At 38.8% G+C, this 72,089-nt stretch overlaps 3 protein-coding genes and 1 pseudogene across 3 annotated transcripts in view; 2 read left to right on the top strand and 2 right to left on the bottom strand.

The window, feature by feature from the left end:
• The window catches only part of zdhhc8b (zinc finger DHHC-type palmitoyltransferase 8b), an 80,076-nt gene extending 69,688 nt beyond the window's left edge, over positions 1-10,388 (bottom strand). The window contains exon 1 of the mRNA XM_016291915.1: positions 9,985-10,388. Coding sequence (XP_016147401.1) covers positions 9,985-10,088 — 104 coding nt within the window. The 5' untranslated portion in view covers positions 10,089-10,388. The remainder of the gene's footprint in view (positions 1-9,984) is intronic.
• Positions 10,389-21,859: 11,471 nt separating this feature from the next.
• Positions 21,860-29,946, top strand: LOC107600125 (activating signal cointegrator 1 complex subunit 2-like). Its single transcript, XM_016291916.1, is given in 21 exon segments — positions 21,860-21,920; positions 22,454-22,567; positions 22,671-22,832; positions 23,041-23,208; positions 23,648-23,777; positions 23,923-23,990; positions 24,092-24,205; positions 24,342-24,454; positions 24,573-24,644; positions 24,738-24,818; positions 24,820-24,840; positions 24,937-25,005; positions 25,114-25,188; positions 25,673-25,898; positions 26,009-26,205; positions 26,298-26,417; positions 26,685-26,921; positions 27,260-27,344; positions 27,570-27,617; positions 27,620-27,666; positions 28,412-29,946. Coding segments are annotated over 20 exon segments (2,283 nt in total). The 5' UTR covers positions 21,860-21,920; positions 22,454-22,483; the 3' UTR covers positions 28,578-29,946.
• A 250-nt stretch (positions 29,947-30,196) lies between these two features.
• Positions 30,197-34,884, bottom strand: LOC107600132 (RING finger protein 215-like). Its single transcript, XM_016291933.1, has 9 exons — positions 34,557-34,884; positions 33,557-33,706; positions 33,405-33,476; positions 33,206-33,291; positions 33,053-33,116; positions 32,572-32,700; positions 31,754-31,903; positions 31,549-31,651; positions 30,197-31,392 (listed from the first exon to the last, which is right to left on the bottom strand). Exons 1-9 carry the CDS (start codon positions 34,758-34,760, stop codon positions 31,379-31,381), a joined length of 972 nt encoding a protein of 323 aa, XP_016147419.1. The 5' UTR covers positions 34,761-34,884; the 3' UTR covers positions 30,197-31,378.
• A 1,940-nt stretch (positions 34,885-36,824) lies between these two features.
• On the top strand, positions 36,825-47,741 carry LOC107600126 (protein HIRA-like; annotated as a pseudogene).
• The last annotated feature ends 24,348 nt before the right edge of the window (positions 47,742-72,089 follow it).

The following is a 72,089-nucleotide window of genomic DNA, read 5'->3' as shown; positions in this document are numbered from 1 at the left end:
ATGTGTTCCACATGTTCGTAAAAAAGTCAGAGGCTTTTCCAGCCAGTGGGCAGATGAATGGTTGGAAAGGGGGACGGAGAAAAAGGAGTAGCCCTACTCAATCAGCTCCCTCCCTGCCTGCCATCTCTTTCTCTCTCTTCCTCCTGCTCCACTTCCTCCCCTCTTGCTCCGTTGCTGCCCTTTTCACCTCAGAGGTAACATACATCCTCACACACACACACACACACACCAAGAGCTCCAGTTACCCCAGCCAGTCTGCACAGGCAGCCTCTGTGTTTTAGGGAAGATTTCCAGGCAGGCTATGATTACGAAAGCCAATAGAGGCACAGCAGAAAGACCGTATTTTTAGCTCTTGTGTGGGGTCAGGATCCTTTTGTGTATATAATAAGAGAGCAATCACCTGGATTCATTTGAGTGAAGTGTCTACATTCTGAATGCAAAACCATGCACCACCTAAAATTAATTTATGCTGATGAATGAATGGAAAGTACTGACCAAAAACAGACATATCTACTGGGGCATATGAAGCAAACCAAAGCCCAGCAGGACAATTAAGTTCATTATGAGTCTCAGAAGTGTGTACAGCAGGGATTCTCCATTTTTAATGAGAGGGAAAGCTATAACAAGGAAGCAAACAATCTGGGGAGATACTTGCCTTGGATATCCTAAAAATATGGTTTATTACCTTCAAACTATCCACACAATAACACAGAAAATTACACTCTTCATATGTAGTATGTATAGTATGTACAGTATTCACCATCATACCAGTATAATTACGTCTATTTCATAAGATCTGGGTCTGGATTCATGAAATTCTCCTTAAGTAAGAAGTAAGCTAAATATCTACAGTGGATCTAAAATATGAATAGTTAATTATAACTAGTTATGGTTAATTATTCATATTTCCCCATGAGCTGATTCGCTACATAATTCTAAGAAGTGCAATTCTTGAGAAGTTCTTCAGAAGAAGAAAATGACAGGCTTTGGTGTTATCTGACTGTAGTGGTTCATGTTGAAGACCCAAGTATTAGTAATATGTATTATGTGTAGCTATTCTAATGTTTATTTGATGCAACCCAACAAATTAATTGAACAGCTTACTTTTCGGGATTTAAGACAAGTTGGAGGTTATCCTAACTGTAAGGGGTTATTTATTTACAATGTTTTTTAAGAATATTCTTTTCAGGAATTAAATTTTTTTCTTAAGCTTTGTCTTTAGAACAATCTTAGGAAGAAAAAAAAAAAGATAAGAACATTCTCAAGATATGTTTTTTTGGGAATGCAAATATTCTTAAATGTATACTTAAGTTAAAAAAAAAATATTTATAAAATATAATTATAAATTATAAAATAATTTGTGGCAAAATAAATTATATTTTACCCGAGTTGTGAGTCTAAATTGAAACCAATAAGATAGAAAGAATGTTTTTAAGGCAAAAACAAAAACAGTGAACCAGTGAAGTCTGATTCACAAACAAATGACTCTTATGGGTCATTCACACAGACTCAAACAAATTAGTTCCTGGTTTGACAAATGCCTGAATGAACTCACTAAATCCATCAGACGAGTGTCCTGAATCATCATCGGACTCATTTACTGAACATCCACTTATCATTACTTTCAGTGTCTGTTTCAAAATGAAGCTTTGTGTATTTAATGTTCATGAAAAGTCAAAAATGATTAAAATTCACTACAAATAGGTACACATGATCATCAAAATTCACCTTAAATGACCTGTGCCGTCTCTGCTTGGGAGCCGTTTACAATCTTAACAACTGGTGTCATGATGTGATCTAACCCTAAAAAAAATCCTGCTGGTTTATGATACAATGGAATGCAGAAACAGTGAAAAGTTCAAGCCTCCTTTACAGTGTGCAAAACGCATGCATGTCGGCCAGCCATAGTGGTGGCTTTATCTGTTGTCACTTCTGCCATGGCATATTGCAGATGTCAACACCCTGCTGTGCTGGGAAACAGTGTCAGAAAATTCTCTTTCAAAAGCATCAGAACAAAATTCTTTCAGATGAGTACTATGTGCAATGATAGGATCCGCCGATTTGTCATACTGAATGGAGAACCATGTGGACACAAACCTCTTTTCAGCAGACCCTTGAGGGTCATCATAGCTTACAACTTACCACCAAACCAAGTTTTTCTGTGAGAAAAAGCTTTAGTTGTTCAGCTTGACTCTTTGAATTAGTTTTTAAAGGAACAGTTCACCCAAATATGAAAATTTTCTGGAACTTTTCCTCACTCTTAGGGCATCCAAGATATTGATGAGTTTGTGTCTTCAACTGAACAAATTTGGAGAAATGTAGTATATCACTTGCTCACCAATGGATCCTCTGCAGTGAATGGGTGCCGTCAGAAAGAGAGCCCAAACAGCAGATAAAAACATCACAATAATATATCAACTAACGCCTTGTGAAAAAAAAAAGAAGGAGGATGAAAGAATATGCACAGATCAAGCACCAACGGTTTGCAAAATAGCCTAAAATTTTGGATTTTGATGTGAGAGGACAACAGGGGATGGTCTTTTCAGTGGAGGAAGCGTTATTATGGATTATGGACTCATATTTTTGCCAGAAGCAATGGTTTAAAGTTTAAATGCCTTAATGATGGATTTGTTTCTTAAAACCACACAGTTTTTCACTTCACAAGATGTTAATTGATGGACTGGAGACGTGTGGATTACATGTAGATTATTGTGATGCTTTTATCAGCTGTTTGGACTTTCATTCTGACAGCACCCATTCACTGCAGAGGATCCACTGGTGAGCAAGTGATGTAATGTAAAATGTATCCAATTTTGTTCCAATGAAGAAACAAAATCATCTACATACATCTAGGATGGCCTGAGGGTGTGTATTTTAATTTCTGGATGAAGTAAATACATTTGTAACAAAATGGACGTGTCTTCATTCATTTGAAGCATTGCTTGCTCCATTAGATGCTAATGTTTTGTAAAATTATTACATGTCTCTATGGAATCCTTGAATCTGACATTCTGCGCTCCAATATTTTTGTATAATGAAAATCTCAAGTCTCCAATAGATCCACTCAGAATGCCTCACACTGACGGCACGGCATGCTGATCCGTCTGCATTATCTGAACCTGAGAGTGGCATACTGATGGGGAAGTCTGGCTGAAATGAGACTAAATGGCCTGGTCTTTATTTGTCTGACTCATTTTCAAAACATCAATATACAGACAGATGATGTTTAGGATAGATTGTCTGAAAGTTGCAGCATCAGCAATCAATGAAACCAGGTCCAACAGTTTAGCCATGCATACAGAATCAACAGAAAACAATAAGCATCAGTAAATCGGAAAACAGTTATTTTAAAGTGGAATAATATTTCACTATATTAATGGTTTTGCTATATTTTTATCAAATAAATGCAGCCTTGGTAAGCATAATAAACTTCTAACTGTTACTCCAACCTTCTGAATGGTAGTGTATAGGAAAGCAAAAAGGCCCATACACATATTCATCTATCATTCATTTCTCGACTGAGAGCCAACAGCTGCAGGTGTCAAAGTGTTACGTTAGAAATGTATGGTTATGCATTGGTGTAACTGATAATAGGGCATAATTGTATTTCTCAGAGGGTTCACAGACTAGTTTAAGCCACAAACAATCTTCCTATACCAAATTAACACCATCATTTGGATCAATCTTCATGAGCACCCCCTTTACTTAATGCCAGCTAACAGGGGGAAACAGATTTGATCTCATTACTGTCATGTAGCTTCTAGCTAAGAATACATGAGCTATGACGTCCAAAATTAGATTCTCACATCCATTCTACTGTGAGTCCCACATAGGGTGAGAGTGAGTCATAGCTGTTCTATTGTTTAAGCAAGCAGGGCTCTGAAAGAAACGGATATGATTAAATTTTTGTTTTGCAGTAGCTGAAAACTAAACAAATACCTAAGACACAGATATAAATGCAAAATAACTTCATAATCCTAATCAGAGTATTTTCAATAATCACAGAGAACTGAACAGCTATCCCTGTAATTCCAATTTCATTTTCACTAATTTACACCTGAAGAGTGGTAGATAATTGCTTATTTAATTATATGCTGTTTTCCCCATTCAGTACACAGATAATGATATGCTGCATTAAACAGAAACTGCACAGATAACAGCAATGAAGCCTTTTCAGAAGAGTTTAACTTTCATCTTGCATAGCTTCCTCTAGCGAATGCAAAAGAAATACAAATCATTTTAAATGAATGAGACTTAAAAGGCTGTAGCTAAATCCACAAACTGCTCATGGTTATAATTAAAGTTTATGGTCTGTATTCACGGAGCTTTATGAACAGTTACAGATCTGAGGTCAAGCTTTCTCCATCTTTCTGTGCATATGAAGGAAAACACAATAAAGATTCACTATTACTGGCACCTAATTCTTATAAGCAACCTTATGGTTATAGTAATATTGAAAAATTGGATTTATGGGAGCTGTACTTCTGAATTCTTAGTTCCAGACTCTTCCCTGATTTTAATAAGCTATCTATATTAGAGATTCATGGATATTCACCGACAATGACGGCAGCACAGCACTGTTCAACTGAAAACAAAAATGACCTAGATTGAAATCAAAATTGTTTATCCATATCCGCACTATGCGTATGAATAATGCAGCAAATATTGGAGAATTTGTGATGAGGATGTTTTAGGAGATTTAGGACTATTTATTGGTGATTATATTTGAACGCCATTCTTCTGTGGAACCAGAAACAAAAGAGGCAACAATGTTTAATGTATCTTTTCACCTGCACTTCTGGCTTGAAAATTCTGTTATCATTTATACTCGCCTGAACCATTCTTTTTGTTCAGCAGAACAAAAAAGAAAATATTTTAAAGAATGTCAGCTGGGTCCAAGGCATCACAGACTTTCACTGTATATGGACAAAAAATATAAATATAAAAATAAAAATAATAATATTAATAATAATGTTGTTCCAACACTGCATGATTTTTTTTCTGTTTTGGCACACAAAAGATATTTTGAAGAAAAATGACTTGTATTTTATGGAAGAAAAAAACCGAGATATCTTTTCAAAATATCTTCTTTTGTGTTCCAAAGAAGAAAGAAATTGTTGCCAAATCTTCTATGTGACTGTGGGCTACATCTCTATCCTCTACCCCTAAAACCACCTTCCTCATTCTCTTTCCGTTTTGCCCATCACTCCATCTCTCTGCACGCTGCAGTTTCTGAATGGCACACGCTAATAAATGCCGCTGTTCTGCTCGGTTTAAGTCTCCAGTCTGATGGATTCATTATCGACAGAATTATGTGCAATTCATCAGCCAAATATTATTCTCTTCCTGACAGTTTGCTAAACAAAAGCTGTCCATGTGTGTTATTAGACAGTTGAATTAATATATGGCCAAATATTAAAGATTAAGTGGACATTTGAATGAAATGGTGCTTGGTCAATATTAAACAAGGATTAGATCGCACAGTAATGTGTAAAAACAATCGTCAGGCCATTGGCGACCTCTGCAGGCCTTTGTTGTAGTGGATACTGTACATTAGCTCTATTGTTTATAATACATTATGTATTTCAACAGTTTTGTTCAATAAAACCATATGATTTCTTATTATACTAATTATTATTGCCTCATTGCTATTATATATGTATTTTAAATCATTTTAAAGGCTATTGTTTTATTGTTTTTTTTATTTCCAAATTCAGTTTTTTTCCATTTTCATTTTTCTACGTTTTAATGGTTAAATTAACTTGTATTAATCAAAAAGCCTGTCTAATTAAGTGAGTTTTACAGTTTTATCTTTACCAAATACTGTTTTCCATTATTTTCCGGATTCCATGTTAATGGTTCCATTAAATTTTAATAATTAAAAGCATCTCCAATTAATTGATTTTATTAAAAAAAAAAAAAAGTTTCTTTTTTCTTTTTTTGCAGAAATACTGCGCATTTACATTTTTCTCCTAAATAAATTCTGGTAAATAACATTTCTGGCAAATACTCCTTTAAAAAGTGTTTTTTGATAATTTTATTATTAGTAGACTATAATCCGTGGATATGTTGTCATTCTTACACTATAATACTGAACTTTGATTTCAGTGATTTGGACTATGAGATGGACACTTGCTTCTTGTGATGTTCTTGCACTCTATGTTGCACTTTCCTTTTGCTTTAAAAAAAGGATCTCATAGAAATTTGGATTGCATTTGGTTTAATAAAATATAGTTTAATAAAATATTCTTAAGTAAAATTGATGATTTTTGTGGGAAATTAATAGTTTAGATTAATCGATAAATTAGTCGATAGATTAATCTAAATAAAAATAGTCATTAGTGGCAGCCCTACTGAATTCACAAGAAGAGTTAGTATATTTTTTTGTATGCCAATACTTGTACAGGGTGCAAGTGCTTATCATGAAATCTAACAGAACAGCATAAACATATTACAGGCCCATTAACAAGAAAGCACAGCAGGGAATGAAGATAAACATAAATGGAGATGAGCACTTCATTAACGGCCTTAAAATTTAAACTACAGCCCATTATGTCACCATAATGTTTAGAAATACTACAGACCACAGGACATCTGCACACAGAACACTGTTAATCCAATCTGTCCCCCTTAAGGGAACAAGAGAAAGAGGTTAGACACAAATTAAAAGGGGGACACTATCTAAAAAAAGTGATGTGACATGTGGCGACCCATACTCGGAATTAGTGCTCTGCATTTAACCCATCCAAAGCCATTTATGCTGCGGCGCCCAGGGAGCAGTTGGGGGTTTGGTGCCTTGCTCAAGGGCACCTCAGTCATGGTATTGAAGGTGGGAGAGAGCGCTGTACATTCACTCCCCCCACCTACAATCCCTGCCGGTACGAGACTCGAACCCGCAACCTTTGGGTTACGAGTCTGACTCTCTTACCATTAGGCCACAACTCCACTTCAGTTCACACTGAAATGCTTTCAGATATGAAAATTGAAACTACTACACAAACCATTAAAAAAAGCTTTAAAGGTTAAATTTTTCTTCGTTAATTCAAATAAAGCTCAAATACCGAACATCATACTCACAATGGTAGAATCCTATTTCCAGCACTGAACAAAGACTATGCTACTTCATAATTCATCTTTTGACTTACTGCTAAAAGCAGTTTGGTCATAATTATAAAGCGATTGACTTCAAAGGTTCATTTTCTTTCCTCACATATGTGATGTTTCTTAAGAGCACTTGAGCAGTTCATTCTCTATGAAAATGAGGGACTAAACATGTTCCCTTTGCTTGTTTACCTAGCAAACTTTCAGATATTAAATCTCAGAAAAAAAAATTGATAATATGAATGTCGTAGAAAGCGGTAAAGACACTAAGAAATGTCTTAAACAAATGGATAAATGATTTATGGGAAGATCATAAAGACTGTGTCACAAGTCTCCTCACTCCACACCACTGTTCTCGACACAAATGCAGTGAGGTAGTGAGGCCATATGGGAAAACTAACTGAGAACAACCTTGTTAAGATCTGTGTAAATGCCTGACAACACCCAGATCCCCCATCACTTCTCACATTCAGGAGAAAGTCATCACATGGCCTTGTTGGCTTGAAGGTCTATCGACTGTTCTCTAGGGAGCAGTCAGTGAACAAGTGTGGCCTTAGGTACCGACATTAGCTTTGACGCTGCACATGAGTGCTGTTTTAAATACAGATGGCACTGTACAGGTTTTGGAGGTCTGATGCTGGACACAGATCTAACTTCTCAATGGCTACCAGAGGAAACTAAAAAAAACGTCTGTTTCCTATTATTTGCATAAGAAATTTAGCATGTAAAGGTCAACATTAACAACCCCTGTTTCCAAAACAGTATATTAATCCAGAGTATCAAACAGTAATGGGTCGAGCTCTTAATCCATTGATCATCCATCTGCTCCTAGCTCATGCTCACAGTGGGCAGTCGTGGCCTAATGAAAGAATTGTCGTTGGAGGGAGCACTCTCCAGCGCTCTCTCCATCCTCAATATCATGACTGAGGTGAGAGCCTTGAACTGAACCCCCAACTGCTCCCTGGGCACCACAGCAATATGGCTGCCCACTGCTCCGGGTGTGTTTTCGCTACTGTGTATGTGCACTTGGATGGGTGAAATACAGAGCACAAATTCTGAGTATGGGTCACCATACTTGGCCACACATCACTTCACTTCAAACCAGCACACACATTTATTATAGTCTTTATAAGTCAGTTTAAAAGCCCAAGTTCACCAGTTTTCAACCGGCAATGTTACAATGTTGGTAGTATAAGTAAATGAACAATGCAAGTTATTTTTCTGTTACCTGTGCCAAGTCTCTATTTGTAAAACATGTCATCCAGTGGATTTTTTTCATCTCCAGGGCTCTCGGGAAAATGGATAGTCTGATCAAGCCCAGTGCATTTTTTCCCGTTAGTTGTGGAGCACAGATTTAAAAATCTAAAAGTAAGTAAGTGATGTAAAAGTAACTTATTTTAGACACCACAAATGGGTAGGGGAATTATTCCCTAAATTATACAAGTGCCAAGATATCTCCAAAAACATCACGTCAACATATTCTGCAATCAATGCTAGTTAATCTACCATTTTTAAACCGTATTTTGCTATATCCTTTATAATTGTTATGGATGAAGCTTTATGACCTCATATTAATTATGAGACTATAGAGTGCTGTAGCCGTGATGTCAAAACCCAGAAGACTAATTTGGAATCCCTTGAGATCTTGCAATGGGTTTAACTTTTTATAACGGAATTTTTCAATTAATGAGTGGAATAAGGTCTGTGGTAAACAAAACTTGAGGATACTTGGCCATTCGGATTTAAAAATAAACATAACTGCTTCAAAATTCACATTTTCAGTATGGGTGAATGTCATTTATTTTAGAGAGAAAAACGTTGAAATATCATCAACTTATATTTAGGCTACCACAGACCTTGTTTTACTCAAAGTGAAAAACACCATTAAAAAACCAATAGAGAAATCTCAAGGGAACCCATGGCTTTTCGGCTTTTGACATCACAGCTGCAGCACTTTATACTGAATATTTTGAAAAAAAATCATACAAAAAAAGCTTAGAAGAAATTGTGATCTACTGACCTAAACCACAATTTAAAAATAAATAAATCATCATGACAGCTCAATCTGCAAGATGCTCATTCTACAAAACACACTAAGAGCGGGTTTATGCTTGCAAGATGATCAAATAAAAACGGTGTACTCCTGACTGTAATCTGAAAAAGAATAATTAAAACACAAGTGATCCAAAACACTGAGCCTAATGTTGATTCTTCAAACAACTGCTTGAGTAAATCAAAGCCTGTCACTATCTTCTCTATCACACTCACTGCTTGATGAACGCCTCAACGTTAAAGCAACTTCCTGGCCATCAATACACTTAAAAAGATCACTTTATGCTGATCTTTGATAATGACTTTAGCCGTGCATAGTACGAGAAAGCTTTTGAAGCAAAGATCAATGCACTCTGCACATTGAAGCCATATGCATTTAAGCAATGTCTATGAAATTATCTGCATACAATATCGTTCAGTTATATAAAGTATGGGAGTGCCAAAACCTATCACCTTGAAAGCACATTACATTTAAAACTCAATGCAATGAATGAAAAGAACAAAACTGTCTACAAGCATCCAATAACAGGCAGTATATGCTGCAAATAGTCCATCAAAGAATATTCTGTAGCACAAGAATTTTAAGAAAACCAGACTTTTCTGCTGAACTCATTTCACATGTGAAATCTCATGTGAAATCCCTCCCCCCCCATCACTTCGTATGCACATCAACTGTCTAAATGAAGAAATCAGAGAAATAGCTCAAGGCGTTTAGTCAAATCACAGGCCTTGTGGTCATTTAAATGTCATAAAACTTAGTCCAGTTAACAGCCCACAATCACTCCCAGCGTTTCACGAAATAGCGCGTGAATGAAATCGCCGCAAACTTACGTGAAAACGAAGAATAAAGTAGTGGATCCCACCAGAAGAGTGGCGGTAGTGGACACCGGGATGTATTTGGTGGGTTTAAATCTTTTTCCAACGCTGTTGGGCATTCTGTAAATCCCACATTCCTCGTTTATTTGATCCCTGTCGTTAGCCGCACGCAAACACGAACACAAATCCTGCACCGTTCAGCGCGTAACGTTACCGGCTAAACGTTCATTCGCTCCGTCACATACACCGTTAAATCGTGATCCTTGAATACGAGGCACAAAATCCCACCCAGCTCTATTCAGCCCACTGCTGAGGTCACTGCAATGCTTGAAAGGTGGAGCCAGCCTCCACTACGCAAATAGAGGCGGCGACACACGCGCGCTCCATCAGCGGGGCCTTGACTTGACGCGTCTTGAGGTTTGCAAGCGTCGCAAAGAGACTTGGGCTTTTTACTATGGAGCAATCACACTCGGGGTGGTGTTGAGACACAGACACAGACACACACACACACCTCTTCTTACTAAAAGGGAAATCATGAATTAAACCTACGAAACCTACCTTGTTTAAAATCATATTAGTCGAATATTAAAACAGATGAGATTTGAAAGATTAAGTTTGGAGGACACTGCCCACTGAACAACCAAAGTTTCAGTGGGTTTGTGATGTGATGTGGGCATCATGTGACCTCTAGCGGCAGATTTGGAGAATTATCCAGTTTACCCCTGTTGAAAAAACCAGCATATGCTGGTTATGTTTTGATGCTGGTTTATGCTGGTCCTTTGCTGGTTTACGCTGGGCCTTTGCTGGTTTACGCTGGGCCTTTGCTGGTTTACGCTGGGCCTTTGCTGGTTTACGCTGGGCCTTTGCTGGTTTACGCTGGGCCTTTGCTGGTTTACGCTGGGCCTTTGCTGGTTTACGCTGGGCCTTTGCTGGTTTACGCTGGGCCTTTGCTGGTTTACGCTGGGCCTTTGCTGGTTTACGCTGGGCCTTTGCTGGTTTACGCTGGGCCTTTGCTGGTTTACGCTGGGCCTTTGCTGGTTTACGCTGGGCCTTTGCTGGTTTACGCTGGGCCTTTGCTGGTTTACGCTGGGCCTTTGCTGGTTTACGCTGGGCCTTTGCTGGTTTACGCTGGGCCTTTGCTGGTTTACGCTGGGCCTTTGCTGGTTTACGCTGGGCCTTTGCTGGTTTACGCTGGGCCTTTGCTGGTTTACGCTGGGCCTTTGCTGGTTTACGCTGGGCCTTTGCTGGTTTACGCTGGGCCTTTGCTGGTTTACGCTGGGCCTTTGCTGGTTTACGCTGGGCCTTTGCTGGTTTACGCTGGGCCTTTGCTGGTTTACGCTGGGCCTTTGCTGGTTTACGCTGGGCCTTTGCTGGTTTACGCTGGGCCTTTGCTGGTTTACGCTGGGCCTTTGCTGGTTTACGCTGGGCCTTTGCTGGTTTACGCTGGGCCTTTGCTGGTTTACGCTGGGCCTTTGCTGGTTTACGCTGGGCCTTTGCTGGTTTACGCTGGGCCTTTGCTGGTTTACGCTGGGCCTTTGCTGGTTTACGCTGGGCCTTTGCTGGTTTACGCTGGGCCTTTGCTGGTTTACGCTGGGCCTTTGCTGGTTTACGCTGGGCCTTTGCTGGTTTACGCTGGGCCTTTGCTGGTTTACGCTGGGCCTTTGCTGGTTTACGCTGGGCCTTTGCTGGTTTACGCTGGGCCTTTGCTGGTTTACGCTGGGCCTTTGCTGGTTTACGCTGGGCCTTTGCTGGTTTACGCTGGGCCTTTGCTGGTTTACGCTGGGCCTTTGCTGGTTTACGCTGGGCCTTTGCTGGTTTACGCTGGGCCTTTGCTGGTTTACGCTGGGCCTTTGCTGGTTTACGCTGGGCCTTTGCTGGTTTACGCTGGGCCTTTGCTGGTTTACGCTGGGCCTTTGCTGGTTTACGCTGGGCCTTTGCTGGTTTACGCTGGGCCTTTGCTGGTTTACGCTGGGCCTTTGCTGGTTTACGCTGGGCCTTTGCTGGTTTACGCTGGGCCTTTGCTGGTTTACGCTGGGCCTTTGCTGGTTTACGCTGGGCCTTTGCTGGTTTACGCTGGGCCTTTGCTGGTTTACGCTGGGCCTTTGCTGGTTTACGCTGGGCCTTTGCTGGTTTACGCTGGGCCTTTGCTGGTTTACGCTGGGCCTTTGCTGGTTTACGCTGGGCCTTTGCTGGTTTACGCTGGGCCTTTGCTGGTTTACGCTGGGCCTTTGCTGGTTTACGCTGGGCCTTTGCTGGTTTACGCTGGGCCTTTGCTGGTTTACGCTGGGCCTTTGCTGGTTTACGCTGGGCCTTTGCTGGTTTACGCTGGGCCTTTGCTGGTTTACGCTGGGCCTTTGCTGGTTTACGCTGGGCCTTTGCTGGTTTACGCTGGGCCTTTGCTGGTTTACGCTGGGCCTTTGCTGGTTTACGCTGGGCCTTTGCTGGTTTACGCTGGGCCTTTGCTGGTTTACGCTGGGCCTTTGCTGGTTTACGCTGGGCCTTTGCTGGTTTACGCTGGGCCTTTGCTGGTTTACGCTGGGCCTTTGCTGGTTTACGCTGGGCCTTTGCTGGTTTACGCTGGGCCTTTGCTGGTTTACGCTGGGCCTTTGCTGGTTTACGCTGGGCCTTTGCTGGTTTACGCTGGGCCTTTGCTGGTTTACGCTGGGCCTTTGCTGGTTTACGCTGGGCCTTTGCTGGTTTACGCTGGGCCTTTGCTGGTTTACGCTGGGCCTTTGCTGGTTTACGCTGGGCCTTTGCTGGTTTACGCTGGGCCTTTGCTGGTTTACGCTGGGCCTTTGCTGGTTTACGCTGGGCCTTTGCTGGTTTACGCTGGGCCTTTGCTGGTTTACGCTGGGCCTTTGCTGGTTTACGCTGGGCCTTTGCTGGTTTACGCTGGGCCTTTGCTGGTTTACGCTGGGCCTTTGCTGGTTTACGCTGGGCCTTTGCTGGTTTACGCTGGGCCTTTGCTGGTTTACGCTGGGCCTTTGCTGGTTTACGCTGGGCCTTTGCTGGTTTACGCTGGGCCTTTGCTGGTTTACGCTGGGCCTTTGCTGGTTTACGCTGGGCCTTTGCTGGTTTACGCTGGGCCTTTGCTGGTTTACGCTGGGCCTTTGCTGGTTTACGCTGGGCCTTTGCTGGTTTACGCTGGGCCTTTGCTGGTTTACGCTGGGCCTTTGCTGGTTTACGCTGGGCCTTTGCTGGTTTACGCTGGGCCTTTGCTGGTTTACGCTGGGCCTTTGCTGGTTTACGCTGGGCCTTTGCTGGTTTACGCTGGGCCTTTGCTGGTTTACGCTGGGCCTTTGCTGGTTTACGCTGGGCCTTTGCTGGTTTACGCTGGGCCTTTGCTGGTTTACGCTGGGCCTTTGCTGGTTTACGCTGGGCCTTTGCTGGTTTACGCTGGGCCTTTGCTGGTTTACGCTGGGCCTTTGCTGGTTTACGCTGGGCCTTTGCTGGTTTACGCTGGGCCTTTGCTGGTTTACGCTGGGCCTTTGCTGGTTTACGCTGGGCCTTTGCTGGTTTACGCTGGGCCTTTGCTGGTTTACGCTGGGCCTTTGCTGGTTTACGCTGGGCCTTTGCTGGTTTACGCTGGGCCTTTGCTGGTTTACGCTGGGCCTTTGCTGGTTTACGCTGGGCCTTTGCTGGTTTACGCTGGGCCTTTGCTGGTTTACGCTGGGCCTTTGCTGGTTTACGCTGGGCCTTTGCTGGTTTACGCTGGGCCTTTGCTGGTTTACGCTGGGCCTTTGCTGGTTTACGCTGGGCCTTTGCTGGTTTACGCTGGGCCTTTGCTGGTTTACGCTGGGCCTTTGCTGGTTTACGCTGGGCCTTTGCTGGTTTACGCTGGGCCTTTGCTGGTTTACGCTGGGCCTTTGCTGGTTTACGCTGGGCCTTTGCTGGTTTACGCTGGGCCTTTGCTGGTTTACGCTGGGCCTTTGCTGGTTTACGCTGGGCCTTTGCTGGTTTACGCTGGGCCTTTGCTGGTTTACGCTGGGCCTTTGCTGGTTTACGCTGGGCCTTTGCTGGTTTACGCTGGGCCTTTGCTGGTTTACGCTGGGCCTTTGCTGGTTTACGCTGGGCCTTTGCTGGTTTACGCTGGGCCTTTGCTGGTTTACGCTGGGCCTTTGCTGGTTTACGCTGGGCCTTTGCTGGTTTACGCTGGGCCTTTGCTGGTTTACGCTGGGCCTTTGCTGGTTTACGCTGGGCCTTTGCTGGTTTACGCTGGGCCTTTGCTGGTTTACGCTGGGCCTTTGCTGGTTTACGCTGGGCCTTTGCTGGTTTACGCTGGGCCTTTGCTGGTTTACGCTGGGCCTTTGCTGGTTTACGCTGGGCCTTTGCTGGTTTACGCTGGGCCTTTGCTGGTTTACGCTGGGCCTTTGCTGGTTTACGCTGGGCCTTTGCTGGTTTACGCTGGGCCTTTGCTGGTTTACGCTGGGCCTTTGCTGGTTTACGCTGGGCCTTTGCTGGTTTACGCTGGGCCTTTGCTGGTTTACGCTGGGCCTTTGCTGGTTTACGCTGGGCCTTTGCTGGTTTACGCTGGGCCTTTGCTGGTTTACGCTGGGCCTTTGCTGGTTTACGCTGGGCCTTTGCTGGTTTACGCTGGGCCTTTGCTGGTTTACGCTGGGCCTTTGCTGGTTTACGCTGGGCCTTTGCTGGTTTACGCTGGGCCTTTGCTGGTTTACGCTGGGCCTTTGCTGGTTTACGCTGGGCCTTTGCTGGTTTACGCTGGGCCTTTGCTGGTTTACGCTGGGCCTTTGCTGGTTTACGCTGGGCCTTTGCTGGTTTACGCTGGGCCTTTGCTGGTTTACGCTGGGCCTTTGCTGGTTTACGCTGGGCCTTTGCTGGTTTACGCTGGGCCTTTGCTGGTTTACGCTGGGCCTTTGCTGGTTTACGCTGGGCCTTTGCTGGTTTACGCTGGGCCTTTGCTGGTTTACGCTGGGCCTTTGCTGGTTTACGCTGGGCCTTTGCTGGTTTACGCTGGGCCTTTGCTGGTTTACGCTGGGCCTTTGCTGGTTTACGCTGGGCCTTTGCTGGTTTACGCTGGGCCTTTGCTGGTTTACGCTGGGCCTTTGCTGGTTTACGCTGGGCCTTTGCTGGTTTACGCTGGGCCTTTGCTGGTTTACGCTGGGCCTTTGCTGGTTTACGCTGGGCCTTTGCTGGTTTACGCTGGGCCTTTGCTGGTTTACGCTGGGCCTTTGCTGGTTTACGCTGGGCCTTTGCTGGTTTACGCTGGGCCTTTGCTGGTTTACGCTGGGCCTTTGCTGGTTTACGCTGGGCCTTTGCTGGTTTACGCTGGGCCTTTGCTGGTTTACGCTGGGCCTTTGCTGGTTTACGCTGGGCCTTTGCTGGTTTACGCTGGGCCTTTGCTGGTTTACGCTGGGCCTTTGCTGGTTTACGCTGGGCCTTTGCTGGTTTACGCTGGGCCTTTGCTGGTTTACGCTGGGCCTTTGCTGGTTTACGCTGGGCCTTTGCTGGTTTAAGCTGGCCCTTTTACTGGTTTAAGCTGGTCCTTTACTGGTTTACGCTGGTCCTTTGCGGGTTTATGCTGGTCCTTTGCTGGTTTAAGCTGGTCTTTTTACTGGTTTAATCTCGTCTTTTTACTGGTTTATGCTGGTCCTTTTACTGGTTTAAGCTGGCCCTTTGCTGGTTTAAGCTGGACCTTTTACTGGTTTAAGCTGGCCCTTTGCTGGTTTAAGCTGGACCTTTTACTGGTTTAAGCTGGCCCTTTGCTGGTTTAAGCTGGACCTTTTACTGGTTTAAGCTGGCCCTTTGCTGGTTTAAGCTGGACCTTTTACTGGTTTAAGCTGGCCCTTTGCTGGTTTAAGCTGGACCTTTTACTGGTTTAAGCTGGCCCTTTGCTGGTTTAAGCTGGACCTTTTACTGGTTTAAGCTGGCCCTTTGCTGGTTTAAGCTGGACCTTTTACTGGTTTAAGCTGGCCCTTTGCTGGTTTAAGCTGGACCTTTTACTGGTTTAAGCTGGCCCTTTGCTGGTTTAAGCTGGACCTTTTACTGGTTTAAGCTGGCCCTTTGCTGGTTTAAGCTGGACCTTTTACTGGTTTAAGCTGGCCCTTTGCTGGTTTAAGCTGGACCTTTTACTGGTTTAAGCTGGCCCTTTGCTGGTTTAAGCTGGACCTTTTACTGGTTTAAGCTGGCCCTTTGCTGGTTTAAGCTGGACCTTTTACTGGTTTAAGCTGGCCCTTTGCTGGTTTAAGCTGGACCTTTTACTGGTTTAAGCTGGCCCTTTGCTGGTTTAAGCTGGACCTTTTACTGGTTTAAGCTGGCCCTTTGCTGGTTTAAGCTGGACCTTTTACTGGTTTAAGCTGGCCCTTTGCTGGTTTAAGCTGGACCTTTTACTGGTTTAAGCTGGCCCTTTGCTGGTTTAAGCTGGACCTTTTACTGGTTTAAGCTGGCCCTTTGCTGGTTTAAGCTGGACCTTTTACTGGTTTAAGCTGGCCCTTTGCTGGTTTAAGCTGGACCTTTTACTGGTTTAAGCTGGCCCTTTGCTGGTTTAAGCTGGACCTTTTACTGGTTTAAGCTGGCCCTTTGCTGGTTTAAGCTGGACCTTTTACTGGTTTAAGCTGGCCCTTTGCTGGTTTAAGCTGGACCTTTTACTGGTTTAAGCTGGCCCTTTGCTGGTTTAAGCTGGACCTTTTACTGGTTTAAGCTGGCCCTTTGCTGGTTTAAGCTGGACCTTTTACTGGTTTAAGCTGGCCCTTTGCTGGTTTAAGCTGGACCTTTTACTGGTTTAAGCTGGCCCTTTGCTGGTTTAAGCTGGACCTTTTACTGGTTTAAGCTGGCCCTTTGCTGGTTTAAGCTGGACCTTTTACTGGTTTAAGCTGGCCCTTTGCTGGTTTAAGCTGGACCTTTTACTGGTTTAAGCTGGCCCTTTGCTGGTTTAAGCTGGACCTTTTACTGGTTTAAGCTGGCCCTTTGCTGGTTTAAGCTGGACCTTTTACTGGTTTAAGCTGGCCCTTTGCTGGTTTAAGCTGGACCTTTTACTGGTTTAAGCTGGCCCTTTGCTGGTTTAAGCTGGACCTTTTACTGGTTTAAGCTGGCCCTTTGCTGGTTTAAGCTGGACCTTTTACTGGTTTAAGCTGGCCCTTTGCTGGTTTAAGCTGGACCTTTTACTGGTTTAAGCTGGCCCTTTGCTGGTTTAAGCTGGACCTTTTACTGGTTTAAGCTGGCCCTTTGCTGGTTTAAGCTGGACCTTTTACTGGTTTAAGCTGGCCCTTTGCTGGTTTAAGCTGGACCTTTTACTGGTTTAAGCTGGCCCTTTGCTGGTTTAAGCTGGACCTTTTACTGGTTTAAGCTGGCCCTTTGCTGGTTTAAGCTGGACCTTTTACTGGTTTAAGCTGGCCCTTTGCTGGTTTAAGCTGGACCTTTTACTGGTTTAAGCTGGCCCTTTGCTGGTTTAAGCTGGACCTTTTACTGGTTTAAGCTGGCCCTTTGCTGGTTTAAGCTGGACCTTTTACTGGTTTAAGCTGGCCCTTTGCTGGTTTAAGCTGGACCTTTTACTGGTTTAAGCTGGCCCTTTGCTGGTTTAAGCTGGACCTTTTACTGGTTTAAGCTGGCCCTTTGCTGGTTTAAGCTGGACCTTTTACTGGTTTAAGCTGGCCCTTTGCTGGTTTAAGCTGGACCTTTTACTGGTTTAAGCTGGCCCTTTGCTGGTTTAAGCTGGACCTTTTACTGGTTTAAGCTGGCCCTTTGCTGGTTTAAGCTGGACCTTTTACTGGTTTAAGCTGGCCCTTTGCTGGTTTAAGCTGGACCTTTTACTGGTTTAAGCTGGCCCTTTGCTGGTTTAAGCTGGACCTTTTACTGGTTTAAGCTGGCCCTTTGCTGGTTTAAGCTGGACCTTTTACTGGTTTAAGCTGGCCCTTTGCTGGTTTAAGCTGGACCTTTTACTGGTTTAAGCTGGCCCTTTGCTGGTTTAAGCTGGACCTTTTACTGGTTTAAGCTGGCCCTTTGCTGGTTTAAGCTGGACCTTTTACTGGTTTAAGCTGGCCCTTTGCTGGTTTAAGCTGGACCTTTTACTGGTTTAAGCTGGCCCTTTGCTGGTTTAAGCTGGACCTTTTACTGGTTTAAGCTGGCCCTTTGCTGGTTTAAGCTGGACCTTTTACTGGTTTAAGCTGGCCCTTTGCTGGTTTAAGCTGGACCTTTTACTGGTTTAAGCTGGCCCTTTGCTGGTTTAAGCTGGACCTTTTACTGGTTTAAGCTGGCCCTTTGCTGGTTTAAGCTGGACCTTTTACTGGTTTAAGCTGGCCCTTTGCTGGTTTAAGCTGGACCTTTTACTGGTTTAAGCTGGCCCTTTGCTGGTTTAAGCTGGACCTTTTACTGGTTTAAGCTGGCCCTTTGCTGGTTTAAGCTGGACCTTTTACTGGTTTAAGCTGGCCCTTTGCTGGTTTAAGCTGGACCTTTTACTGGTTTAAGCTGGCCCTTTGCTGGTTTAAGCTGGACCTTTTACTGGTTTAAGCTGGCCCTTTGCTGGTTTAAGCTGGACCTTTTACTGGTTTAAGCTGGCCCTTTGCTGGTTTAAGCTGGACCTTTTACTGGTTTAAGCTGGCCCTTTGCTGGTTTAAGCTGGACCTTTTACTGGTTTAAGCTGGCCCTTTGCTGGTTTAAGCTGGACCTTTTACTGGTTTAAGCTGGCCCTTTGCTGGTTTAAGCTGGACCTTTTACTGGTTTAAGCTGGCCCTTTGCTGGTTTAAGCTGGACCTTTTACTGGTTTAAGCTGGCCCTTTGCTGGTTTAAGCTGGACCTTTTACTGGTTTAAGCTGGCCCTTTGCTGGTTTAAGCTGGACCTTTTACTGGTTTAAGCTGGCCCTTTGCTGGTTTAAGCTGGACCTTTTACTGGTTTAAGCTGGCCCTTTGCTGGTTTAAGCTGGACCTTTTACTGGTTTAAGCTGGCCCTTTGCTGGTTTAAGCTGGACCTTTTACTGGTTTAAGCTGGCCCTTTGCTGGTTTAAGCTGGACCTTTTACTGGTTTAAGCTGGCCCTTTGCTGGTTTAAGCTGGACCTTTTACTGGTTTAAGCTGGCCCTTTGCTGGTTTAAGCTGGACCTTTTACTGGTTTAAGCTGGCCCTTTGCTGGTTTAAGCTGGACCTTTTACTGGTTTAAGCTGGCCCTTTGCTGGTTTAAGCTGGACCTTTTACTGGTTTAAGCTGGCCCTTTGCTGGTTTAAGCTGGACCTTTTACTGGTTTAAGCTGGCCCTTTGCTGGTTTAAGCTGGACCTTTTACTGGTTTAAGCTGGCCCTTTGCTGGTTTAAGCTGGACCTTTTACTGGTTTAAGCTGGCCCTTTGCTGGTTTAAGCTGGACCTTTTACTGGTTTAAGCTGGCCCTTTGCTGGTTTAAGCTGGACCTTTTACTGGTTTAAGCTGGCCCTTTGCTGGTTTAAGCTGGACCTTTTACTGGTTTAAGCTGGCCCTTTGCTGGTTTAAGCTGGACCTTTTACTGGTTTAAGCTGGCCCTTTGCTGGTTTAAGCTGGACCTTTTACTGGTTTAAGCTGGCCCTTTGCTGGTTTAAGCTGGACCTTTTACTGGTTTAAGCTGGCCCTTTGCTGGTTTAAGCTGGACCTTTTACTGGTTTAAGCTGGCCCTTTGCTGGTTTAAGCTGGACCTTTTACTGGTTTAAGCTGGCCCTTTGCTGGTTTAAGCTGGACCTTTTACTGGTTTAAGCTGGCCCTTTGCTGGTTTAAGCTGGACCTTTTACTGGTTTAAGCTGGCCCTTTGCTGGTTTAAGCTGGACCTTTTACTGGTTTAAGCTGGCCCTTTGCTGGTTTAAGCTGGACCTTTTACTGGTTTAAGCTGGCCCTTTGCTGGTTTAAGCTGGACCTTTTACTGGTTTAAGCTGGCCCTTTGCTGGTTTAAGCTGGACCTTTTACTGGTTTAAGCTGGCCCTTTGCTGGTTTAAGCTGGACCTTTTACTGGTTTAAGCTGGCCCTTTGCTGGTTTAAGCTGGACCTTTTACTGGTTTAAGCTGGCCCTTTGCTGGTTTAAGCTGGACCTTTTACTGGTTTAAGCTGGCCCTTTGCTGGTTTAAGCTGGACCTTTTACTGGTTTAAGCTGGCCCTTTGCTGGTTTAAGCTGGACCTTTTACTGGTTTAAGCTGGCCCTTTGCTGGTTTAAGCTGGACCTTTTACTGGTTTAAGCTGGCCCTTTGCTGGTTTAAGCTGGACCTTTTACTGGTTTAAGCTGGCCCTTTGCTGGTTTAAGCTGGACCTTTTACTGGTTTAAGCTGGCCCTTTGCTGGTTTAAGCTGGACCTTTTACTGGTTTAAGCTGGCCCTTTGCTGGTTTAAGCTGGACCTTTTACTGGTTTAAGCTGGCCCTTTGCTGGTTTAAGCTGGACCTTTTACTGGTTTAAGCTGGCCCTTTGCTGGTTTAAGCTGGACCTTTTACTGGTTTAAGCTGGCCCTTTGCTGGTTTAAGCTGGACCTTTTACTGGTTTAAGCTGGCCCTTTTGCAGGTTTAAGCTGGTCCTTTTACTGGTTTAAGCTGGTCCTTTGACTGGTTTAAGCTGGTCCTTTGACTGGTTTATGCTTGTCCTTTTGCTGGTTTATGCTGGTCCTTTGCTGGTTTATGCTGGTCCTTTTGCTGGTTTAAACTGGTCCTTTTGCTGGTTTAAGCTGGTCCTTTGCTGGTTTATGCTGGTCATTTTGCTGGTTTATGATGGTCCTTTGCTGGTTTATGATGGTCCTTTGCTGGTTTAAGCTGGTCCTTTGCTGGTTTATGCTGGTCCTTTTGCTGGTTTAAGTTGGTCCTTTGTTGGTTTAAGCTGGTCCTTTGCTCGTTTATGCTGGTCATTTTGCTGGTTTATGCTGGTCCTTTTGCTGGTTTAGGCAAAGGACCAGCATCAAAACATTCCTAACCAGCATATGCTGGTTTTTTCAACAGGCCACGCAGACTCTTGATTTCTTATAAACATTTTTGCACGTGTGGTGTAAATAGTCGCGTGACCAGAATTGCCTTTGTAATATTTTTCATCTTTATTTTATCCTTCCTAATTCTTTTTTATTCAACGGTGTTACGTCAAATGATGCGTTCCTTTAATCGTTGTTCAGACAATAAACTGGACAAAACAACGTTCACATGAACTAATGAAAAGAAATAAGTGAATGTAACTAAAGGAATTTGTGTCGTAAAGCTTATTCCTCTGAACAGCTTCGATCAGCGTTTCACAAAATACCGCGTGGAAACAAATGTTACAAGTAAGACAGTCATACACTTTCTATTAACTATTATGAAGTTACTTAATTATTGCGCAGCCAATAAACTGGACAAATCACAACGTGCGCAATAAATAAGAATTTATATATGCAGCAGTATTTGAAAGCCTCCAGCAAATTTACAGTGAAGCTGTCTACTGAACAAAACATTTTTTATGTAAAGTATTAATCTCTAAAAACTTTGAGGTTGTTTGATATGAGCGGTATTATAAAGTGAAAACTAATGCTTCTTTTTTTTGTCGCAGTACCTCTCCTGACTATTTTCAAAGTTTGCTTCTTCATCATTCAACAATGCAAATGTAGGCTATTCCTTGTCTGTAGTTTTGCTGCCTGTTTGGCATTGTAAATTTACAGTGCTCTTTCATGCTAATAATAAATAACTAAATTGGGAAATGTTTGGAGTTAGTTAGAACGCGATCGCAAATTCGCGTTCAGGGGACATCGTTTTGTAACACTGCAACAGCTTTCTTTAAAAACATGACCTAATTAGTACATCAAACATCGCTTACATGGTTAGTTATAGATTTAGAAATGAATCAATAAAAATGTAACGACATTGTAAGTTCTACGGAGTTTATATTTATATTCATGTATATTCACTGGTTAAACGTCGACCAACAGCGATATAAGAACAATTTTTATTTTAAGGACTTTTATTTTGAAATGACGTCTGCTCGAGCACACCGGATATCCACGCAGATAGATGTGATGCTGTTGAAAGACTCAGTGGAGAGGTGACATTTTTATCACTTGATTTTCAATAGACGTTATTTTTTTATTCCGTGTTGTTAAGATGAACAATGTCATTTGCTATTTAAACGCAAGAAAGCTACCTGTTTTCTTAGTTTCCACCTCACTGTGGATTTCTGCCTCAAATTCAGCAACAGTCAACAAAATTGTGCTGTCTTTATTGATGTCTGTCTTTTACTAAAATCATTTGCAGATGATGAAAACTGTTGTTGTTCGTCGTGTTGTGTTTAATAAAGATGTTGAGCTCACTGAAACGGGCAGCATTAGCCAGGTCACTATTACTGTATCTTACAGATAGACAGCAGCACATGTAACGAGCCTAAAATCAATTAGAGAATACAGGCCCTCACAGACCGTGAATCTGTCAATCAAAATGGTAACAACTACGACTAAGCATAAACCAGAACTAATAACATCTCTCAAACCACCAATTAATTATGATTTACACACAATGCAGACAAATAAAATGATTAAATATGTCTTATTAGATGTTATTAACATTGGCCATCTTCCTCAGGGCAAGTCTGTTCCTACCTGGGCAGGTGAAATGGCATGTGCAGAAGTGCCTTTAGATGAGCTGCATGTGACTGAGCCCTTTGGACCACAAGGCAAAGAACGCACCCTACCAGCATGTCTTTTTCCTGCATAATTAACTAGAGTAGATCTGAACCATCACTCTAGTCCAGTACTTCTATGAGCTACATGAATGATGATGCCACCTTAATGTCTCCCATCAGCACCCTGACCATAAAGAAGAGAGGCGTTTCTTAACCTATAAACCCCCACCTGAGGATGGCACACCTGTGCTGGTGGAAGAGTTTCTGGAGCATGCTCAGTTCATCTCAGAGGATCTGGAGTGGCTGCTGGCTTTACCTCATGACAAGTTCTGGTGTCAGGTTAGACTCTCTAAAATACGAATAAGTTGTTTATGGAGATTTGAGTAAAATGAAGTTATACTTCTCTTGATGAAGAAAATAAATCTGCTAGTAATGAAGATACAGTACAACAAAATAATAATGTTGTTTTTCGACCATTACATTATATAATATGACATGCAGCCAGGCAGATGCCATATTGTTTCTTTTTTATTCTTTCTCCATTTAGGTGGTATTTGATGAGTCATTACAGAGGTGTTTGGACTCTTATTTGAGACACGCTCCGCGTGGTTTGGACCCATCTGGTCTCTCGTCCAGTCCAGCTGTAGCTGACATGCAGAGGAACATTCATCGCTTTGTGATCTTCCTCAGGATGGCTACGCACAAAGAGTCTAAGGTAAACATACACTCCTGAACTCCCATAAACTCTTTTTTAAATAAATTATATTGTTTAATGAATAATTCTAATATGCTGATTAGTGCCCAAGTAACATTGAAAACAGTTGTGCTGGTTAATATTTTTGTTGAAACCAAGATACAGCTTTAGGATTTTTTGATAAATAAAAAAAAGTTTAAGAGAACAGCTTTGATTTAAAATATAAATCTTCTGTAACATTAAAAAAAAATCTTTACTGTCACTTTTGATCAATTTAATGCATCCTTGCTGAATGAAAGCATTCATTCTTTCCAAAGAAAACTACTGTATCACTGACCCCAAACCTTTTATAATTACTATAAATGTAAGCTGGTGGTTTTGTATTAAATGACATTAAATTCATATGATTGCAATATATTTGGTATTCAGTGGTATTCAAAATCATTTGTTTTTTCCTCAGGAGAACTTCATAACCCCTGCAGTGTTTGCAGAGATTATTTACAACAACTACCTATTTGACATTCCCAAAATTCTGGATCTGTGTGTGCTGTTTGGGAAAGGAAATTCCCAACTGCTACATAAAATGATCGGTACACAAAATCTGATAGTATTATGGTACATATATATAATTCACAAAAAATACATAAATACCTCACGAACCCATCTGATTTTTTAAATCACTCACAATGGTTTCCATATTTAACACTAAAATTGCATACTTTTCACTTTTTCCAGAGAACATTTTTACTCAACAGCCCAATTATTATGGAGACCTAAATGAGACTATACCTTCAATCATCCAGGTAGTTATTGTTATCATGAGATGTTTCTAAATGTGTTGATTCATCTAATTGTGCCGAACTTCCAGAAAATCTGTGTGTGTGTGTGTGTGTGTACATTCTAGGTGTTTGATATGATATTACAGAAGTGTGGTATTCAGTCAGAGGACACAGGAAACAGTCAACCCCTCAAACTGAATGCAAACAAATGCCTAACTGCCATGGCCATTCCAGAGGAGGTAACCAAAATGAAACTTTCTTAACCATTTTTACAAATACAAAGACACATACGGACACATACTACCTTTAAATCACACAGTGTCCTGACAGGCAGAAATAATATGCTTATATTTATATATGTATTATGTCTCATAGGAGCTAGCAGACTTGGTTTTGTACATGTGTGATACTTGCACTACTATCCACTCTTTCCTGGACACCTTCCCTGAGGCTTGTTCTACCTTCAAACAACACAACTTTCTTAACAGGTGACCAATACAGTACACCCACACCATCCAAACTATGATTCACAGTGTCCTCAAGGGCAGAATTCCATACCTGATATTCCTGATACAAAAACAATGAATGGTGCGTCTCTTAATGTAGATTATCGTCATTCTATGAGATGGCAGTTCCAGACCTGAAGAAAGCAGTGAAGAAGAGAAATTTCAATAAAAGGTTAGAATGGCAAACTTGATGAAACACTTGACGTGTTCTCTTACACTCAACACATTTTTTCGTGATAGATGCACTAGATGCAATCTGTCTCAGTTTACAGGAGGACATGTGGAGACGAATATCTCATTCAAGAAAGAAAATGGTAGAGAGTGTTCACCTGTTGCTCCAACACACGTTTACAGCCCATTCTGGAGGGGTGAGGAAAAATACATGCTTTTAAACCACATTAAATAAGCAAAGATGGGAACGAATACCAGATGTCTTTGATCTTAAGTTTAATTGATTTTCACAGCTCTGAAAACATGGTATCCTACGTAGAAGATCTTCTACAGAACTTCACAGCTTTCCTTCAAGAGAAAAGGTAAATCATGCAGAAATGCCTCTGCAAGGTCATGGTTGTATATGTAGTTTATCACAGCCAATGACTAAATTGCATTCTCCTTGCACTGTTTGTCTCTTTATTGCTCAGATTCCTGGCAGATTATGATGAACAGTTCCCTATAGCGGATGACATCAGTCTCCTTCAGCAGGCCTTCCCTCATTTGTATCTTTCACTGTGGTCCAGTGGAACACTATATGATGATTTTGAAAGGAATAAAAGGGAAAGCATTCTGACATCTTTCAAGCTTCTGTTAGAGTAGATGACCTTAATGATTCAAGAAATAACCTGTCCTAATTTCTAATTGTTTTCCTACACATATACTATATACTACACTAATACATAATTAGTGGTGCACTGATACCAATACTGGTGCTCATTTCCTCTAATAACAATATCCGATACCTACCATGCATGCACAAAGTTCATTTCATTAACGTTGTCATGCAAAGAAACACTGGCAGCAGAACATTATGCTGTCAATCACTGCCAATTTAGGCTGTTGTGCAAGTAGAGAACCACAAAGCACATTCTGCCTTTATCTTTAAAATCTTGCCTTGTCACAGAGAATCAGAATAATGCCTCTTTTCTACATTTTTAAGCTTCTCTCTATGATTTTCTGCTATTCTCCTTGATCTGTCCACTCAAGAGACGACACCAGGATGTCTTATCTGTTGCAGGGTGTAGAGTCTTTTTGGGAGTGTGTGGGGAAAAAGAGATGCTTCCCCTCTTCAGTCAATCACAGCGCAGGAGCCAAGCGCAAGACTGGCAGAGATTTAGCAGTTTCCCAGAAGGAAGGAGCAGGAGTGTTGGAAGACAGAGAGGAGTTGAGAAGAGCGGAAGCTATGACTGACATACCCCGTAAGGGTGACAACGTGAGGTCATTAGCTGCTAAAAATATCTACAAAAGTGTTAAAAATGTGTTTTTATCACCCTCTGGTAAAATTAAGGTAATTTTTTACCCTCTTATTTTTGGGGCCTGTAGGGGGTAGTGTGCACATTGAGTGCTGGAGAACTAGAGTCTCTGCTGTCCCATATCCGTGACCTGTTTCCGGACTTGGGAGAGGGATTCATACTGGCATGTTTGGAGGAGTACGGCTACATTTCTGAACTTGTCATCAACAACATTCTGGAAGATAAACTGTTTCCTTCTCTTGACAAACTGGACAGGGAAATGGCAAGGTGAAGTCCAACTGAAGTGACTTGCTAGCTAGGATTTATGGTTCAGTTCAGGTCCACTTCATTGTTGCTTACTGACTAATGTTTCCCTGTAGGCCTGTGAAGAATGAGCTTCCATCAGTTTTGAGCACTAGATCAAACGTGTTTGACGATGACGACTTTGACGTGTTCAACCGTGACCGACTAGACATGAGTTGCGTTTGGAAAGGCCGGAGGTGATCGCAAGTTAAAATTCCACTTAAAAAGCATTACCCTATCCTGCCCTGCAGTACATTACTCTAATTTTAGTCTGATTAGTCTGATAGTCAAACAAGCTGCTAAATATTCATGCTAATCCACTTGGTCAAAAGAAAATAGTCTTTGACAAGTACAGCGTAAACTGACATCAGAGAACCACATGAAAATGGGCTTATGAAATATTCAGCTGAAGCTGTAAAAGATGGTTTGTGTCAGCTAAAAATTAATGTCTCTGCGTATTTCAGACAGGGGGAGAGTTTGTGTGCCACGCTCAATGACAAGCAGCACATCGAAGAGCAGAGAGCGAGATATCAAGCCTACCAGACAGTGGTGGATGAGATTCCCATAGCGAATGGCCCCTCTGGAAATCGTGATAATGCTTTCGGGATGGATGATTATGATGATGAATATGATGACACGTATGATACCAACCAAATTGGAGCCAATGATTTAGATGAAGAGGATGAACTATTGAACCGCAGGTATGAGCGGTGACAAATGTACATAAACTTGCATCTCCCTCCAATGTGGCTGATCAGTATGGGTTTTCAAAGACCATTTTGTTAAATTGTTTTGTACATCTTTGAATGGAGGAACGGGAAATGCATTGCAAATATTAAATTTATATTAGGGCTGTTCTATTAATCAAAATAAAACCAAAATCGCAATATGGCTTATCGGTTTTCCCTCAAAAAAAGGGAAAATGAAAATGAAGAATATAGTCATAAATATTAGTATTTTTTATAGTAATAATAATCATTATTATTGCAATCATATTGATATATACGTCTAAGTTAACATTGAAGTATTTTTCCTTTAGGCCGTTTACTACCCCACAAGTTCTCAGAACAGGCAAACAAGCTCAGGAGAATGACGAAGACAAGGATGAGGAGGAAGAGGACAAGGTTTGAACGAGTCCCTTTCTCTTTTTTGTTTTAAATGAATTTTGGTCCCTTACGCAGGTCTATTGTTTTGTTATAGATCACATGGCGCTTTCAGTACCTGCCCTTTTTCTTTTTCTCTTTCCCTGTTAATAGAAATTAGACGGATTTGAAACAAATCACAATGTCAGGTTATCAGATCATGCACATTTCTGTTTATTTACGATGCTCTTGTGTTATTTTGATCAGAATGAGGCTGTGAAAAATGATCACTTCATCCAGGACCCAGCAGTTCTCAGAGAGAGAGAGCCGAGGCCAGGAGAGCTGCTTTACAAAGCAGGAAAGGGTAAATTTGAGAACACCATGACTGGAATATAGGGATGTAACGATGCACCCCGAACCAGTTCAAAATCAATTAAAACATGTGATGATTCAAGTTGGTAGAAATGCTAAATGAATCGCGATACAGTTTGTGGCGGGGGTTTATATGAATGTATCTCCGAGGGGAACTGACTGTTTTCAGAAAAATTTAGATGGTATTTTCTTTTCAGCTAAAGTCAGACCATTCTGTTTTTGTTTCATGTTTTGAAATTATACAATCTAATTTAAATCAAAAGCTGCTCATGCTGCATGTATGTATTTTTGTTGAGATTGTGATTAAAATGCAGTGGTTGCCTCTAATTTTAAATAGCTACAGCTATATCAGCTTTAATAGAGCAAATAAACATCTTGTTCATGTACTTATATGAAGAGATTTATTTTATGTATTATTCCTTTGATTTAGGATTTGTTTTAAAATGTCAATTTAGTTTTAACATAAAAGATATTTCAATTTCACAAGGAAATATGCAGCATTTTGTCTGAGAAATAATAAAAAGACACTTTCTCATTTATAATTTGCCTTAAATCTTATCATGAAAATCATATCATGAAACCAGTATCGTGAATCGTATCGCATTGTGGGTTGAGTGAATTGTTACATCCCTACTGGAATATAGTTACACTGCACATGTGCACTGGTTATTATCTAACTAACCTAAAAACATTTATCAGTCAGTCATTAATTGATTTGACTTGGTTTTTCATGATAGCTACAGACCACCACCAGCAAGTAATGTGGTAGGAGGGCCAAAGGGACGGGGCCAGACACAGGAGATCATTTTGGACCGTCGCAGAAAAGAAGCGAATAAGAACAGAGGAGCCAATCGCAGAATGATGGCTGACAGGAAGAGGAACAAGGGCATGATCCCTTCCTAAAACTTTTACATTAACAACAGCACAATGCACATTCTTTGAGAGCTAAAAGCAGAAATAGCACCTGAAGTTTAATGTAGCTCCTCACTTATACATGTTCAATATGCATTGAAATTACACTCTGGTCTATTACATAGACCTATTATTCTTTCAGATTGAAAATTAGTTTTTTTTTCTTCTGAAGTTTGAATCAATGGGCTGAGTTTGAAGTGCTTAGTAAAATGCACAGGGATGTGTTTCTATAAGGGATCACGATAATCTTTTTGTTCTCTTTGCTAGTGATAGTCAACATAATGTGTGACAAGAAAACTTGTAAGGCAAAGGAGTCATGTCGTTTGACCTGTAACACATGAGTTTATTGAACAGAGAAGCGGTACAAACAGTTATTGCACGAAGTAAAATTCAATAAATAAATAAAGGAACATCAGGTTTGAGAATGTAGCATTTAAAATAAATCTGAGAACGAATTCTACAAAGGATGTGGTACATTACCCTACTCAAGCAAAAATGCAGCTCATGAGATCCTGTTCCAGTTCACTAAAGGTTTAGAAAGCAATTAAGACTTAACCTCAGAGCAGTCTTTTGAGAAATCTCCCCATTTGAGGTTGCACAGACTGGATACACAGTCTGATTTCAACAAGAGTCATATTGTGCCAAAGGCTGTAAGCATTCATCATTCTAGAAAAGAGAGATGTCATTTTTTCACATAGACTTTGAACAGGCAATTGTTCTCTTGCCATGTGGAGAAACATATTTCTACTTACTAAGAAATGCAAAGCATTTTTGTAATAAAAAGCATATTTAAGAATGCTTTTGAAATAAAAAATAAAACATGAATAAATACTGTTCTTAAGACTGTCTATATATTGTTCCTCTTTTTGTGAGTGTTTACTATAATTTGACGTAATGGTTGTCTACCTGTCTGGCAGATGCCCTCCTGAGAAAGCATGGAGTCAAGACGGCTCATGTATCATGACTGAAGCATGATAGCTAGGGTCGGGGAAATTCCTCAGATTTGGCATAAGCATATATTGAAATGAGATGCTTTGATTGGCTGCTGTTAAGTACATTTACATGCACAGTTAAAATCAAGCTACAGCAGGGTTTTGCATTGATGAGCTACAGTCTTCATCTATCCGTTCTAATAATCCAACCATACGTAACTGAAAATGAAAAGGGGAACATAACTTTTGGAGGGATGTCGAGGCCTACTGTAGCTGAGCTACAAATTGCTTTTTCATTATAAGATCTCTTTAACGTTTTTTTGAAAGAAGTCTCATGCTCATCAGGGCTGCAATTATCTGATAAAAAAACAATAAACCTAATATTGTGGAAAATTAATTACCATGTTTAAAAATAACTTAATATATTTTAAAATATATATTTTTTCATGTGATGTCTATGATGGCTGAATTTTCAGTAGCCATTACTCCAGTGTTGCGTGGTCCTTCAGAAATCAATTTTGAAAACATTTGTGCTGCTTAAAATGTAAACTGTGACAAATTTTTTGAGGATTCTTTTATGAATAGAAAGTTTTAAAAGGCAGTATTTATATGAAATAGAAACCTTTTGGAACCTTCTGAATGTTTTTACTGTTTTTGATCAATATACTGCATCTTTGCTGAATAAAAGTATTAATTGCTTATTGAAAAACTTTTGAATGGTAGTGTAGTTTCATTAGTCCAACTACGCAAAAACCTGACTGGCATGATTTCAGACGAAAGCATTTACATGACATTTCAAAAAGACAATTCAAAACTAAAATGAAAAGAAACTGAACTTCTAAAATGCATGTAAATGTACTCATAGTCCCTGTAAATGATCTTTAAAAGCGACAATAATAGTAAAAGTCGCTCTCTGTGCAGCAAGAAGGCACAGGGCATCCTTGCAGCTCTTTGTATGGAGATTTAGCCGTCAAAGCCAAACAATGGCGAACTTACAATGGCACTACACTACGGAGCCCCAAACTTGACATGCAGGGGGAAAAAATAAGATATTGTAGCCATTAACTTAAAAATAAAAAAATTAAGAATAAATTAATAAATCATGGACACAGTATTTTTTTTTCTGCATGACATGTGGGGCTCCATACCACACAACCATTCCAAAAACAAATGTAATGATAATGTTTCTGCTTAAAGGTCTTGCCAGAAGCATTTTGTATGTTCTCAAAAGATATCAAGATCACATCTTCAAGGTTAGGACCTACACCAGCCAAGAACAGCATCTTTTTTTGGTGAAACGGCCAGGTTGGGCACCAGCCCTGGTCTCATATTAGAGGAAAATGTTGAGTTATATTCTACTGACAGATTTCTTATGCAGTGCTTGAATACTATTTCTTATATTTTCTTAAAGGACTTTATCCTAACTTCATGCCTACCCTTGTTTAAACAAAAATTTGAGACTTTTAGGTGTATGATTCTTCCTTAATTTGAAGAGATCTGAAATATTACTTTTGTTTTTTGCTGTGTATATGACTTCACAATCCGTGTATCTGTGAATTTTTGAGCCGGTTCAGCAAACGTAACTGAAGTAGTCAACTGTGCGCAAATTAATTGATCCCATGTAGAAGGACCTACCTTCAAAAAACTTCTCAAGTGGTTTGACCCAAGATCAGGAACTAGTCCAGAATCTTGGAGTCAAGAACACAAGGTTTATAGTCTTTGGAGAGGTCAAAAATCATTACCATGGTGGTATTCTGACCTTACAGTACAGATGAGGGGTTTAGTTGCCATGAAAAGTCTGAATCGGAAGAGTCAATCCAATTCCACAAATCCCTAGTCCAGAATCCTTCTTGGTCCAGCTCAATAAAAATTACCTGGGAGGTACAGAACAAGAGAAGGAAGAGTTCAGTTTAAATTTGGCAACTAATGGTGATGCTGGCCAAGTGTTGATTGACAGTGTGCATGGAGCAAAAATATGTAGATGATTAAGTGACAATATTGACAAATGACAATATTTCTGTCTTTCTCACCAAGCACGCTACGTTTGCAGAGAGGACAGGTCTGCTGGAGGAGTAGCCAGGGATCCACGCAATCTCTATGGAATTCATGGAGGCACGGTAACACCCTCAAACACTAAAACACACCCAAAAAGAGCAGTGATTAAACTGTCGTTCTTTATGAAAAAATAATAACTCTACTGAGCAAAAGAATAAGAATGTGCTGAGGATCTGTCACCTGGTTGTTGTTGTACTGCTCCAGACAAACTGCACAACTATCTGTCTCCACAGGTTGAGTTTGTGTTGGGTCACATCTCACTTTGGGTTGCCGGTATATCCTCGTCTTCAGTGCTGATAATCTCCTTAAAATGTCTTGCTTTAGGTCTGACTGTAAAACAAAGAGTTTATTTCAAATTGTATTTACATTATAAACTGTGTACAGTGTATAGACTACCACTCAAAAGTTTGGGGTCAGTAAGAGCTTGTGTCTTCTGCTCACCAAGACTGCATTTATTTGATCAAAAACAGTATTATTGTGAAATATTATTACAATTTAAAATAACTCTTTTTTTTCTATTTTAATATATTTAAAGTGTAATTTATTAGAGTGATGGGAAAGTAGACTTTTCAGCAGCCATTACTCCAGTTTTCAGTGCCACATAATGCTTCAGAAATCATTGTAATATGCTGATTTGGTCACTGTGAAAACAGTTGTGCTGCTGTAATATTTTTGTGGAAACAGAGATACATTTTTTTTCCAGGATTATTTGATGAACAGAAAATTCAAATCTAGAACATTTTTGTAACATTACACATGTCTTTAATGTCACTTTTGAATTTAGAGCATCCTTCTTGAATAAAACTTTCATTTCTTCTGGGGGGAAAAACAAATCTTACTAACCCAAACCTTTTGAACGGTAGTGTATGTTTTTGATGGGATCTCCTTCCAGTCTCCAGTTAACATGGCTACTTTCTTCAATTAGTCACATTAGTGTCATGAACTTTTTGAAAATGTTTCCAACTTCAGACTTAATCTGTCACAAAAGCAGTGTTCACCTCCAAATCATCATTAAATTGGTTGTCCTGGTACTGCCAGCGTGCATTAACTATGACCCCTGTGGAGAGGACCAGGGCCACCAGAACAACAGTGTTCCAGAGCTGCTGAAGATATTTCTGGACAGATGAACAAAAATGAAGTTAAAAAGAAGAGAAATTCTCCTTGCTGTCTAATGAAACTGCTCTTTAATTACTAAACAAGTGACATGAAGTATTAAAGGAATAGTTCACCCAGCAATGAAAATTCTGTCATTATCCACTCACCCTCATGTCCTTCCAAACTTGATTTTCGTTTTTGGGTGAACTATCCCTTTAAGAAACATACAGTGCCTTGCGAAAGTATTGAAGCCCCTTAATTTTTTCATGTTTTGTTATGTTGCTGCCTTATGTTGGCACCCTTTGACACAACATTTAGAAATACCACACTTCCACACTAATGAACAAGCGTGAAACTATGCTACATAGAAATGTATTATCAGTAAAATCTTACCAGACTGTCCTGTAGAAAAGACTTATAAGTGATTTTTGCCGTTGCATGAAGGCCTCTAATTGAATAAAAGTAGAAAAAGACACATTCCTAAAGTATATTCTGTTTATTCAGAAGAAAATCTGTAATTTCTTGACTGTGGATTACCTGAGGAGTGCTCCGATGAGCTTAGTGACATTTTCTGATGTCTGAATGATAATGATTGGCTTTGAGAGGACCTGAGAGAGATCCATCTATAGAGGAAGAACAGTTTTCTTTTCTTTCTTTTTTTTAAATTCTTATACATATCTAATAGCCATTATGAAATCAACTGAAGGTTTATGGAACAGAACAGCAAAGCTCTCACCTCTCGGACAGTTTTCTGGTTTAAAGCCAGTATAATCAAAGCAGATGCACCCAAAACAAGAGCACGCTTCATCTGTGGAGGACAGAGCTGTCAGTTTGATCAGAACTTCCTAATCATCATGTTTTAGTCTTCACAATGACAATTTTGAATACCTTATTGACCACAGAGGCAGCAAACGACTCCTGGTTGCTGTTACTGGAAACTGTACCTTCCTCCATCTGGACAGGTACCACTCCAATCCAGGGGTTCGGATCCTTTCCATCACTGCTTTCACTGTTGGGTTTAATAGCTTCGTCTTTTATCTGCAGAGAGCATGACACTGATGCTTAAGACATCTGACAAATTTGTCCCACCACTTTATGTAATATTAGTTTTTAAAATATTAATTTTTCCACTTCAATCAAAAATAGAAGATAATCACTAGAACGTTCTTTCATTTCATTTTCTCTCATTTTGATTTAAAAACGTTTTATAGTTTATACATTTTTATATAATTTTAAGCAGTTGTGCTCAAATTGTTTTACTTTATTCATAGAAATGAATGATAGAGATATATATATATATATTATATACACACATATGAATGAATGCTATATATCTTTATATAAAGTCTATATTATTTAATATTTTTGGGGTATACTGGTAATATATTGGTTATTGGCATAGATGAGCTTTAGGTTTAATTTAAGTATTTTTATATTTAATGTTCCACTGCTGACACAGCACAAGATATGTTAAAAATGATAAAAGTGAATATACTTTTATATAATTTTTTTTGCAGATTATTCAAATAAAAGCAGCTATGCTATAAGTTAACACTATATAGTCAATATTGATATAATATTTAAAATATGTCAATATTTATAATATTACATATTTTTTGTATCACAGTGCTGTCACAGTCAACACATGAGGAAATTGTTAAAATGCAAATATATTGAATAATACATCGTTTATTTTACAGCTACAGCAACAACAACAACAACAAAACACAATGAAAAACAATGAAATTAGTTTTTTAAAAATTACATTTACTTTCCTTTAGTTTTATATTATTAAGCAGTTAAACAGCCAGAGCAAGAAACATACATTCAGAACAAAATAAAATGTCTTGCAATATCAAGTATCTGTTTGCATGCATTGATCACTTACTAATATGAGGTCTCCTTTGAGATCATGTTTGTTTTTGCTGTGGTTTTCCATAGGGTCGTTCTCCAGACTCCCCTGGACCACCTCACCCTGTAAAACATGCTGATGGTCTTCCAGAAACGCCTCTACAAATGCCACCTGTTCGCTGGACGCCAGCGGGCAAAGCCACAACGAGCACAGCACAGAAAGACAAGCTAATGCGCCCATGGCTCCCTGTCAGCTGATCTTATAAATCATAGACTGAAAGTTTGAGCCATACTGCACACAGGACAGTCTGTTCTGTCACCTCCTGCTAATGTCAACAACAAACAGTGAGTTCTTCTTCTGCGGCTCGCTTTTTCCTGCCTGCGCTTGCGAAAGTGAAACTAGCTAGAATGGCAACTGTCTGTTCGGACTGGTGGTAAATGCACTCATGTCCTCTAGGGGACGCTGTGTGATCAAATCATTCATTATGACACATCAAGCTCCGCCCTCTTCGGGTTTTGCAGATTTGTATCCGCATTTCCTTGTAGTTCGATTTCTATATACATCCGTTATGAAAAGATGTGCGCTCGCCTCCCAGTGGGAAGCTGTAAAATAGTTTTATAAAGCATTACTCTTTTTTTTTTAAGCTTTATTTTGCGCTTTTCCACTCAAAATATGTTTTTTTAAAGGTTTCTGTAATCTAACCATTACTCAGTTCTGTACGTGCGTATTTGACATGGCAATTAATTTGACCGACTTTAATGAAAATGTTAATCCTTGTTTATAATTTGGCAAACGTTTTCCTCTATAAACAAAAAGTAATGTTTTATTTTTTTTATAATAATTTCGAATAAAATGTGCTAAATCTGTAAACTGCAGATATCAAAACGGAACAATGTAGATAGATAGATAGATAGATAGATAGATAGATGATAGATAGATAGATAGATAGATAGATAGATAGATAGATAGATAGATAGATAGATAGATAGATAGATAGATAGATAGATAGATAGATAGATAGATAGATAGAACCTGCGTCTATTAAAAAAAAAGCCAGCTTTCAATTTTGTCACCAGTTATAGCATCTATTATGTTATTTCATACCAATACCATAACTATGCTACATGTCCAGAACGTGCTAATATCGTGGTTCTTTATTGTTATTGACCTCAGCCTTACTGTGGTATACTTCTGAAATTATGTAATGTAGCGCTGCTATTATTTAGTCGCTTTTCTATGTGATTTCCTCGTTTTTAAATCCCTTTATCTCTCGTCATTTTAATGTTTGCCTCCCTGCGTTTACTGTAATATGTAGCTATAAAAAGCATGTGGTCATGCGCTTCTGTGGTAGCAGAGGCAGGAGGGATTCGGTTACACTTAGCTCCGTACCTCCCTCTTGTGGTCAGAGATGGCATTACGCTCTCTGGCTTTGCCCTCCACTGCCCTGGGTTTGAGGGGAAGGGGGTGATGAGACCTAAGGGCAGATCCACTCACTGCAGACCTAGAAACAGCTTCTCTCTAGCTCACTGGCCGTCTGAAAGCAGCAGGGGCTGCTGGGAGATCTGCAGTCAGGGGAAGTCCAGCACTCTCAGTAGTGGGAGTGCGTGGTGCTCTGCATTAGCTGCCTCATACTTACTGTGAAGATGTTGGAGCGCCGTTTGGACTGCTTGCGGATGGGCGTGGGAGTGTTGGAGGCGGCCACCGTCTCGATGCGCATCTCCCTCTGGCTTATGCTGGGGGTGGAGGGAACAGAGGAGGAGTAATCGCTGAACGCACCTCCTCCATTAGCAGCCTGAAACATACAGAGGGGGAATGGGGATAGATAGATAGATAGATAGATAGATAGATAGATAGATAGATAGATAGATAGATAGATAGATAGATAGATAGATAGATAGATAGAACCTGCGTCTATTAAAAAAAAAGCCAGCTTTCAATTTTGTCACCAGTTATAGCATCGATTATGTTATTTCATACCAATACCATAACTATGCTACATGTCCAGAACGTGCTAATATCGTGGTTCTTTATTGTTATTGACCTCAGCCTTACTGTGGTATACTTCTGAAATTATGTAATGTAGCGCTGCTATTATTTAGTCGCTTTTGTATGTGATTTCCTCGTTTTTAAATCCCTTTGGATTCCGCTTCTGCCAAGTGAATTCATGTAAATAAGGAACACACAAGCTGATTCTTTGTTTCCAAGGGAACTTCGAAGAAGACGGCGAACTTCCGGCGTGACTTCAGTTGCTGCTGCTTCACGCTCACAGAGTGATGAGAGAGAGGGAGAAATAAAGAGAGACAGACATGGAGTTCAACTGAGCAACAAAGTAACGGATGAGCCGCAGCACTTAAACGGCCGGGCAGGCGGGCGGACGGACGCTGGAAAAGAGTCTCCTTGGGAGCGCAGAGGGAGAGATCGCGGGTTGCAAACGGCGGTTTAATAATTGATCCGCGTGAAGATGAAGCTCTTGAAGCCGAGTTGGGTCAATCACAATGGTGAGAGCAGCAGCCCGACTCTCTCTGTGTCTGCGCGCGTGTGTGTGTTTGTGCAGGAATCCGGGGCTTCAACTTGCGCTTTTGTTATGTAGAGAGACGGATCGGGTCTCTTCTGCAGGTCTGTGCTTACGATCGGATACTCTTCTGCACGTTTTAGCGCGATACTAATCATAGTAACCGGCTGTTTATTTTTATTTATTTTTTTTTAGCTTGGCTGGTTTTTAGGAAGCCACCCATATATGATGTGCACACCACCCATTTTGAAGTTGCAAAAGACAGGCAGACCTCTGACATGGGTCGATGAGTCAATTGTGTTATTTGAGAGATGATCTGGCAATAATTAATAGGTTAAATGGAACTTATCTTTATGTATGCTATATGCTAATGTGGCCTTATTTGCATTTCATTTAACCTGCTTTGGAATCGTGCATTTTATGTATTGTATACATTTGTTGTTTGCTATTATTGCATATGTTTTTTGACAATGTTAGGGATGTGTTTTCAAACTGTGTTATAAGTGTGTTTTTGTTTTCAGGTAAACCAATATTCTCAGTTGATATCCATCCAGATGGAACTAAGTTTGCTACAGGTGGCCAAGGTGAAAATCTAAACCCTCTAACATCTGTCATTCTTTTGCGGAGTCTAGTTTAGCTTTCAGATGAAGCTTAGTTTGTAGAAGGTATTTATTTCCATCCTAATTTAGCGACAAATGTGTCGTTGGGAGCTAATATTTTCAATGTTGGTTGACAGGTGAGGACTCTGGGAAAGTGGTCATTTGGAATATGGCCCCGGTTCTTCGGGAGGAGGATGAGAAGAACGCGAATATTCCCAAATTGCTTTGTCAGATGGACAATCACTTAGGTGTTACTTGATACTTGATTTTTTTAACTCTATATTCAAGATTTAAAATATATGAATAAAGACAAATGTTGTGGATTATTGTTCTCTTAAAGGTCCCATGGCATGAAAATGTCACTTTATGAGGTTTTTTAACATTAATATGAGTTCCCCTAGCATGCCTACGGTCCCCCAGTGGCTAGAAATGGCGATAGGTGTAAACCGAGCCCTGGGTATCCTGCTTCGCCTTTGAGAAAATGAAAGCTCAGATGGCCCAATCTGGAATCTTCCCTTTATGTCGTCATACGGGGAAAGGTTACCTCCCCTTTCTCTGCTTTGCCCGCCCAGAGAATTTGGCCCGCCCATGAGAAAATGAGCTACTACCATGCGAGCACAATATTTTTTTTTCCTCGAGAGACATCATGGCTTGCAAATGAGCGAAGCATGGCAGTTGCCCCGCCTCTCTCCTCCTCATTAGCATTTAAAGCTACAGCCACAGAAATGGCACATCCTAAGGAAAGCTCATTGTGGGACTGGCTCGTAGTGGCTGAAATTCTGCACCAAGGCTGAATTTCGGGAAAGAGACTTCAGATACAGTACTAGGGACCACTTAGGCCTATATAAAAGCATCCAAAAAGCAGCATGTCATGGGACCTTTAAGACTCGATTTTGTTGCATTTATACCACATATTTTGCTCCCAACAATCAAAAGAACAATTCAGAGATGGTGTCTAGATTATGTTTTGTCACTTAAATGTATTTTAAACTCCTTTGGATGTGAACTGCACTGACAGAATGGGAGACGGAATGTGTGACACTGATGAATATTCAGCATCTAATTAAATGTTTTATGTAACTTTGTACATTTCAGCATGTGTGAATTGTGTGCGCTGGTCAAATAATGGCTTATACCTGGCGTCAGGAGGAGACGACAAACTGGTCATGGTGTGGAAGAGAGCTGCGTGAGTAAAACTGACCCGCTCTGTGTATCGCTGTCTTTTCATTTCTCCCTTCACGCACACACGATGAATGGATGATTAAAAATTAAAAAAAAGAGATGTTTATAAGTTAAACACAAACATGTCAAAATTATTTAGTAAAACATTTAGTTTTGTCACACATTTAAAATGTTTAGTTTAACTAATAACGATTTTTACAAATCTATTAGAGTAATATTCATATTTTAATATATTTGAATATTAAAGTTTAAAAATAAGGATGTGATGCAAAAAAATTTATTTTTAAATCCGTATACCACTTGACAGAATGACATAGTTTTTTTTCTTCTTTAAGTTGTTTACATGCGTGTGACCCTGTATTCTCTCTTTTTTCCTTCTCTCTTGTTTCGATTCAGTGTGGCGGCACCACACACGTCCTGAGGCTGAGCTGGTCTCCAGATGGTCAGTACCTGGTTTCAGCTCATGCCATGAATAATTCTGGGCCCACAGCTCAGATCATCGAACGCGATGGCTGGAAAACCAACATGGACTTTGTGGGTCATCGAAAAGCTGTTACTGTGGTGGTTAGTGTCGGTTCAAATCTGTAATATTCCACAGAAAAGCATGCATTGAAATCTCCATCGTAGTTTGTACTGTAGTGTTTTCCTTTTGTTTCGATGAAATCATGATTTTTCAAATTGGCTGAGCACTAGAAGTTGATTCTTGTCTCTTATCGAGTGGTTTATGAGTTCCTCTCCATCTCTTTGCAGAAGTTCAATCCTAAGATCTTTAAGAAGAAACAGAAGAACGGCAGTACTCCCAAACCCAGCTGCCCATACTGCTGCTGTGCTGTGGGCAGTAAGGACCGCTCACTCTCCGTATGGGTATGAGACTTCTCAATATCACCCCTTGGTTTGGCCCCACTACAAAAAAAAAATTCATAAAGGCATATTTCTATAGATCATAGTTCCTACGATCATGGGAAAACCTGGTAAATTATAAATTTGTGCAAAATCTAGGGAAACTAATAAAATCTTAATGTACTATGACATGTAAAATAAAATGTAAAATAACTGTTTTCTATTGTAACATTTTAAAATGTAATTTATTCCTGTGATGCAAAGCTGAATTAAGCAATTATTACTATATAATGCTGATTTGGTGTTCAAAAAAACATTACTTATTATTAACGTTAAAAACTGTTTTTATGGAAACCCTGATTTTTTTTCTCATGGTTCGGTTGATGAATAGAACTGTCAAAGGAACAGCATTTATTTGAAACGGAAATCTTTTGTAACAAAATAAAAGTATTATTTTCATTCAAAACAATCTTACTGACCTCAAAATTTTGAATGGTAGTATAAACAATTTTGTGGTTATGCTTTGCTTAAAAATATTGTTTAATGTTCAATGTAAAACAGACAGGATGAAGCAATAAATCACATCTCAGCCATGTTAATGAGTTTTTGTCCTAACCAGCTGCAACCATGATAATACATTGTCAGTCCCGTTACGCTGGACTCTGGGCTCCCACAGTGAAGCCTTATTGGTCCAAGGCTCCACAAAGCTGTTTAAGAACCAAATATGTTGTCATTCTCTTGTATTTCTCTTTCAATGAGGACAAAAAAAGTCACATTCATGCAGTGTAAGGGTGTGATTTCTGAATGTTAAGATGATGCACCTTGAATCAGTTGTCCTGTTCTTGTTTTTCAGCTCACCTCACTTAAGCGCCCACTGGTGGTCATCCATGACCTCTTTGATAAGTCCATTATGGATATTACATGGTAAGAAAACAGCTTTTCTGTTTTCCAAACTCTGTAAAGCATCATAGACACTCTAGTGGGGTAAAAACTTACATGCATGAGAGTATTGTGAACGGGTCGTATCTCTCAGGACACTCAATGGGCTGGGACTCCTGGTGTGCTCCATGGATGGAACTGTGGCTTTCTTGGATTTCTCGCAGGACGAACTGGGAGATCCCTTGAATGAAGAGGAAAAGGTGGAGAAAATATACACACACCAGTCAACATTAAGGCAAAAAATAACTTTTCAGTTATATAATTGAAAGAACTCAGCAGTGTTTATCTGGCAGAAAAAAGTGGAATCTCACTTAAGTTGCACACATTTAGTTAGTTAGTTATTTAATTAATGATATGTGAATTCTTTAAACCATTTGTTGAAATATGCAAATTCGTTCAAATTTTCCAGTCCTACTTAAACACAGGACATTCCAGTGTTTGCTATTTGCCTTTGCTTGCTTAATGCAGTGTGACAACAACAGCGATGCAGCATTTTAAAAACATAGCTTGTTACAGGAAAAGCCACACTTTAAAAACAGCTGAGCTACTGTCACGCTTCTAAAGAATGTAAATGGCTTAAAGCTTTGCTACTTTTAGTTAGTTACTCAGCACACACAAACTAACAAGGTGGCGAGAAAATAAGATTTCTGTGTATCTTTGTGTAGAATGCTATTCATCAGAACATCTATGGAAAGAGTCTGGCCATTACTATGGAATCCCACCTTTCCAGCACTATTATTGAGAACCCAGAAATGCTCAAGTATCAGCAGGAACGGCAGGGGAACCAGAACCCCAATGGAGCCCAGGGATGCAGTCATGAGAACCAGACGGCCAAACTCACCAATGTGCTCAACGGAGAGTCCCTGGAGGACATCAGGAAGGTCAGAGGAAAGAATATGTAACGATACACACAGCAGTCTTTTTTTAAGTGGTTAAAATGGTTAATATGGTAAATAATGATTGGTTCCTCGTATTTCCACCTCCAGCCATGGCTGGCTTGCAAGTTTACAAAGTATAGTTTCATGCTCTGTCAAATATTTAAAATCCATGTCTAGCATAATTTGTTTCCAAATGCTAATTGGTTTGACACTTGGGTATCTAAATGAAATTCATATATTTTATGTGTGACTTAAGAGTCCAAAAGTGTCCAAGTACTTTTTTGGGACTAAAATACATTGCTGGATCATACTGCCCAGCCCTAATACACATAATGAGTGGTTATGGAAAATTGTTATAGTTTACATACATATTACATGCAAATACATAATGTGTGGGTGACATTTAAATAATTTGCATACACTTTACATGCACATCTGCCTGTCTCTCAGTCTCTGTATATTTATGTATCATTTAATACCAAGATGGTCATAGCATAGTAGTTTAGGGAGCCCTTAACACTTTTGTCCCAAAAAATATGTTTGCAGGACTGCAGCGGTTAACAAATGTCACTTTTTTTTTGGGGCAGAACCTCTTAAAGAAGCAGGTGGAGACCAGAACTGCAGATGGGAGGAGAAGAATCACACCTCTCTGCATCGCACAGCTCGACACGGGGTAACGAACACGCACAACAACACGTCTAAAATTATCACTCACCTATACCACAGCATACATTCAGTGGCTGAATGTCTCTTACTTTTACCCAGGGACTTCTCACCAGCATTGTTCAACAGTGTCCCAATCTTGCCGGGGTCGTCTGCATCGACTCAGCTCACCCCTCAGATCTCTTCGGATTCCAGTACAGCCAACTCACTTGGCTTGCGACCCTCCCATGACCCCACCACCACCTCTCCCAACAAAACTGCAGAAGAGAACAAGGACAGGTAAGTTTACATGTATGTACTGTCCCATTTTCCCTCTCTCTCAACCAATACTTTGTAAAAATCTAATTTCTCTCTTTTTAGTGGACCTGCAGCTGTAAATTCGATTGGTATGAAATCGAATCTGCTGTTGACATCTGCCTCCAAGATCGAGCCCATGAAAGCACTGGATTCGCGATTTACTGAAAGGTCAAAGGCCACGCCAGGGGTCACTAGTGTACCCCTCACTATAGGCATCACCCCACTTGACAGGTAATAAAATCTGCATGATAACTGCCTGGTGTCTCTTCTAAACTGAACTTAAAAACAAACTGAAGTTTTGTGGTTCTATCTCAGGGTAAAAGACAGCAGCTCTGTGAAGGAGCCGAAAGGAAAAGATGAAACCAGCAGCGATAGTGAGGACAAGGGCATGGTAAAATCGCTATCTATGGCCAAGAGGAAGGGAGAGATGGAGGGAGCAGAGGTGGTAGAAAAGAGGAAGAAGGGAAGGCCAAGAAAAGATGCCAAAATGATGATGCCCTTCCCACAGGTGACATTTCTTCTTTCGAGACAACAGTTTCAAAGTCGACTGATCAGGCCTGTTCAGATCTGTGAAAACGGTGTAACTGCTAAAGCACAGCTGCTAAAAATATTTTAAGTATATAAAGAAACCATTTTTACATATAATTTATGAATATTCATAAATATTTATGTGTATATACAGCATTTTAATACATATTGCATAGTACCAGTCAACAGTTTGGGTTTGATAAGACTCACCAAGGCTGCATTTGTGTATCAGAAAATAAACCGTAACTGTGAAATATTATTACAATTTTAAATAACTGTTTTCTGTTTTAATATTTAAAAACGTAATTCATTTTGGTGATGCAAAGTTGAATTACTCCAGTCTTCAGTGTCACATGATCTTTCAGAAATCAATGCTGACTTGATGCTCATGAAACATTTATTATTGTCAATGTTTAAGAGTTGTGCTGCTTAATATTTCTGTGGAAACTGATTTTTTTTTCTTTAATAAATAAAAAAACATTTATTTGAAATATAAATCTATTTACTGCCACTTTTGATCAATTGAATACGTCCTTGCTGAATAAAAGAAATCTTACTGACACTTAAACTTGTGAAGAGTACTATATGAATGTATGTTTATTTTTATTCAACTTTTTTTATATTATATATCAAATATATAAGAAAAATGGACACTAGTTGACTATGACCTCTATACTATAATCTCTATATCTTTCATTATCTTTCCATTACCTTAATGACCATGGCACATAAGAAACCCTGAGAGTCCTTCATTAGAACCCATGTGATGTCAGTGCGCATCAAAGACAAAGTTTGTTGACTGACTTTTAACTGGTCTTTTCTCTTGTAGACTCCAGTCTCAGCGGAGAAGGAGCCGTCTCGATTAACAACACCTGTAGCGGTGTTAAAACTTCCTACCCCATCCATACAGAAGTCATTTAGCACTCAGGTATGACTCAAAAACTCACTACACCCAAGAAATCAGTCCTGTGCATGCAATGAATGCTCTCGGCAGATCATAATGTGTAATCAGCAAGCTCAAGTACTATAAAAGTGTTAAATGTAATGTCATTCAAACATGGACTCAATACCATTTCTGCATGAAAAACCAGCCTGGTTAATGACCCTGCTATTAGAGAACTTAAATCAGCTTATAATAAAAACATGGACTAAAATCCACAAAACGGTCATTTTGATTTCATGGGCTTTTTAACCTGCGTGTTTAGGTGAGTACAGACGCCATCACGTATCTGGAGGTGGAGAACGAGGTCTCTGTGGTGTCTGGAGCTCGTCTCAGTCAGCTCAAATGGAGCAGAGAGGGGCGAGAGTGGGACATGCTGCTGACCAGTCGCATCATCATAGCAACCGGGAGCAGGTGAGCACACAACGCGTGTTAAAACACACTGGTTTATGCCTGATTTTGACAAAGGTAAAATCAAGGTACTAATAGTAACTTATTTTTTCATAGCGATGTTGTTGCTGTAGCATGCGAGGACCGCACACTCTCTGTCTTCACTACATGTGGACGGAGACTGATTCCATCCATCATTCTGTCCACCCCCATGTCAGCACTTCATTGCTCGGGACACTTTGTCATGGCGCTGATGGCATCAGCCACGCTGTCTGTCTGGTACTGACCCTTCCTCTATGTTTCTCAATAGAAAAGTCCAGACAAGTCATTTGTTGACTGATGCTAAAAACGTGGCCGTATTTATAACAGGAGTCGGGTTGATTTGTGCCTCTTTTTTTTTTTTCAAAGGCCAGTGATTATTTACATAAATTCTGAAAGATCTAGATCTGACATGATGTTAAATGGCTGGTATTGTCTCTTTTCTGCAGGGATGTTCAGAAACAGACGGTTTTGGTCAAAAATGAATCTCTGAATCCAATCTTATCAGGTGTGATTTTGTTTTCTTTCTTTAATAAATTGAGATGATCTTTCTTTTTATAGTTTTATGTTGACCTTATTAATTGACTCTTCGCTAAACACCACCCACCTTGATTTCTACTGTTCATAAAGTTTTAAAATTGATTGGATGTTATTCCATGGGCTGGAAAAATATTTTTTTAAACGTCCCATTCTTCATAGAATCTTGAAAAAATGTATCATGTTTTCCACAACAATTGTTTTCAACACTGATAATAAGAAACGTTTCTTAAGCAGAAAATCAGCATACTAGAATGATTTCTGAAGTATCATGTGACACTGAAGACCACCAAAAGAATATTGACTTCTGAAAATTCAGCTTTGCCATTACAGGAATAAATTACTATTTAAAGTGCATTCAAATAGAAAACCGTTATTATAAATTGTGGTGATATTTTGCCATTTTTGATCAAATAAACACAGCTTTGGTGAGCATAAGAGACTTTTCAAAAACATTTCAAAATCTTACTGAACCAAAACTTTTCAATGGTACACAAAACTGCTGAATTACATGAGAAGAGTAGAAGTTTGTCTGACAAAATGATGGGCAGCAATAATTAGACAAATTAACTATCATAAATCAGTTGAAATATAATAATACCTTATCTCTTTCTCACTCCAGGCACAGACGCTACAGTAAGTCAGTCTTTTTTGACTCAGCAAGGTGTACCTGTGGTTTCACTGTCAAATGGCAAAACCTACTGTTTCAACTCATCACTGGAGACCTGGTGAGAGATACACAAACCATGTGTTAATTGAAGTTTTAACATGTAACAACCAGAAACTGTCCAAATAATTTTCAGGGCCACTATGATTGTTCTGCCGCTGATATTTTGTGTCCTTTCTCTACATCTCTAATAGGAATTTGATCGCAGATAAGCAGGACTCTCTTGTACAGTGTGCAGACTTCCGCAATTGCTTGACCTCTCAGGATGCTCTGGGCTCCATGGGGCCACTGGCTCTCACACAGAGCCGTAATCTAAGGTAACAGACTTTGCTAATGCTGCTTTCAGATTCACGATCACTATAATTAGTTTTAATACTAAAAGGGAAAAGTCCAGCTCTAATGATAACAACATAGTAGAACAATATTGTCAGAAGAGTAGAAGTTTGTCTGACAAAATGATGGGCAGCAATAATTAGACAAATTAACTATCATAAATCAGTTGAAATATAATAATACCTTATCTCTTTCTCACTCCAGGCACAGACGCTACAGTAAGTCAGTCTTTTTTGACTCAGCAAGGTGTACCTGTGGTTTCACTGTCAAATGGCAAAACCTACTGTTTCAACTCATCACTGGAGACCTGGTGAGAGATACACAAACCATGTGTTAATTGAAGTTTTAACATGTAACAACCAGAAACTGTCCAAATAATTTTCAGGGCCACTATGATTGTTCTGCCGCTGATATTTTGTGTCCTTTCTCTACATCTCTAATAGGAATTTGATCGCAGATAAGCAGGACTCTCTTGTACAGTGTGCAGACTTCCGCAATTGCTTGACCTCTCAGGATGCTCTGGGCTCCATGGGGCCACTGGCTCTCACACAGAGCCGTAATCTAAGGTAACAGACTTTGCTAATGCTGCTTTCAGATTCACGATCACTATAATTAGTTTTAATACTAAAAGGGAAAAGTCCACACTACAGCTCTAATGATAACAACATAGTAGAACAATATTGTCGGAATTACTAATTTTAAAGAGCTTGAACATTGAAAGGGATAGCCCATTATCTTTATAGTTATCGTTCTTGGGGTGAACAGGCCTTAACTGTCTCACTTCTGTCTCTCTCAGTGCGGGGCGGCTGGCATCTCGCTTTTCATCGACTCCTCACCACTTGCAGCAGGGAATGACTCTGGCCTTCTTGGAGAACCAGCTCTCCTCCGCCCTCATCCTCCTCTCAGCAAGCGAGTACAGACACTGGCTTCTCATCTACGCACGTTTCCTCGTAAACGAGGGTGAGTGAGAAGGTGGTCCGCTGGTAAAAAGAGTCAAGAGGGTCTATTAGAAATAAAGCAATAGTTCACCGAAAACTATCAATTTGCTGAAAATGTATTCACCCTCAGGCCATCTTAGATAAAGATGCGTTTGTTTCGTAATCTGAACAGATTTACAATAACTCTGTGTGTATCTGTGAAGGTTATGAGCAGAGGTTAAGGGAACTATGTCAGGATTTACTGGGACCAGTTCACAAATCCAGTAGCAGCTCCTGGGAGCCGACAGTCCTGGTATGAATTTTTCTGGAACTTAATTACAGATTTGTTATTGGTATAGTTGTTGCATTTACTGATAAAACCAAAGCGTCATTCAAAATAATTTTCAAAGATTGCACTGTCTTCTGTGTCCATTTCAGGGACTGAGAAAGAGGGATCTGTTGACAGAGGTGATGCCTGTGATTGGTCAGAACTTGCGGTTCCAGAGACTTTTCACTGAGTACCAGGATCAGCTCGAATTGCTGCGCTTGAAATAGCACTTCACCTTTGACTTCCTGATGTTTCACCCCTGACCCCTTCCTGGCCTGTTCATGTGCTAACAGTCTGCCTTGGCTTTACTGACAGCACTATCTTAAACGCAGACATGGACACTAATTAAAATGGGCAAAAATAATGTTGATTTTTTTTAAAGAATTAATTTGATAAATACATTAATGAATTATGTTTGTAAACTTTTTTTTGCTGTTGGTAAGGAAGAGAAAAGGATGAGTTAACACATTTTGGGATAATTTTGATCAAGCACAAAGTGTGCATGGCAGTCATCTTGAAACTGGACAACTAAAAGTTGCTATAAGTGGTGATCCAACTCTCCCTGCCTCCTTTCTTTTTGTCTTTCTCCTTCAGTTCTTATTTGTACAGCCACTTGTCATTTATTTGTAAATGTTTGTAAAAGGCAATTTCTTTTTTTTTCTGTTTTCTATAAAATAAATGGTAAACCTTCAATTATAAAAAAAAGAATAATCAATTTACCAATTCTAAAATCTGTTGCTCCTTTCTCTCTGGTATGTCGTATGGTGATTTATTTGCTGGTGCTACAAACACATCAGGGCACTTTTGTTGGTCCTTATGTAATACTACCTTGTTTTGGGCAGGTGGTGGTAGTAGAGATCGTATTTTGTTCGACAGGGTCCAAAATTACCACTCCCTAAAAGGCAAGAAAAAAAAAGCATTGTTTGTAAACTTTTTCTAGGAACTGCAACATGGTTCAAGTCGATAGAAATGTAATCTGAATCCTGATGTTATAAGTGTGATGTATGATTGAAAACAAAGATGTACATGACTTTTCAAAGGTTTGGGGTCCGTAAGATTTTATAATGTTGAAAGAAGTCTGGAAGTCAGAAGGAGGCTGCACTTATTTGGAATAAAACAGTAATAATGTGAAAGATTACCATTTGAAATAACAGTTTTCTGTTTTGATATTTTAAAATAATTTATTCCTATGATGGCAATGCTGGAGCAGTCATTACTTCAGTCTTCAGTGTCACATGTGAGCCGTCAGAAATATGCTAATTTGATGCTCAAGGAACACCTATTATTATCAAAAACAATAAACAGTTGAACAACATTTGTGCTGCTTAATATTTTTGTGTAAACTGATCATTTTTCCCCCCAAGATCCTTTAATAGAACGTTCAAAAGAACAGCATTTATATAAAATAATTTTTTATAATGTAAAAGTCTTTACAGTCAAGTTTATGCATTTAATATGTCCTTGCTGACTGAAAGTACTAATTGACCTCAAACTTTTGAATGGTAGTGTACAAATCTGAAGAAAACATCTTGGTGAATGGTCACTGGATAGTCGCTCAGACCAATGACTATCCTAATAGTATGTCCTTTTTATTCTATTCGTTAAAATGATTACGATTATGAAGGTCTCTGATTATTCTGACTAATGGAAAACAGCAGCATCTTTGTAAGGACATCAAATGCTATTGAATCTTGCTTCTCTTTTAAACTACAATAATGAACATTAACTAGTGTTAACTGGCATGTCTCGAGTTTTTTTTTTGCTTTTTTGTATATCAAACAGTACTCGCATACAGAAAATTCACATTAATACAAAAACATTCAATGCGAATATACACAAATGTAATGCTTGTCAAACATAAACAACTTTCTTTTCAAGTGGCCAAGAGTTCTGATCCTACTGGATGGCTTAGCATTGTGCGAACGCTGGGAAAGTCTCTCAAACAGCTGCGTTTTAACACTAGAGGATAAACACCTGAGACCTGCACATTAACACACACACACAAACTAATTCATAAAGGACCTCTATAATGGACAATACGCCTCTTATAGAAGTCAGAAGTGTCTGTGTTCAGTGTTTCGAAAAGCCTTCATTTCTAATTCACATTTCTCTGCTCACCATATCAGTCCAGAGGCCTTGCCTAAGGGCTTTAAAGTGTCACCTCTCTGGGGCTCAAATGCTTTTTGGGGGGCCGTAGTTCAGAGTGATGCCATTTTTCTGAGAGAAGCACAGCTGTAATGATTCCAATCTTGTTCATCAGAATATTTATATAAATGTTAGAAAATGCCATTTTAGTGTGTTGCACAACCTTTTGTTGTCTAATAGTTCACATACAAGGACAATTCTAAACTTCGGGGTTAGTAAGATCTTTTTTTATTTATTTATTTTTTGAATACTTTTATTTGGCAAGGATGAGTTAAATTAATCAAAAGTGACAGTAAAGACATTTATTGTGTTACAAGAGATTTCTATTTAAAATAAACGCTGTTCTTCTATTCATCAAAGAATCCTAAAAAATGGCTTCAACAAAAATATTAAGCAGCCCGACTGTTTTCAACACTGAAAATAAGTGTTTCTTGAACACCAAATCATCATATCAAAATGATTTCTGAATGATCATGTGACACTGAAGACTGGAGCAATGACTGCTGAAAATTCACCTTTGCCATTGCAATAACATTTTAAAATATGTGACCTTGGCCCACAAAACCAGTCTTAAGTGTCAATTTTTCAAAATTGAGATTTATACATCAATAAATAAGCTTTCCATTGATATTTGGTTTGTTAGGATGGGACTATATTTGGCTGAGATACAACTATTTGAGAATCTGAGAGTGCAAAAAAAAAATCTAAATATTGAGAAAATCGCCTTTAAATGTGTCCAAATGAAGTTCTTAGCAATGCATATTACTAATAAAAAATTAAGTTTTGATATATTTACGGAAGGAAATTGACAAAATATCTCCATGGAACATGATCTTTACTTAATATCCTAATGATTTTTGGCATAAAAGAAAAATCTATAATTTTGACCCATACAATGTATTTTTGGCTATTGCTACAAATATACCCCAGCGACTTAAGGCTGGTTTTGTGGTCCAGGGTCACATATTAAAATATAAAACAGTTCTTTTAAATTGTAATAATATTTCACAATATTGCTGTTTTTACTACAGTTTTGGTCAGCATATAAGACTACTCTAAAAACATTTGGTCAGAATGACCCAAAACATTGAAAAGGTAATGTACAGTGACCCCAAAATGCAAGTCACATGAAAAAATGCAAGACTGTCATTGCAATGAATAATAAAATGTCAACCAAAGCATCAGTTAAGAATATGAGAATATATATAGGCCACTTTGCCTTTAGATCGAGGGAGACAGGACAGAAAACAGGAGAGGAGAAAGAGAGACAGGAGGATGAGTGGAAGTGTGACACATGTCCTGCCTACATCTCACAAGGTCTAACTCTGAGCTAAACACAATTTAAAAGCCGTCTCCTCAAAAATCCCACAGCCTGAAACCTCACACACAGCACATTTCATGATTTACACACTCTCAAAACTTTCACCTCTCAGACCAGTGCAAAGACGAATAGCTCACTACTCCAGCTGACTGGAGTGTGGAGAGGGAAAATGAGGCAGACAGGGAAATAAATGTGTACTGCTTGTTCATTGTTCATTTCTAATTACATTTAAAAGAAAGGTTCACTGGAAACTGATTTACTCACCCTCATGTTGTTCCAAACTCTGACTTTTATGTGTGGTACACAACAGGAGATGTTTAGCAGAATGACCAAGCTGTTTTTTTTCTGTGCAATATAAGTGAATGGGGACTGAAGCTATTGACCTCTGAAAAATATGAAAAAAAACCAACAACTTTAAAGTAATCTGTATGAATCTTGGCTATACTTTTCAAGTCTTTTGAAGTTATACAACAGCTTTATGTTATGAACAAGCCAATATTTATGTTATCAAAATAATTTTATTTTCCTTTGCACATATTCAAACTTTACACTTCGGCTATGTGACTGTCTGTTGAACATGAGATGATAACACAGTAGCTCTCAAATAAGTTATTGTTTTTGGAGAACAAATCGTCACCCATCAATTATCATGACAAGAACACTCAATCTTTGAAAGACTGATTCTTACTTTGTGACAAAAGCCCATCAAATATAAGTTAAAATGGGATGTTTGTTTATTTGGGTTTGTATGAATTATGAATGGACAGGTGACATTTTGGCCATGCTGCCTTTAGCAGAAACAGACAGTGGAGGTCAATGAGTGGTCCATCTGTCAGAGAGGAAACCACACGGGAGATCTCACCACAGAGAGGCTGTCGAGGCCCGAGTCTTTTACCATCTCAACCTGTCGACAGATTTGATGAATGTGACAGCTGCGACTGTAGTGAAGCTGAACAGGGTTTCACCTAAATCTATTTGAAAACTCAGAGGAAAATGATTTTGAAGTTATGAATTTGACGCTCATTCATCATCATTTAGACTGCAAGTGCAAAACTAGTTTATCTTGAAGTGAGGAACAGAAAAAAGAACAGTATTTTTCCTTTGTTTTTTTTGTTGTTTTTTTTTACAAAGAACTTGAATAATGGAAGCAGTAGCTTTTAAACTTAGAACGGGTTCATATGCTGTAAATCATGGATACCGGATTCATATTTTACTATGGGATAAAGTTATTTCATGCTGCTGAATCTACAGTGCCATGGCAAAAGAAGTCATGTTTTGCAGTTCAAACTTAATGTGATAAGACAAAATGGTTGTATACCAAGAAATAATAGCAAGAAAACACATCTTGTCCTGGGAGCTGCACTCAATGTACAGGACAAACAGTTAAGTCTGATTCAAACAAACCAGTTCTTTTTTAGCAAATCAAAACATACAGCGCAATCAGTGTAGTCTGATTCATAAATAATAGGTACTTTTAGTGTATCAAAAACATATACTGATTCACATATATTGAATCAACAAATATTTACTCACAAACTCTTAGAGTTACTGTTTAAATCAGTCTGATGGATCCTTCACTGAATAAACTCCAGAATCAATACCACTTTATTATGCAGTGATGAAATATTTGAATCAACTAAATTAAAAGATTTTAAGTATGAGAGTATATATATATATATATATATACACATACACACACACAGGTTTGTTTTTATGGTTTACGGGGACTCTCCATAGGTGTAATGGTTTTTCTACTGTACAGGCCATATATTCTATTGCCCTACACCAACCCTACCCCTAAACCTACCCCTTACAGGAAACTTTCTGCATTTTTAGATTTTCAAAAAAACTCATTCTGAATTATTTAAGCCTTTTGAATTACCGGAACACTGAAAATGTCCTCATAAATCACATTCTCCTTGTAATACCTATGTCATACCCATGTTATTATACAAATTTGTGTCCTCATAAACCACATAAACATGCACACTAAATTCACAAAAAGTGAAATTAAGTACTAAAATGAATAAAACTAAAATTTTAATAAAACTAAAACCTAAATAGAAATAAAAAAATACAGTTACTAAAACTGAACTAAAATGACAACTGAAAATATGAAAACTAAATCTAATTTAAAATGTTATTACTATAATATAATACTATAACACAAATACAAATATACAAATATGTGTGTGTGTGTGTGTGTGTGTGTGTGTAGTCAGTATAGATTTATGCAGTTCAATAATAAATATAAACAATATATAAATATAAAAAAACAAATACAAATATAAATTATAAAAGCACAACAAAATTACTAAATCTTAACTAAAATTAGGGCTGCACGATAAATCGCATGCGATATTTAATGCGCATCTTGTCAGAGATTTACCGCTGATTACAGAACCGGCTTTACTGACAAGATGAATAAAATATCGCATGCGATTTATCGTACAGCCCTAACTAAAATTAAAATGAACTTGACGATGAACTTAAAAGTATAATATTAATCATTTAAGCTCAACTATTAATATTATAATATGGTAGCATCACTGCACCACCCACCATGCAGTGTAGAACAGTGTAAGGTGAGCCCTCTGTGGGTCAGCTATCCTCTCTCTCAGCAGAAGCAGTGGGCAGCAGGGCCACATGATGGCAGTCCATCTACACCTCTCACTCCTCTTATCACATCCTCTTTTTTCTGTCCCTCCAGAGAGCTGTGGGAGAGGGACAAAGTCATTGCTCTCAAGGCTGAAGCTTGGAGAGAAGCAACCTCAGTGTGTCAGGACTGGCTTTAAAACAATATAAATCCTGGTGTTGAAAAGGCTTAGATAAAATATATTAACAGCGTCCCTCAGACTGGCACACACAATGACAATGTGGCTTCTGGCCCCGCTGTCCTCCTTGTCTTACTGACGAAAGCTGCAACTTCCTAGAATGAGGACTACAAATATTAATATGTCACACGTTCAGTTTTGCACTTTCACAGTTTATATGATCTTAACTATCACATTCTTATTGTAAAAATTCTGACAAGCTTAGCAATTTCTAGAAAAAACTATAGCAATATATCTACATGCACACCAATGACAGCACGTCAGTTGAATTCTATATAACATTGCTTGGCAAACAAAAACATAGGCTATTAAGCTATATTAATTGGTGGAAGCATTATTTAGTCTAATCACTAATAATATCTTAAAATTAATATTGTAAAATCAAGATCAAGTCACTTGAGGTCATGTTTTGCAGAGCTTTTACCTGTGTTAAAATGCAATGAAGCAGTTTGTTGCATGTCTACATGTTACTTCTGACAATAATTGATGACTTTGTAAGAATGTTTTTATTAATTCAAATTATATATAGCATATTTATTTTTGAATTCTACATTTTTATTATCTGATTAACATCCAAGACAAAAAAAAATGAAACATACTTGCAGTCAGTGCTGAAAGCACAAATTTGGTAACTTTAATGGAAAGTCTTGTGTGAAATCACACCACTGTTATCATAATTGCTAGGCTTGGAAGATTCTGACATGCTAGCTATGATACCGTGCAGAATGGACTGCCATCTAATTTAGGCATCAGGGTGTGATACCAATTGGTACGTGTCCAAATCATTTACTTGTAATAGAAGAACAGCCAACATCCCCCTTTAATCAACACTCATTTATATTCATAATGCTGTCCACAATGAATTTCTTTCCTACGTAAAATGTATGAATTGTACATAATTATATGACTTTGTCACTGTAGCGCAACAGTTTGATATTTTTGCTCCTTCACTTATTGATTGTAATTAATACCCAAATAACAGGTTGCTAAAAGACCAGCATTTAACTGTTGCTTTGATCGAGATGAAATGAACTGTTGTTTTCAAGCTGTTCTGTTCATGTTGTGGCTTCCTTTCAAATGGAACATGATTTGCCTCCTTAGCACTCCAAAACTTGAGAAGGTCTTAGAGCCAAACTGTTAATAGTTCACCAAAAAATTCTCATCCAACATGTAGATGAGTGTTATCTTCATCGGAACAGATTTAGATAAATTTAGCATTGCTTCACTTGCTCACCAATGAATCCTCTGCAGTGAATGGGGGCCGTTAGAATGAAAGTTCAAAAAGCTGAAATACACATCACAATAATCCACAACTAATCCACACCACTCCAGTCCATCACTTAACATCCTGTGAAGCAAAAAGCTGCATGTTTGTAAGAAACAAATCTATCATTAAGACATTTTAACTTTAAAACTGTCGTTTAAATCTTATCTTATAATTTCTTATATGATGTTTCTCATCAGCTACATAATTCAGATCAGCAAAACCAACTAATGCTTAGGAAAGTGGGAGGGAAAAACTTTAACTTAAAAGGCCTATAGGCAATTTTACCCCACTTTACAAGCTTTTTGTCAGGAGCACATTTTCACACTTCCCCTGGTGTCTTGTTGGGTAGAAGTACTTGACTTTTGTTATTCTTCAGAGTTTTGAGCTCTCTCAGCACTAATCTGAAATGTCTATATCTCTTATCTGGACTTAAAGGTGTGTATATGTCTGTGCGGGCAGCAGTCTAACACTTCAGTTTCAAACAGCTGATAAGATCTTGGATTTGAGAGACAGACAGGGGGAAGGTGGGCGAACACAGTTCTCGAGTCAACCGTATATAAATACACAACAGCGGGGAAGTCTGTGAGGACTGACGGTTTTGCTGAACACCTGTTTGGCTGCCTGGCAGGTTTCTGATATGGTTTCCTCCCTGCAGGACAGGACCAGCACTTGTATATTGAGAATACTGATGGGGTGACACTGCCAGAAGACAAAACAAGAAGCAGTCAATCAAATTATTGTTGGATAATTAATCAAAAACACAGTAATCTGGCTGTTAGAAGAGCCAGACTGATCACATTCTAAACATACAAACACAAATGGAGTTCTCCAGACAAATCAATCAAACCTGGGTTTTTGGGGTTTTATTATTTAAATATAGCTTTAGAATATACAACCCACATATAAGACTTGAGAGCACAAACCGCACTGTCAGACACAAACAGTTTAATTCCATCTGGAGTCTTTAAGTAAGACAAGGGGGAAAAAATTGGCATGAGTATAAAGCAATAAATACAGAAAAAACAACAACAGAGCAATAATCTTCATAAAATCAAATAAGTCGAGTAAATCTTATTTACCTGTGATATAAATGGGACCAAATAAAAATTAGATATGAGAATAGCCTACTTATAAATGTATTTATTAGATTTAATTTTTTATAAATGTATTATTGTCACGATCGCTGCTACTGTGAGGAGCACGGAGCAAGGAGTAAACTTCAAACGAACAGACTTTAATAAACATCCAAGGAACCAGGAACACACACGTAGCGGGGAAAGACAAACATTCAATACCAGACAAAGGAACTCTGAATAGGACTCACTTTAAATACACAGGACTTGACGAGGGGATGACGAGACACACCTGGGAGCAATAAACAATTAACAAGGGGAAACTAGGTCAGGGCAGGCACATGGAGAGGGAAAAACACACAGAGCCCAGGGTCATGACAATTACAATATAATTTACTTTTATTTATTATAAATGTATGTATGTATGTATATGTATATATATATATATATATATATATATATATATATATATATATATATATATATATATATATATATATATAATGTGTAATATAATATTATACATTCTGTTTTATGAATTATTATTATTCATATCATTCATTCATTCAAGAATGATTATATATGTTATTTAGTATATGTTATAAACAATTACATGTACTAAAAAACACCTAAAGGTGCACAAACCAAGTACAATCAGTTGGGCTTTTTCTATAAAACAATGAACATACAAGTAAATAATTAAATTTTTTCAATTATTACGCATATACAGTATATACTTGTGATGATTGCAGTTGTTTTTCAAGTTGTTGTAAGAAAAAAAAAAATAATTTTGGGAATTTACTGAACTAAGCTGAAAAACAACTCATATAATTAGTTTGACAATCAACATACAGCACAGGTAATCTGACAGTTGCATTTCTGTAATGTTCTTTGGAAAGAAGAATGATGGTCCCATTTCACCCACAACATGAGTCATCCGTCCTGTTCTTGTCACTTTTTGGCTGCCAATATCCTCTCATACCACAAACCAGTTAAACTATCATTTTTAAACCACTTTCTAACTAATCAGACATGCAATACCCCCACACTCGTTCCTTTCTCTGCCGGATTCCCATCAAGCACAATTCCCTCCTCTCCTGCTATTTGCATTCTGGAATGTTGAGAAATCATTCACACACTTACATGGACAGAATCATAATTAAATCCATCAGTCTCTGCTCTGCTGAATGTTAAGTGAGTGTCAAGACTGAGCTACAGACAAACAAACAATCTGATTTTTGTACTCGGGCACATTCTATTTGTTTTATTTGATAAAGGAAGACTTTCAGCAGTGAAAACATAAAACTGGCTGTAAAAGCAGTTAAAAAGTGTTTGCATGTACAAATTTACATCAGTTACGCTAGATCATGTACATAAGACAGCTGAAAATACATCTCTTCCATGAGCACTTACCTGCATCCTTAGAAAACAAAAACATCTATTACATTTCATGTAATTTTCCAGTAAAATACAGGGTGAAATCTACCTGACATCTAGCCCCAGTCTCTCCTATGTAGCAAAATCCCATCCATTTATTTATTTATTTAGATGTATTTATTATAGACTTAGTTTTTTATTTAAACTTAATTTTTATATTTATTATTAATGTATTATTATTATTATTATAATTATTATTCATTTAAGGATAGCTATATGAGCAATATCACATGAGTAGTAGTATTATGTAATCACGAGTCTGCCGTAGGTAATCACAGCGTGCTGATATACAGCCATATTGCACTGCTACGAGAGTGATATTACGCTTAACTGTTCGACGGCACGAGTGTGTAAATAAAAAAATTAAAAAAAGAGACAACTGCATCTGATGCAGCATTCATTCTTCAGCTCAATCTCATATTCACAATAAAACATTAGTTTGAATGTCCAGTGCATATTCTGGCTGCACAAGGTGTAGTTGAAGTAAAAATAACTTTTGTTTACAACCATGTTTCAGTCTCTCCCAATTTGTCTTTACTGCTGACTCACTCCTTGTCGCCATCTAATGGCGGAATAATGTAACTAAAATCACCATCACGAACACGCACTTTCTCTCAATACTAAATACTATTATTTATATAAAATATAATTTACTGAATAATATTTAATAAACAAACAACAGCCATCATAAACGTTGCTAGGCAATTGAGTCAAAAGGACAAAGGCAGCGCGAAATGGAGTATTAAAGTTATATAAGATATAACGTTACGAGACTTCGCACTCAGCCAAAACTATTTGCTCTGGAACAAATAATAGATTAATGAGACTAAAGACTGCCCATGAGATTTACCCAAAACAAATTAGATCTCATGTTTAACCACTATAGAGACATCAGAGCCAGTGGCAAATTCCAGAAGATCTGGCCGAGGTAAGGCTGCTCTATGTGGGTTCATGAGTGCTGAATGGCCACTGATGTTGAAGTAAAATAGACGTTATCTTTATTAACAAATCTGTATATATGTATATATGCAGGGCTGTCCTTAGGGGGTGCAACTGGTGTGGTCGCACCAGGCCCCGTGCTTGAGGGGGCCCCTTGGTCCATATACTGTAAGTTTAATTATAACTAGTTATGGTTAATTATTCATATTTCCCCATGAGCTGATTAGCTACAGCAATTATGACCTATTTTGAGCAACTAGACATGTATATTTATTAAACAGCCATACGGGCATTTAGTGGTTAAACCATGGCATTACATATGAATATTATTTTTCCGGCCACCAAATGCCTCTAATTTGCCTCTTTGAATTGGACTTTAAAAACGTTTTCTCTATTTTAACCTGAAATATCACACTAATTGTAATATAAGTAATTAGACAATGTTATATTTTAAATGGTCAATTGTGGATCATAATTATTGCACATATTATTTACCAAAATCTCCTCAAAATATGAACTAAATTGAACTAAAATATAGTACAATTATTTAATTGATTAAAAGTCACACTTAAGGTGTTTGGCTGCCAAGGAGTATGAGAACATATTAATGCTGTCTCTTTATCATTCCCCAGAATAAAATGCTATTGTAAAGTGTAATCAGTGTTATCAATGCACATTATGAGTTAATAATTACCAGAAATTGCTGCAAATATAGTGAAACTGCTGTCTGTCCTGATTAAACCCATTCAAACAGATTGACAGCGTGGAGTTGTTTGGAACTATTGAGAGCTCCATGAACCACTTGAAAGCGAGATCAAAGCATGTCGGAACTCTGTTTCTCAATGGCTTTGGTATAAACAAGACTATGTAATGTAATTTTACAGTAAAATACTGTTAAATGTAGTTTTTGGAAAATTCAAGTGAAAACTGTAAAATGACATTCCCAGAATTATCTGTGTGACACTTCAAATTTGATAATGTTTCATTGAAATAACTGTTTCTTCTTAGTTTTTTTGTGTATGGACACTATCAGCTGACTTACCCAGCAAATCCCCAAAACCCGGGGGTAGTAACCAATCTGTCTGACTGCTGATACACTTGCCCCAACCTGCTCTGTGAAAAAGAGTGAGACATAGTAATTGAGGAAGAATGAAGAGCAGAAAGAAAGAAAGGAGAATTGTCACAGAGCGTATGTCAGAGAGTATTCAAATGCAATCATTGTAAATTATACCCTCTGCTGGGTTGTTGCGGATTTCTGATGAACACTCAGACGTTGCAGCCCACAACAAACAAACAGACCCCTGCGCACACGCAAGCAATCAGAGTGTGAAGGAAATGTCATGATGTACACCCTGTTAATTCTGCACTGTCTTGTCTGTTAAAAACTTTGGCTGCAGGGCCTATAATCTGACAGCAGTCAGACTTAATCAGTGCTATTATACATCACATACAGATGGCCGGATGAACCACACTAAAACTCTCAGGATTCTTAAAAAGCTGTGTTTAATTCCTTTACAAGGTTCACATTTATGAGCAGCCATGATCTGAGAAACACCTGCAGTAGACTAATGTGATGGAGTAGTTTTTGAACACTGCAGGCTCAGTCAGGGCCCTCCTTAGCTGACACGGGGCCCGGTGCGAGGTAGGGAGCGGGGCCCCCCTCGGTCCGTTCGTGATTGTGTTCTGGGGGGGATGTCCCCCTCGGTCCATTCACTGCGGGGCCCTGTGCGACCGTACCAGTTGCACCCCCTTAAGGATGGGCCTGGTCTCAGTCACTTCTTTATAATTTAAGCAAAGATACAAGAGGCCAAGATAAACTGTTAATATAGTCATAGCTAAGGAGTGTTGCTCGCTCCGGTCATTCATTACCCAGTGAATTCAAAACCTGAAACAATACAAAAAAACAAACAAAAAAAAAAACACTGATAAAAATATGTAAAAGGTCTCTTAACAACATGTATGTCCTATATTAAAAAAATTAATACAATTTTTAAAATCTTTCATCAGCCTCAAAAAACCTCCCGACATGTTGAAAAATTAAATGTAAAAAAATACATCTTAAAAATTACATTACAAAACAAAACCATAGATAAATATATGTAAAATTTATTTTAACTGAATGCATTTGTTCTTTATAATTGTCTATTCACATATATTATATATAGTAGTTATATAGCAATGTTATGCCCAATATTAAATATAATATGATATTATATATAAAAATTATACAATTATACTATATACAGTGGGTATAGAAAAGAATCACCCCCCTTTAAAATAATCACATTTTGTTGCTTTGCAGCCTGAACTGAAGACAGATACAGCTTTTGTACTCTTAATAATAAAGGTGCTTCACGATGCCATAGAAGAAACTTTTTGTCTAAATGGTTCCATAAAGAACCTTTAACATCTGAAGAACCTTTCTGTTTCACAAAAGGTTCTTTGTGGCGAAAGAAGGTTCTTCAGATTATAAAAAGGTAAGAAAGAGATGGTTCTTTAAAGAACCTTTGACTAAATAGTTCTTTGCGGAACCAAAAAGGGTTCTTCTATGGCATCGCTTGAAGAACCTTTTGAAGTACCTTTATTTTTAAGAGTGTAGCTGTATTTACTCAGTGCAACTTATAACATCCAAGTGAAAGATATAACACCAACATGTCAGAAAAAAAAGTATTTTGTCGAACCACCTTTTGCTTTAATTACAGTCTGTTGGGATATGTCTCTACTAACTTTGCACATCTAGACTTTGCGATATTTGCCCACTCTTCTTTGCAGAACTGCTCAAGTTCAGTTCAATTTGATGGTGACTGTTTATGGACTGCAGACTTCAAGTCATTCCACAGATTTTCAATGGGGCTTAAGTCTGGGCTCTGACTAGGCCATGCAAGGACATTCACCTTTTTCACCTTCAACCACTTTGTGCTCAGTTTTGCTGTGTGCTTTGGGTCATTGTCATGTTGGAAGGTAAACCTTCTTCCCATTGACAACTTTCTAGCATAGGGCAGCAGATTTTCCTCAAGAATTTGGTTGTATTTTGCCCCATCCATTTTTCCTTATATCCTGACAAATGCTCCAGTCCCTGCTGCAGAGAAACACCCCCATAACAGGATATTACCACCTTTACTGCTGTTATTTGGATGGTGATCTGTATTGGATTTCCGCCATACATATTGTTTGGTGTTGAGGCCAAATAATTAAATTTTAGTCTCATCTGCCTCAGAATCTTTAAAGTGCATTTTGGCAAAGCTCAGTCGTGACTGCGGGTGTCCTTTCTTGAGGAATGGCTTTTTTCTTGCAACCCTCCCGTGCAAGCCCTACAGTATATACACACTATACAGCCTTTACATGTTCATCCCTTATGTATGAGGCCAGTGGGATAAATGACGTTGCTATAATCTCATTATGTTCAGATTTATTTCCCACAGCCTCAGCAAACCACATTAAATTAAAATAAACAGTGGCACAAAATGGTCGATACACTGTTAAGTCAATGCTTTCATTTTCTTTCAGCACAAATCTATTGATTTTAATGAAGTTTAGTGCCATTAAAAGTGGCATTGTCATTAACCTGTGCCATTCTGTTAGCCCACATATGACAGAAAGTGAAAATTGGATTTTACCCAGCAGTCTGTCTGTATTCACCCATTCCTGATTTTTATTTATTTAATGAAGACAAACATAGGTGCAATAACATGATTTAGGGAAAAATCACACTAGAAGTGATTATGTTTGATTTTTGGTCTGTTGGGATATGTCTCTACTAACTTTGCACATCTAGACTTTGCGATATTTGCCCACTCTTCTTTGCAGAACTGCTCAAGTTCAGTTAAATTTGATGGTGAGCATTTGTGGACTGCAGTCTTCAAGACATTCCACAGATTTTCAATGGGGTTTAAGTCTGGGCTCTGACTAGGCCATGCAACGACATTCACCTTTTTCTCCTTCAACCACTATGTGCTCAGTTTTACTGTGTGCTTTGGGTCATTGTCATGTTGGAAGGTAAACCATCTTCCCATTGACAACTTTCTAGCATAGGGCAGCAGATTTTCCTCAAGAATTTGGTTGTATTTTGCCCCATCCATTTTTCCTTATATCCTGACAAATGCTCCAGTCCCTGCTGCAGAGAAACACCCCCATAACAGGATATTACCACCTTTACTGCTGTTATTTGGATGGTGATCTGTATTGGATTTCCGCCATACATATTGTTTGGTGTTGAGGCCAAATAATTAAATTTTAGTCTCATCTGCCTCAGAATCTTTAAGGTGTGTTTTGGCATAGCTCAGTTGTGACTGCATGTGGCCTTTCTTGAGGAGTGGCTTTTTTCTTGCAACCCTCCCATACAAGCCACATTTGTGCAGTAGCCCCTCGACTGCAGTACACAAGATCGTCATTACATCCACATCCAGGGGGTAGAGATGGGTAGGTTTAGGGATCGGGGGTGGAGACGGGTAGGTTTAGGGATATGTAAGGTGGGAGGAGTCGTATCTGGATCCAACCTTGCCCCCTGGATCTTGTGTTCTGCAGTGAGGACCATCTCCATTTGTGGAGAATTTGTGATAATGTTGTCACATGCACACAATGACCACTCTTTGTCATAAATTCCTGCAACTGTTTCAGAGTTGCTGTAGGCCTCTTGTTCGCCTTCGTCTGACCAGTTTCCTCCTGGCTCTTTCATCCAGTTTGGAGTGACGTCCTGATCCATGGAGGGTCTGTGTTGTACCAAATACCTTACACTTCTTAATAATAGACTTCACTGTGCTTCTAGGCATTGATGAAGCCTTTGACATTTTTTGTCCACAACAGTGCCTTGTCACCTATAGTTGATAGTTTGCTTCATTTGCACTACCAAGGACGGAAATGCTCCAGGAAAGCTCTTTTTATGCGGAGGTAATCAAAAGGACCACAGATGATCACAGTTGAAAGTCAGATGGCTTTGTGTGCCACTGAGAAGGTGATTAGCTACACCTGATTGAGTTGACAAGTCATTTTTAGGAGGGGGTGATCCTTTTTCCAACTCAGTGATACTTTTTATTTATTTATTTTTTTTCTCTGACATGTTGGTGTTATATCTTTCACTTGGATGTTATAAGTTGCACTGAGTAAATATAGCTGGATAAAACAAAAACTGTGTCCGTCTTCATTTCAGGCTGCAAAGCAACAAAATGTGAATACTTTAAAAGTGGGTGATTCTTTTCTATACCCACTGTATATATAATATGATATTAATATAGAGACAGATAGATGGATAGATAGATAGATAGATAGATAGGATAGATAGATAGAGATTCTTCTGACTTTCTCTCAAGTAGAGTGATGAGGTGACCTGAGTCAGTCAGCAAACGTGGTGAATAATCAGGCTGTTAGCTTGCTAATGTGAGCGAGGAGAATTCTTCTCTGTACGGCCCCCCAGTGACTCCTCTCTCATTACACAATCCCCACAGGAGATCTTCAGCCCTCACTCGCACACCTTGCAATGAAATAGTCCTGTCTTTGTCACTTTAATCCCTGATCTGAGACCATTGCTTTGTCCCAGTGGGAGTTTTTCAGACTGATGATCTGAAACCAGTTTTCTCTCCCACACCACTTAATGCCCTTGAGAAATGTTTTCTATATGTTAATGCTGATTTGTATTTAATATGATAATTTAACATAATATTGCCATTTTAATAATTCATTCATATGTTTAACAAACGAGGAGAATAAAATACACACTATAGTGTACAAAAAAATCAATTGTTGATTAAAAAGTTGTAGCAGTTTAGTTCAAGTATAGACAATACTTTTATGCCCATGTGTGTTATTTTAGCACTAATTGTCATGAGCAGCTGCGATTAACAGTCTGAACATTATCCACTAGCAATATTAAAAATTATTTATTTTAGATGATGAATCTGTATACTAGAATAGCTCAGTCCATATGTTATAATAAAAGGGCCACAGTTGAGTGAGTGTGGCGCAAGCAGTTTTTGGCCAACAGGGTAAGAGCATATGTTAGTGAGGAAACAGGATAATTCATCTCATCCTGATGAGTTGTTAAGTTGTAGTGTCTGCCTTGCATACATAATTAGTGGCTTGCTTTAAATCCATTGCCACATCATGAATAATGCATGAGATGGATGGGGAAGGGTGGTGCTAGTGTGGGAGACAGTGTGGCCAATGTGACCTCTCTGTCTGATGGATCATTTATCTCTCTCTGCTCATGCTCCTTATCAAGAGCAGCCAAACCTGCTAACTATTTAACCTGAGGCAGCACTGGATGGCTGCAGGCATAAAAATCTCAGTTTCCCCATTTAAATCATGATTCTTTTCACAGTCAAACCATGAATCAAAGCTGAGGACATTAACTCTTTTTGAGTCATTACATCAGTATGCAGAATTTTAACTATAACTGACAACTACATTGAAACATCACCAATTATTCACCCTCATTTAGTTCCAAACATGCTTTCTTTTTGACACAAAGATTTTAGGTTGAATGTTGATTTGTTTTTATATACAATAAGTGCATGAATGCAGGGATATCTATCTATCTATCTATCTATCTATTTTGTATTTCAATTCATTTTAATTCTATTTCCTTATATTCAAATTCCAGTTGCAATTCTGCATCCTGTTCGCTACCTTAAATTAAACTCAAATTCAATTTAATTTAAAAGGAACTTTCAATTCCGATGCTGTACACCCATAAAAATAACACAAAAGTAGCCCAAGACAGAAAGACGAAATAGAACAGAATTGCTATTAAACACGTAAAAGACTGCAACATGTTCATCCTTTATTTTGAACAATAAACATGGAAATCCACACTCTTCAGAAAACACTGCGATCAGTGAAGCAGCGATGAAGGCCAATGAGTCCACGGATTGCATGAGACAGTGTTCTCTCTAAACTCAACAACACCTACAAACCCTCAAAGCCATAAAAGAGCGGCTAACAATGGCCCAAACAAATAGAAGCTTTGATTGGAATCGAACATGTGAACGGAATCAACACTGCAGTAGCCAGTTCATGCTATCCGTCAAACCATGTGTTTACTCCACAGCTTCCGAACCCAATTGGTCTTCCATCTTATTCCCAGATAAACTATTCCAACTTCACCCTAACAATTCCAACTTTAGTTTGAACTTCTTGGTAACTTGTCACTTAATATGGCCTCAACTCTTGAGCTCTCGAGACATGCTGGATTTAGCATGTGCCATTTTTCAGTATTTGTTTATTGCTTGTTTGTTATATCTCTGCTTGAATGGATATCGGTCCATATCCTGAGGGACAAATGGGGAGACCAGGTGTGGGGAAAGTCTCTCTCTTGTTTTGACCTCCTTTATCAATCTCTGTCATTCTTTCCCTTCACTTTGCTAGAGGGTTGTTCATGCTCTGAGGAGTAGCTGTAACCTCTGGTGAAACACAAGTGACGGGAGGTAAATCATTCAGACTGCATCTGGGCTCAAACTCACCCTGCAGTATTTCAGCACGGGGCTGACCTGAAGACTAATAGCAATGTTTTAAAACCATACAGCCACAGAGCACTTTCCGATTACCTTTGTTGATTGCTCCAGTGCTTTACTTCCTGAGCCATGTAACTTCACTGACGTCTCTTTGGATAAATAGAGGCTGTTGTTTACCAGTGTAGACATATGCTGTAAGTCAAAAATTCAATCAAAACTACGTTAGCGTGCCGCTATCAAACTATAGCAAGGGAATACATTTCTTTGAGTTTATATTTCATCCTTATACCAGCAATGCACAGTTGTTCTGTATTTGTATGCTTATACAACGTGCCCAAAGTAGATTCTGAATTTGTTGCAGACTCAGAAAAGCTTTCAAATTCTATGGAAAGATCTGTGACCGGGTGTTGATAGCCATCAGCCTGCGTGTCATCACAGAGCATGATAATATTGTATCATTATTCAAATGTCTTTATCTCATGGCGGGGAAATCAGAACCATTTCAATGAGGAACAGAATGAGGCCAGGATATTCTTTCATGGATCACCACATGGCAATGGTAACGACATGTCGGGATCAAAATTGCGCTCAGTTGAATGATGTAACACTTAAGAGGTGACTTGCGATTTGCAGCAACAAAGTGACCGGAAATCATTCATTTAAAATAGGTGATTTGAGCTGTTCTGGTGAATGATGCAACATGGTTGAGCAGAGTTTAAGTGTATAGTATGCAAATGACGACGTGGCACCAACCAATTGGAGTGGGAAACAGTGATTGGACTCCTTATACATTTGGATACAACTCAATTAAGAATTTAATGCTTATTAGTGCTGAAATGCCTCTTTGCATTAGAGAATATGGTTCTTTATTCCTGCCTTTTAGTTTTTTACATATATAACTGTCAAAATCCTTTCAATGCCACCTCATTATTGATTTTCTGGAGCTCAACCATCCAACTACACAGACTGCCAACACACTCTCAACTCAAGGTACTTGTTATCCTTCAAATGTCTAGAAATTTTAACTTTGAAAGGTTAGGTTTGATTTAAATCTTTCAAATTGTAACTGATTTCCTATGAATCATGTCTTTTTTTCGTTTTAGAATTTGAACAGAGCATGCAAGGGTGAACAGCTCGGTTCATTTGAGGATACCATTTTAAAATTGATGTAAAAATAGATGTACCTAATTTAAATGGCTTGCTATCGGTTTCACTAATGTAAATCTAATAGAGGTTATGAATTATTATAAGACCATGCAGAAAGAGGGGGAAAACCCTAATATAAATAAAAAATACAAAAACTAATAATAATAATAATAAAACAAACTATTATTTAAAAGGCTTTTTTTAGACACCATTAAAGTTTTATATACCGTAGCACTTCCAAAACATTGTACTTTATATACCTTATAAAAGGTTTTCTGCTATTGATGCAAGCTGAAGAACCCCAATCTGGTACTGTTTAGAACCATATAAGACTTTCTCTTGTACTAAAATTAAATAGTACAGCAATTTTGTGTTTTATTATTATTATTAATATTATTATTAAATCAATACCCAATAGTGAGTTTGCGGTCTAAATTGACTGTGATAAGAACATAAAGGGAGTACCACAAAATAATACAAAGACAATGAAGATAAAACATATCATTCTATTGCACACAAAAACAATAATACAGCAAGACCAGTGTTGCCTGATTTACGAATGAATGAGCATGCTATTTCAATAAACCGGATAGAAAGACTCAAAACATCTTATAATGATTTGCTTGCTGAAACAATCAGAAGATTCACTGATTCTCACAAAAAGGTTTAAAAAAAAAAAAAAAAAAAAAAACACATTGCAAGTGCACTTTTATAAAGACAAATTAAGATGACAAAAGCTGATCACAATTTCTTTCACAGAAACAGATATGGGCCAAAAAAGAACTGCAGCAAGACTTCTTCATTGTGCACTGAAAGAATCAGACTACATAGTCGTTCCAGGAACTGACATCCAATGTCTGAATGAACAGACTGAGTCATGGGTGTGTAATATCTACTACTTGACTGAGCGCTGCGGAGAGATGAACTGATGAACGGGAGATGACTGCAGTGTCCATATCTTCGGCCGGTCAATACTCATTGAGTAAATTACCCAGAGCGCATTTCACAGGTGAACTCGGGATCCACTGTTTGTTAAATGGCAGAATAGAAGCTTTCCCGGATCTCAAGGACAGCCAGGGACGCTTCAGCGGACATTCACTAACATACGCGTTTGCACTCACAACTCGCAGCTGTGAGCACCAAACGAAAAATCAATGAAACAAGTTTTCTGTAATTGAATGTGAGATTCACCTCTGGCTGAGAAGCTCTAGAGGGAATATGACTGTAATCAATGTAAGTGCCGTTATACAAAACCATTTAGGTGTCAATTTGAGGCGTGAAGCCAACAAGTTTGGCGCTGAGCAAGGGAAGGAAAGGTCAGAATCTGACCCCTTTGTGATTGGCGAGCTCAGTCTGAGTCGGCTCACTGTCTTTAACTAGATTTTAACTGGACTGAGTGTCAGTTGAGACTACAGATGAACAGGGAGGAATTTCAGCAACTCTGATGTATTGGCATCCACAGTGACTGCGCCAAACCTGACTTTCTGCCTCCTGTGTCAATAATGTCTATTGCTTGTCCTGATGATTACTAATGATAACAACATTTTAAAATCAGATGCACAGGGCTTGTTTATTTTATACAACATAAAAATGCACTCGAATGGGACATGAATTTAACATTAATTTAAATGCTAAATGTTGAGGCTCTCAAAATGGGAAAAAAATGCATCAAAAATGGTTATGAAATCAGTTTCTTCAGAACTTGTTTCTGAGCATGACATGTCTCAACATGTCTTAACTTGAGTGTGAACAATAAATGGTTAATTGTATTATTTATTATATAATATAATATAATATCAGGGTAAGGTAAAGCGTTTTAACTTAGTTTAACTTTATGTACTAAAATAATTAAACTAAAATAAAAATAATAAAAAGCATATGGCCATAAAAAAACGACTAAAAATAACAAAACAAAATTACTAATACTAAAATATCACTAAATACTAATACAAAAAGAACACTATACAGTACAGATATATACAGTGGGTAAAGAAACGAATCACCGCCCTTTAAAATAATCACATTTTGCTGAAATGAAGACAAAACACAGATTATGATTTATCCAGCTGTATTATCACTCAGTGATTCTGTTTTTTTTTTCCTGACATGTTTGTGTTATATCTTTCACTTGGATGCTATAATACATCCGGATAAAACAAAAACTGTGTCCATCTTCATTTCAGGCTGCAAAGCAACAAATGTATATATATGTATGTACTGTATAGTGTGAATTATATATATACACATACATATATATACACACACACACACACACATCATGAATTGAAAACTGTTACTCTAAAAACGGCAAATTTCCAATTTGAAATATTAATTGCTGTCATGAATGAAAAGCTAGAAACAAGTCTTATTTCAAGTGCACAAGTGTGTGTCAATGTCCCTTGTAACTGTTCTTTTTTTAATTATGAAGCTAAATAATTAAATTTTACAGGTGAAAATATGGGACATTATTACATTCAGTCACAATCATGGCTGCAAGAAATATTAGTTGGGAATTACTTGAGGTGAATCCAAGAACATGTCCTGCTTGGCAGAATCAGTAACCTGTGACCCACAGGAACACATTAAGCTTCTCTTTGGCTGTCTCCTTCTCCTTCTCCTTCTCATTCTGTGGTTTCTGTTAAGCAGCTGCATTGTGGAAACAAGAAGGTATTAGGTGAGAGATTATCTGTTTTGGTGCCAAAGGAATTATTCTTTTAAAGGATTCAATCAATGAGTATTTAGTTATGTTTTGGTGATAGATGTGTGCGTTTTGTATAAAAAGTGTGTGTGTCATAATATAGCAGAGCATGAAAGGTCATAGAAGAGAATGAGCAAAGATGAGGAGGAGATTAGGGTGAAATCGGATACGCTTCACTGGTGTGCATCTGTGTTTGCTGGGTTCCACTGGTGTATGACTGTTTGAACATGGCTCTTTCCAATAATCCTGTGATTAAATGTGAGGTGCCTAAAAAAATAAATAATTCAGCCACAGGCAAACATCAGAATTCAATGAGAATGTTTTTTTTTTTAGAAAAATACAACGGAAACAAACTTGTGTCTACAAACAAGGCGCCTGTAAAAATAACACATTTTGAGAAGTCGGGATTTAACTAAGCCACAAGAGGGAGCAAGAAAGCCACAGACTGCACAGCAGAACAAATGTAAAAGAAATTTACTCTCGGCTGTCCACAGCAAGGCTTTCAACAGGAAAGTTTGCCCACATAAATACGTCCACAAGTTTACACAGTCAGAGGCTTTTAAAAGTGCTTTCTGTCACTTTTATATGTTCTGCTCAAACAAACTCAGTCCAATCAATAAAAAAAAAGTGAAAAAGAGACCAAAAAAACTGAACTGAACTGTGCTGCTCCATCTAAACAACAACAGACCTCATATCAGGGAATTACAACCCGATTAAACTTGAGAAAATGAAAAAAAAACATCACCAGGCTTGAAAAAAAATCAACCTCTTAAGTATTTCTGAGCAAACTGCATTGCAACAATCATAAAGAGTTCATATATATATATATATATATACTGCCTGTTATTTAAATGTATCTATTGTTCAGTTTATATTCTATAAATGGGTAAAAGTTCCAAGGCCTAGCTGTACTGTTCAGAAAATCGACTGAATAGCATTGCAAACTCATGCACAATAAAGGCAGATGCTCACATACACAAGCGTCAATGTTCGAGGTCAAGTATAGATGACGAGGCAGTCAAGATGATTACATAACATTCAGATATTGACTTTATAGTTAAGAGATTTCTTCAAAGGAATAGTTCACCCCAAGTGATCCCAAGATATAGATGAGTTTGTTTCTTTGGAACAGATTTGGAGAATTGTAGCATTACATGACTTGCTCACCAATGGTCTCAGTCATCTCGTCTGAATCAAGAGAGAAATAGACACAGATCAGACACAACAGTTGTCGGATTTTGGTGTCAGAACAACAGGGATGGACTTTTTCACTATAGGAAGCGTTATTAAGGATTTATGGACTGGTATTTCGTCCAGAAGCAGCGGTTTATAGTTAAAACACCTTGATGGGTTTGTTTCATACAAACACACAGCTTTTCACTTCACAAGACGTTAACTGATTGACTGGAGTGGTGTGGATTATTGGGATATTTTTATCAGCTGTTTGAATTCTCATTCTGATGGCACCCATTCACTGCAGAGGATCTAGAGTAAGTGATGTAATGCTAAATTTCTCCAAATCTCTTTGCCTCTTCTACATCTTGGATGGCCTGAGGTTGAGTACATTTTCAGAAAATTTTCATTTTGGGTGAACTACTCCTTTAATATTTCACCCACCTTCAATTATAATCACGGTACATTACAAAAGACCTTAGCAAATGTAAAACTGCAGATCATATTGCATATTTAACTGAATCTATGCTGACGGAGTGTGGTGAGTGGCAGTGTATATGGCATGCTGTATCCTGTCAGACAGCACTAGACAAGAGCAGCCGTGGGTCTGTCTTTGTTAAGCTGGAATGGCTCTCGTGTGCTGTGGGTGTCATCTGTGGATCAGTTCTCTGGCACAAATATCAAAACTCAATTCAGATTCTCTCTCCCACCGTGATTTCATAGAGGGAGAGAAAGAGGCTCTCAGAATTGGATCGGAAATATGAGCTACTTCAGCAGTCATCACGTCTTGGGTTTCAGTAATTGTGTGGGAAAATGTTCTGGAAAGTGAATTGAGCATCTGCCTTGTTCTGATTTAGAATTTGAATTGTGCTGTTGAGTTTACGAATTTGCTGGTGGACCATCAGACATCAAGTTAAAAATGGAGAACCAGACTCTTCAGTGGTTTGTTAATATCCACTACATTAAAATGATGGCTTTTCATATTGTGATGACTTCACAAGCAAGATTATACAGAATGCAGTCATAAAGGCTTTGGATCTATTAGCCCCCTGCTGGTGTCATCACACTGCTGGAAACAGGCTAAACGTTTCCCATTATAAAACGTATGTTTAAGGAGCATTCGAGAATGTGCTTGATGAATGGTTGTAATTAAAATGAGTCTTTGGCCCAACAATCTTGAGTCCGATCAAAAAAAAGTCAACACTAAAAACAGGTGTAAATGGTGCTCAAAACATTAGCGTTAACTAAAACTAAAATTAAAAGTAAAAAAGGCACAGCAACATTTCCAATTTTTGGTTTAGTATAAGTTACCAAGCACTAAAATTACTAACTGGAAATAACATAAATAAATACTATAGATGAACTAAAACACAAATTAATGAACCCTAGTAATATTTTAAATAAATAAAAATTAATAAAAAAACCAATCAAAAAAAAAAAAAAAAAAATTTAATATGAAAACTAAAAAGTGTATAAAAAAAAATGAAATTCTAATTCTATAT

The sequence above is a fragment of the Sinocyclocheilus grahami genome, unplaced genomic scaffold (assembly GCF_001515645.1).
Source record: "Sinocyclocheilus grahami isolate Dianchi unplaced genomic scaffold, SAMN03320097.WGS_v1.1 scaffold278.1, whole genome shotgun sequence".
NCBI classification, from domain to species: Eukaryota; Metazoa; Chordata; class Actinopteri; order Cypriniformes; family Cyprinidae; genus Sinocyclocheilus; species Sinocyclocheilus grahami.
The sequence above is the reverse complement of the archived record's forward strand: the minus strand, read 5'-3'. Positions and strand labels throughout refer to the sequence as shown.

Excerpts from the sequence above, each read along its gene's own strand:
- LOC107600132 (XM_016291933.1), bottom strand. The coding sequence starts at position 34,760 with ATGGGCGCATTAGCTTGTCTTTCTGTGCTGTGCTCGTTGTGGCTTTGC. Across the intron at positions 33,292-33,404 it reads ACCAGAAAACTGTCCGAGAG|ATGGATCTCTCTCAGGTCCT; the intron begins GTGAGAGCTTTG and ends CTTCCTCTATAG. Across the intron at positions 32,701-33,052 it reads AGGACAGTCTGGTAAGATTT|TCATCTGTCCAGAAATATCT; the intron begins TACTGATAATAC and ends CTTCATTTTTGT.